Source organism: Hypomesus nipponensis, chromosome 11, assembly GCF_054491055.1.
Source record: "Hypomesus nipponensis isolate SF chromosome 11, ASM5449105v1, whole genome shotgun sequence".
In the NCBI taxonomy this organism is placed as follows: Eukaryota; Metazoa; Chordata; class Actinopteri; order Osmeriformes; family Osmeridae; genus Hypomesus; species Hypomesus nipponensis.
In genome coordinates, this window is record NC_140371.1 from 4,236,506 (window position 1) to 4,297,453 (window position 60,948).

General features: G+C 42.1%; 8 protein-coding genes and 1 pseudogene across 10 annotated transcripts in view; 1 reads left to right on the forward strand and 8 right to left on the reverse strand.

The window, feature by feature from the left end:
* LOC146267788 (uncharacterized) overlaps positions 1–6,995 on the forward strand; it is a 25,705-nt pseudogene extending 18,710 nt beyond the window's left edge. Inside the window, exons 12-15 of the transcript XR_014768840.1 lie at positions 5,108–5,203; positions 5,446–5,788; positions 6,274–6,395; positions 6,666–6,995. The product of XR_014768840.1 is annotated as an uncharacterized LOC146267788 (transcript). The remainder of the gene's footprint in view (positions 1–5,107; positions 5,204–5,445; positions 5,789–6,273; positions 6,396–6,665) is intronic.
* An 849-nt stretch (positions 6,996–7,844) lies between these two features.
* LOC146267789 (uncharacterized) lies at positions 7,845–13,757 on the reverse strand. The gene is made up of 2 exons (XM_084710146.1): positions 8,240–13,757; positions 7,845–7,940 (listed from the first exon to the last, which is right to left on the reverse strand). Exon 1 carries the CDS (start codon positions 10,962–10,964, stop codon positions 9,963–9,965), a length of 1,002 nt encoding a protein of 333 aa, XP_084566272.1. The 5' UTR covers positions 10,965–13,757; the 3' UTR covers positions 7,845–7,940; positions 8,240–9,962.
* Positions 13,758–13,828: 71 nt separating this feature from the next.
* LOC146267790 (histone H3-like) lies at positions 13,829–15,634 on the reverse strand. The gene has a single exon (XM_084710162.1). It carries the CDS (start codon positions 15,632–15,634, stop codon positions 14,951–14,953), a length of 684 nt encoding a protein of 227 aa, XP_084566288.1. The 3' UTR covers positions 13,829–14,950.
* A 349-nt stretch (positions 15,635–15,983) lies between these two features.
* On the reverse strand, positions 15,984–16,380 carry LOC146267791 (histone H2A). The gene has a single exon (XM_084710169.1). It carries the CDS (start codon positions 16,368–16,370, stop codon positions 15,984–15,986), a length of 387 nt encoding a protein of 128 aa, XP_084566295.1. The 5' UTR covers positions 16,371–16,380.
* Positions 16,381–19,721: 3,341 nt separating this feature from the next.
* Positions 19,722–20,206, reverse strand: LOC146267792 (histone H2B). The gene has a single exon (XM_084709463.1). The coding sequence runs from the start codon at positions 20,188–20,190 to the stop codon at positions 19,816–19,818; it is 375 nt and encodes a 124-aa protein (XP_084565589.1). The 5' UTR covers positions 20,191–20,206; the 3' UTR covers positions 19,722–19,815.
* Positions 20,207–20,822: 616 nt separating this feature from the next.
* LOC146267793 (histone H4) lies at positions 20,823–21,430 on the reverse strand. The gene has a single exon (XM_084709974.1). It carries the CDS (start codon positions 21,419–21,421, stop codon positions 21,110–21,112), a length of 312 nt encoding a protein of 103 aa, XP_084566100.1. The 5' UTR covers positions 21,422–21,430; the 3' UTR covers positions 20,823–21,109.
* A 17,306-nt stretch (positions 21,431–38,736) lies between these two features.
* On the reverse strand, positions 38,737–42,529 carry LOC146267794 (uncharacterized). The gene is made up of 10 exons (XM_084710134.1): positions 42,403–42,529; positions 41,709–41,793; positions 41,336–41,412; positions 41,147–41,245; positions 40,928–41,014; positions 40,795–40,845; positions 39,898–40,461; positions 39,433–39,729; positions 39,075–39,262; positions 38,737–38,937 (listed from the first exon to the last, which is right to left on the reverse strand). The coding sequence occupies exons 3-10, from the start codon at positions 41,351–41,353 to the stop codon at positions 38,883–38,885; spliced, it is 1,359 nt and encodes a 452-aa protein (XP_084566260.1). The 5' UTR covers positions 41,354–41,412; positions 41,709–41,793; positions 42,403–42,529; the 3' UTR covers positions 38,737–38,882.
* Positions 42,530–42,963: 434 nt separating this feature from the next.
* LOC146267795 (uncharacterized) lies at positions 42,964–45,454 on the reverse strand. 2 transcript variants are annotated; one of them, XM_084710139.1, is made up of 4 exons: positions 45,347–45,454; positions 45,115–45,230; positions 44,680–44,982; positions 42,964–44,577 (listed from the first exon to the last, which is right to left on the reverse strand). In XM_084710139.1, the coding sequence occupies exons 2-4, from the start codon at positions 45,214–45,216 to the stop codon at positions 44,077–44,079; spliced, it is 906 nt and encodes a 301-aa protein (XP_084566265.1). In that variant the 5' UTR covers positions 45,217–45,230; positions 45,347–45,454; the 3' UTR covers positions 42,964–44,076. The 2 variants fall into 2 exon arrangements, with proteins under 2 accessions (XP_084566265.1, XP_084566266.1); XM_084710140.1 differs by lacking the exon at positions 45,115–45,230 and having other exon boundaries at positions 42,967–44,577; positions 45,347–45,449.
* A 10,400-nt stretch (positions 45,455–55,854) lies between these two features.
* On the reverse strand, positions 55,855–58,893 carry LOC146267796 (uncharacterized). Its single transcript, XM_084710166.1, has 4 exons — positions 58,000–58,893; positions 57,098–57,397; positions 56,352–56,510; positions 55,855–56,178 (listed from the first exon to the last, which is right to left on the reverse strand). Exons 1-3 carry the CDS (start codon positions 58,091–58,093, stop codon positions 56,383–56,385), a joined length of 522 nt encoding a protein of 173 aa, XP_084566292.1. The 5' UTR covers positions 58,094–58,893; the 3' UTR covers positions 55,855–56,178; positions 56,352–56,382.
* Between the last annotated feature and the right edge of the window lie 2,055 nt (positions 58,894–60,948).

A 60,948-nucleotide genomic window follows, 5' to 3' on the forward strand; every position in this document is an offset into this window, starting at 1 on the left:
TTGTGCTTTAGGGCGTGGCCTGTAGCGACACCTATTGGTAATGGTGGGCCATTTGTGGTGTGGTAGTTACTCTTGGCCTATACTATCAATGTTTCAGGATGTTTTTAACTTTTTACCATTGCATACAAAATCGGAAATGCAATACCAACAAGATCCACATGGGCTTTTGTTAAAGTGTTGTTGTTACTGTTGGCCTTTACTATCAATGTTTCAGGATTTGGAGAACTTTTTACCATGGCAAACAAAATCTGAAATGCAATACCATCAAGATCCACAAGGCCTTTGCAAAAGACCAAGGAATGAGTGGGGGCTTGGTAAGCCCACACTCTCCTGAAATGTTGCGTGTGCGTCTTGCCAAGCACACTCTGATTCAATCACAAGTTCATATGAAGACTCTTGAGAATGTTCGCGTGTGTCAAGGGAAGACCTATGGGTAATAGTGGGCCATTTGTGGTGTGGTAGTTACTCTTGGTCTATACTATCAATGTTTCAGGATTTTTATAACTTTTTACCATTGTATACAAAATCGGAAAAGCAATACCAACAAGATCCACATGGGCTTTTTGTTAAAGTGTTTCTTTGCCTATACTATCTATGTTTCAGGATTTTGAGACCTTTTTACCATTGCATACAAAATCGGAAATGCAATACCATCAAGAGCCACATGGGCCTTTTTTTCAAGCCAATAAGTGAAGGGAGGGGGCTTGGTGAGCCTATCCATTCCAGAAAGCCTTGTATATTTGTGCTTTTTGGCGTGGCCTGTAGCGCCACCTATGGGTAATGGTGGGCCATTTGTGGTGTGGTAGTTACTCTTGGTCTATACTATCAATGTTTCAGGATTTTTATAACTTTTTACCATTGCATACAAAATCGGAAATGCAATACCAACAAGATCCACATGGGCTTTTGTTAAAGTGTTTCTCGGCCTACACTATCAATGTTTCAGGATTTGAGACCTTTTTACCATTGCATACAAAATCGGAAATGCAATACCATCAAGAGCCACATGGGCCTTTGCTAAAGACCAAGGAATGAGTGGGGGCTTGGTCAGCCCACACTCTCCTGAAATGTTGCGTGTGCGTCTTGGCCGCGCGTGTGTCAAGGGAAGGCTGAGTGTGTGTGAGATTTTGGAGCACGCGCGGGGAGGAGCAAGGGAGACATTCATTGGAAATTTGCCTAGAAATTAGCCAAGCAAGCATGTTTCAAATATTCACCAAAAATCGACCTTTCATCTTACAGTCAACTTTTTCACAGATTTGTGTTATGAACATTCTCAAGAGTTTTCATATGAACTTGTGATTGAATCAGAGTATCAGTTTTTGAATGGCTGATGTGTAAAGCATAATTTTAGCGTTAGCGATAAGTTCAATTTGCTTTATATCAATAATTTTTTGAGATATGAATTTGCCTTTGCACATGGTAACATGTTGTAGTGTCTTCCTCCGATCTACCAAGTTTAGTGTTGATATCTCAAAGATTTGCTGAGACATGACTTCACATCCTGTTTGGCGGCTTTTCTGATGAATTTGATTGGCTGTACCGGACAGACGGTTATGAGGATCAAAATTCCTTCGATAACTTTTGTGAGGCTTGGTCTGAAGATCATCTCTGGCGATTTTGAAGAAGATATGACAAAAATTGTAGGAGGAGTAGGCTTTCAAAGGTTTTTGATAAAACCGGAAATGGCGGGAAATCTATATAACCGGAAATTAACGCCATGGTGTGCGTTGAACTCGGCTTGATCCAGGGAATCCAATGGTACCTCATTTTTGAAAATGAGTCATACGGTTCAAAAGTTGCGTGTGTAAACACAAGTCCAACTTTGACCCATTGGTGGCGCTAGAGTGGTCTAATGGGAGACATGAAACTTGGTGTAGGTATAGAAGAAACTGTCCTTAATGAGTGTGCCAAATTTCACAAAAAGTTGTCGATGGGGTCTAGGGGCTGCCATTGACTCCCATGGTACAAGAATGACAAATAATAAAACCACCAATAACAATAGGTTTCCTCCTTACGGAGGAATCCTAATAACAATAGGTTTCCTCCTTACGGAGGAATCCTAAAAAGAAATATAACTGCAAGCAGTAATGGCGGATTCCTCCAAACACTGCGAACCATTGAAAAATGTTTATTTTTGACAAATTGTAACTGTATAGAAAAATGTATGCTGCAGAATTACCAATGGCATACCAAATCTGAAATGCAATACCATCAAGATCCACAAGGGCCTTTATTTCAAGCCAGTAAGTGAAGGAAGGGGGCTTGGTGAGCTTATCCATTCCAGAAAGCCTTGTATCTTTATGCATTAAGGCGTGGCCTGTAGCGCCACCTATGGGTAATGGTGGACCATTTGTGGTGTGGTAGTTACTCTTGGCCTATACTATTAATGTTTCAGGATTTTAAAAACTTTTTACCATTGCATATAAAATCGGAAATGCAATACCAACAGGATCCACATGGGCTTTGGGTAAAGTGTGGTAGTTACTCTTGGCCTGTACTGTCAATGTGTCAGGATTTGGAGACCTTTTTACTATTGCATACAAAGTAGGAAATGCAATGACACCAAGGTCCTCAAGGGCCTATGCTGATATTCAAGGAATGAGTGGGGGCTTGGTCAGCCCACACAGTCCTGATATGTTGCGTGTGTGTCTTGCCAAGCCCGCGCGTGTCAAGGGAAGAATGAGTGTCTGAGAATTTGGAGTATGCGCGGGGAGGAGCAGGGGACACATTTCATTGTAAATTTCCCTAGAAATTAGCCAAGCATGCATGTTTCAAAGATTCACCAAAAATCGACCTTTCATCTTAGAGTCAACTTTTTCTCAGATTTGTGTACTAAACATTCTCAAGAGTCTTCATATGAACTTGTTTGACTGGCTTACGTGTAAAGCATTGCGAACCATTGAAAAATGTATATTCTTGACAAATTGTAACTGTATAGAAAAATCAATGCTGCAGAATTTCTAATGGGATACCAAATCTGAAATGCAATAACATCAACATCCACAAGGGCCTTTATTTCAAGCCAAGAAGTGAAGCGCTTTAATCTTCACAAGAAGTGAAGTGCTTTGTGCTTTAGGGCGTGGCCTGTAGCGACACCTATTGGTAATGGTGGGCCATTTGTGGTGTGGTAGTTACTCTTGGCCTATACTATCAATGTTTCAGGATGTTTTTAACTTTTTACCATTGCATACAAAATCGGAAATGCAATACCAACAAGATCCACATGGGCTTTTGTTAAAGTGTTGTTGTTACTCTTGGCCTTTACTATCAATGTTTCAGGATTTGGAGAACTTTTTACCATGGCAAACAAAATCTGAAATGCAATACCATCAAGATCCACATGGCCTTTGCAAAAGACCAAGGAACACTCTCCTGAAATGTTGCGTGTGCGTCTTGCCAAGCCCGCGCGTGTGTCAAGGGAAGACCTATGGGTAATAGTGGGCCATTTGTGGTGTGGTAGTTACTCTTGGTCTATACTATCAATGTTTCAGGATTTTTATAACTTTTTACCATTGTATACAAAATCGGAAAAGCAATACCAACAAGATCCACATGGGCTTTTTGTTAAAGTGTTTCTTTGCCTATACTATCTATGTTTCAGGATTTTGAGACCTTTTTACCATTGCATACAAAATCGGAAATGCAATACCATCAAGAGCCACATGGGCCTTTTTTTCAAGCCAATAAGTGAAGGGAGGGGGCTTGGTGAGCCTATCCATTCCAGAAAGCCTTGTATATTTGTGCTTTTTGGCGTGGCCTGTAGCGCCACCTATGGGTAATGGTGGGCCATTTGTGGTGTGGTAGTTACTCTTGGTCTATACTATCAATGTTTCAGGATTTTTATAACTTTTTACCATTGCATACAAAATCGGAAATGCAATACCAACAAGATCCACATGGGCTTTTGTTAAAGTGTTTCTCGGCCTACACTATCAATGTTTCAGGATTTGAGACCTTTTTACCATTGCATACAAAATCGGAAATGCAATACCATCAAGAGCCACATGGGCCTTTGCTAAAGACCAAGGAATGAGTGGGGGCTTGGTCAGCCCACACTCTCCTGAAATGTTGCGTGTGCGTCTTGGCCGCGCGTGTGTCAAGGGAAGGCTGAGTGTGTGTGAGATTTTGGAGCACGCGCGGGGAGGAGCAGGGGAGACATTCATTGGAAATTTGCCTAGAAATTAGCCAAGCAAGCATGTTTCAAATATTCACCAAAAATCGACCTTTCATCTTACAGTCAACTTTTTCACAGATTTGTGTTATGAACATTCTCAAGAGTCTTCATATGAACTTGTGATTGAATCAGAGTATCAGTTTTTGACTGGCTGATGTGTAAAGCATTATTTTAGCGTTAGCGATAAGTTCAATTTGCTTTATATCAATCATTTTTTGAGATATGAATTTGCTTTTGCACATGGTAACATGTTGTAGTGTCTTCCTCCGATCTACCAAGTTTAGTGTTGATATCTCAAAGATTTGCTGAGACATGACTTCACATCCTGTTTGGCGGCTTTTCTGATGAATTTGATTGGCTGTACCGGACAGACGGTTATGAGGATCAAAATTCCTTCGATAACTTTTGTGAGGCTTGGTCTGAAGATCATCTCTGGTGATTTTGAAGAAGATATGACAAAAATTGTAGGAGGAGTAGGCTTTCAAAGGTTTTTGATAAAACCGGAAATGGCGGGAAATCTATATAACCGGAAATTAACGCCATGGTGTGCGTTGAACTCGGCTTGATCCAGGGAATCCAATGGTACCTCATTTTTGAAAATGAGTCATACGGTTCAAAAGTTGCGTGTGTAAACACAAGTCCAACTTTGACCCATTGGTGGCGCTAGAGTGGTCTAATGGGAGACATGAAACTTGGTGTAGGTATAGAAGAAACTGTCCTTAATGAGTGTGCCAAATTTCACAAAAAGTTGTCGATGGGGTCTAGGGGCTGCCATTGACTCCCATGGTACAAGAATTACAAATAATAAAACCACCAATAACAATAGGTTTCCTCCTTACGGAGGAATCCTAATAATAAAACCACCAATAACAATAGGTTTCCTCCTTACGGAGGAATCCTAATAATCAAAGATCAACTTTCTTCTCTCTATAGCAGGATTCCTTCCTGTTAGCAGAAGGAGACGTATGCCCTGAGAATTATTACTCTCTTTCCTGCACATTGAAGGATCATTTTTCTCCTAAGAGTTATGTAAGTTTTACCACCTTATCAAGAAAACACAACACCAGATTTACAGAAAAGGGCTTTGCCATTTTTTCAAAATAAATGTGTTTACATTATAAAATAACTACAGTTGCTTATAAGTGTGAAAATATTTCAAAATTCAACAATAATATGGATGATAGCGCCCTGATTTGAAATTACTTGGGTTAACTGCATTTTCTGTAAGATCATTTTGTGATTATTTGTGTTTATTCATTTAAATGTAATAGGAGCATTTCTATGATGGGAAAAAGGGCACTGGATATTCAGCGTGGCGCCTCAAAACCATTTCCAGGACTACAGGGAAACGTCCAGTCAAGGAAGCCTCAGTGCATCAAGCACAAGGACCAAAGCGCTGAAGATCAGCCACCACACTGCCTCAGCAGCTGGATGGAGATGCCTGTAGGGAGGCCATTTCATTTCTTATTCACTGTTCTGATGAAGCAAGTGTATTAGAGAAGATGAAGACAACGTTTCAATATCGTCAGGACCTAGTGCATGACCCACAAAGAAGCACAGATGTTTTCAAAACATTTCCACGCTTTTCGGATGTCAAAGTGACACAAATGACTGGTGAGTTTTATATTTATTTTATTTAACCTTAAGTCTTTAATATCCATTGTTTTGCTGAATGTTAGCAATGAAAACACCTAACCATTGATCTTCCTGGTTTATTGACTGTATTCTTTTTTTTCTTCAAGATCTTGATTCTGATTTGCACTGGTTTAATATACGACACACTGAAATCAAAAATCAGTAAGCGCACCATTAACAATGCACTGATCCCTGGCTTCATACATATGCTTGTGTGTATAATCAACTGGTGAATCAAGACTGTTAGGTGCTAAAACAGCCTCCAAGATTCTTGAGAAGTGGGACACCTCATTCAAGCCCAAGGTCATCAAAGAAGCCAAACAACTGACTCAGACAACTGAGCTGTGCCGACTTCTGCTGAGAAACTCACAGAGAACCATGAAATGGTTAAGCTAGACAGAAATTAGTTAGCTAGTTTTATGTTTTCCTAGTAGACATTAATGTCTTGTTTTTCTTCTTGATAGACCGGGACAGTGACATCGCTTCCATGCTGCTGCTTCTCAATCTCTTGCCACCCACAGCTGGACGGAAGAGGACCAAAATAAGTCCAAGTGATGCAGTGGACAAAGTGGTGCACTCTCATAAGGTACATTATATGCCAAAATTACACTAGACCATTTTATGCACTTGCTAGCTTTTCCTGTCCACATGTTGCTTTAAGTGTGTTCCTTTCAAATACATGGGTATTACAGGCCAGTATGTTCCAATTATTTGGGAGGAAAGTTTTTCCAGTGAAGCAAATTATCTCAAATCACAGGGGCAGTATACACAGTCTATTACATTAACATGGACCAGCAAGTACCAGATTCACTTGAAGGTGTACACATTTACAATATTTATTTTCTTCTTCTTGTAGTCATGCTGCAGCATCGATGAATATCTTCAGGAAAGAGAGGGTAAACAACCATACATCCATGCCATTGGCCGAACCCAGAAGACAATTGATACCTTCTACATTACTGTTGACAATCAGCTCATCCTCGGCCAAGCCACCAGCTCATTGGGTGCTTTTGATGAACTGTTTAAATCCCACTATATCTTCAACTTGTCTTATGATGAGTCCCTGGTCCATTTCTACACTTCAGACAACTGTCTACAACATTGACGTTACCACAACAGATGAGTCTCCAAGAGTTTGTGAGTTGCAGGCAGAACTTTTGAATGACATATGAATATGTTTAAATGTTTCTTTTGTCAAGCAGTGCACGCTACCAGCCAGTGCCTAATAACTCATTTGCGAATCCGACACAGTTTCTATCCAAGAACCAGGTTTAAGTTAGTTTGTGCACAAGACCATTGTAGGCGTCAGTTTTCAACTTTTTCAGGTTTAAAAAAAAAACATTTAATTAGTGTAAATGTTAAGGATTATTGTCAGTGGTGATGCAGAAACCTCAGTTATTTCAGGCTGATTTTCACGGTTTACAAAATGGTACAGAAGTTGCAAGAACAAGTGTCGTGCAGAGCCTTGACGCTGGGTACAATGGATCAGGTCAAAGCATCACAGAAAACACAAAAGATATCTGTGCTACAATTATTGCCAAACTCCATGGTAGTGGTATGGCAAATAGTTTAATTTCATCAATTGTTAGTGATGTGGAAGAAGTTGCTGGTGGACTGCACTCCCAATATAAACATGAAGTATCGTCCGCTTTGCCAAAAGATAACTCTGTAAGATCTACATTGGAAAAGGGTCTTGAGAATTGAAAACCCATTTGTAAGTCTTAATACTGAGACTAAAATAATTAAGTATTTCAACAAGAAATGGGGGATTGTGGAGCCAGTGGAAAAATATTTAGGAGTTCGAGTTGATACAATGCGAAATAAAAATACAGGTACTTATGATCAGGTCCCAGTGAAAGACACGTTTGTTTACATTCATATTTTTCAACTATTACATTCATCTGTCGCAATTCTTAGATTTGTGAACTATTTGCAAAACCATCTGTATCAAAAGACAGATATGAAGACTTTTGTGATGGAAGTTATTTTAAGTCACATCCATTGTTCTCAAAAACACAGACTTCTTTACAAATTCAGCTTTACTATGATGACTTTGAGACTGCTAACCAACTGGGTTCAAAACGTGGAGTTCACAAAGTTGGTGCTCTCTATTTTGTCCTCTGAAATCTGCCTCCACAGTTAAACACTGTATTGATGAACGATAGTTAATGGAGGTAACTCCAGTTCTATGAGTGGAGCGGAGCCCCATAGGGGAGCTCTGCTCCTAATGGTTTACCCGCTACCTAGTGCAGCCAATGACTGAAGATCAAAATGTTTACACACCTGTCCCTCACACAGGTGCCCTATATAAGGGGGTGACAGCCGTCATTCATCCTCCCAAAAGTATCAATACAGCCGGGTTGAATAAGTCGAGCTGGGCCTGCAGCCCTATGGGGCTCCACTCCGCTCCACTCATAGAACTGGAGTTACCTCCATTAACTATCGCTCTATTTTGTGGAGCGCCGCGCCATAGGGGAGCTCTGCTCCTATTGGTTTAGGCGGAGCAAGCGAGGCCAGATATACCCCCAGCGAGACTAGATTTAAAAGACACATAATCTCACAAGGCACCGAGGACAGACCTGCTGATGTAAATAATACACCGGGTCTGTCCTCCCGGTCAGGTCGCTACTGTGACACAGAGCCGTCCAGGACTCTTTTTTTTTTTTTTTGACAAAGAGCACAAGTCGCTGGGAGCAGACTCGTTTTGGGAGAAAGCAGACGTAATGACACATTGTTTATGGGCTTGAAAGTTGGCCCACACAGAGCGTCTAACACCAGAGACAAATCCCATGTAGGTGTTGATGCTCTCGGAGGTGGCCAGAGCCCACATACACCAGCCAGAAAACGCTTAACCAGCGTGTGGCTGTATAGTGTAGTTTTGGCGAACCCTTCGTGACCAGCCAAAATGGCAGCCGCCTAAACACAAACTGTGCTCGCGGCTAAGCCCTCGTCAAACGACGAGTCAAGAGAACCGACACTTACGATACCTTTCGATGCTGAAAATAACAAAACACCGACAATGCCAATTTTTTTTTAAGCACCGTGAGCGCCGATGCCAGATGTTAGCATCGGTGCTGCGCTTCTTCTGGAACTGATGGGGACAGTATTCGGGAGTGTTCCAGTCGACATTTACATTCAGAAAACCAAAATGAACTGCAGCTGTAGCGATCGCCCCACCTCCACTTGTTTACAACATGTTGTTTACAAAAAGTCGTGTTTGGAAATAGCCTACTTTGCGCTTGAGGCAGATGACCGTTGCATTATAATTAATCCGCAGAAGCCTCTATGCACAAAATGCTACCTTGTTCTTCAGATCAAGGGAGGTAATACTCCCAATTTAGCTAAGCAACTGAAAGATCGTCATCCAGATTTGTTTAAAGAATTCAAGTTGAGCCGTTCCAGAAGAGGCGCAGCACCGATGCTAACAACTGGCATCATGGAATCAATGTTCGTTGTGGTCGCGGCAAAGTTCTGAATAGATCCAAAGAATGCACTCTTTCTGTTTTAATCTGTCATACACGTTACACGCTGTTTGAGATGGTGGGCACTAGAGTTACAATGGCTTATGTTATGTACGTAGTTTAGGTTAGCCATGCTGTAGTTTTAACGTTAGCCTATAGCCTACCTTGGTTAGACGGTAAACTCATGTTCATCTTGTTAGCTGAATGGCTTAGTTGCACTGTTATGTTGTGCTATGCTCTGTTGCTTTGCATGTCTTATGACATTTTGCCAAATAATTTCATAAATAAGTTCATGTTTCAAGTTCAAGTACATGGAATCTTAGAAAATCCTCTTTTTACCATGGTATCGAAATTGGCATTGATAATCGTGTTATTTTACTGGTATCGGCACCGACTACTGCATTTTTGGTATCGTGACACCCCTAGTCTGGCCACACGCTTGCTTGCTGGGCCAGACTCCGCTACGGACATGCTCGATGGTTCGGCATCGCTAGTTGTGGAAAACCCGCAAACTGAAACCAACTCGTTACTCCGCGACAACAGTACGAGTGCCCAGCTCTGTATCTGTCGAGACCGTAAGAGGCACTGGATGAAACACTTGTCTTTCTAGGAAAGAGTAAAGCGGAGGTCCAAGCTTCTTTATTTCATCCATACAAACGGGTGGGAACCGAAGCCTTGGTCCCCGCCACCACTTATGCTCTCCTCTTCTTCCCACTTCCGCCACCACGCCAGCTGGGGTTAGGTGGACGGCTGTAACCCGCTCTCTCGGCCAACAGCCAAGGGTGGAACAGGTGCCGCGGGAGGAGCAGCCTGCGTCGCAGTGGCCGCTCGTGCCACCGGACGGCAAGCTCTTTTCCTCCTGCTCTGCGAGGCACCTGCAGGGACATATGACCTAGCAGGTGCTTCCCCTCCTCCAGGTGCGAGAAGCATTCGGACGCTGCAGCCACAGCCGGTCCGAACAGGCCCTCGCTCGTCACTGCAGCATTCAGCAGGGCGGACTTGTCCGCCTCTCTCATGGCCGTCAGGGACAGCCACAGGTGGCGATGAATGACAAGGATGTTGCCCATTGCTCTGCCAGCGCAAATAGCCGCCCCCTGATTCAAGTGGAGCGCCGCGGACGCTATCCTGGCCACCCACGACGTCTCCTCCGGCGACAGGCCCTCAGGTTTCTCCGTTGAAAGTTTGGAGACCGCTGCCGTCAAAAGGGCAGGGTTGCCGGAGGCCGCCGCCTGCGCACCCCAGACATACGCCTTGTCTGCCAGAGAGGCAGTAAGCTTGTCACGGGAGGATGGCAGGGTTGCCTTCTTAGCCATCATCCACGCGCTGGCCCCTGGTACCAGGTACGCCGCGAGGGACGGTTCTAAGGGCGGGGGGCTGGCCTTTACCGCCTCTCCCAGCCCGGTCACCCTCGTGAAAGGGAGCAGCACTTTGACTGGCGCATTAGCCATCAAAGGTGCTTCACAAGAGCCCTGCACGTAGTCAGCCAGCTTTGGCATAGTGGGGCACAAGGGTTTCGAGGTCTTCATGCGTTTCGCATGGGGGGCCAACCTCCCACGGGTCCTCTTCCTCCACAGGAGGAGAGGCCAGCAGGGGAACGCCCATGATCTCGGCTGCTTTCTTAATGATGGCAGGGAAATCCGCCCTGCGAGACAGTGCAGAGGTGATGGAAGGGGCGGGAGCCGGCTCCTCGTCATCCTCTGAAACTTAACTCAACGCCCGCCCTTCCACATCAGGAAAGGACAGGGGGGCGCTGTAAGCAACGCGTCCGTCAGGATAACCTCCACAGGAGGGTCCCTACCAGCCGGTTGCGCCTCATTTGCCGCCTCGAGGTGGTCCTCAAACTCCGAACTCTCCTCGTCGGAGAGCAGGGCCGAGACCATGTTTAAGGTGTTCCTCCACCTGGAAGAAATCAAAGCGCAGCCGCCTCTCCGAAACGGAGAGGCAAGCGCATGATTCATAGTCAGGGGAGTCCACCAATCTGTCCCTGGCATGCCGGGGTCCCAAGCAAACAAAACAAATTTGTGGCGGTCCCCCTCAGCCTCCAGGTAACGGCACCTTCACTTGGCTCTTAAAAGAGCCTTACGTGGGAGCGGCGGAATGGAAAAGCTCATTGTTCTTTTCTTCTAGATATTCTTCAATCTTCAAGCCACTGAATTCTAGCAACCCGTGCTGAGTTTTTTTGGGAGGATGAGTGACGGCTGTCACCCCCTTATATAGGGCACCTGTGTGAGGGACAGTTGTATATACATTTTGAGCTTCAGTCATTGGCTGCACTAGGCAGCGGTAAACCATTAGGAGCAGAGCCCCCCTTTGGGGCGGAGCTCCACAAAATAGAACATCCATTTGGTTGCATTGTTTCACGCTGGAGGTGTGAGAAAATATGGCTTTGATCCTATTTTACAGTCATCAAAATATTGGAGAGTCATGGCATTGATTTGCCTTTCTCATCTGAAAAGGTCTATGGCAATTTGTCAGAAAACTGGGGACAACTTGGGGATGCATGGAATAATGGGGTTTGTTCAGTTTTTCAGTGGACATCTCTTCTGACGTTTGTGTTTGTAAACATTCTGAGCAACTGTTTCAATCAAAGAGAATGACCGAAAGATAATCATGCTAATATAGGACTCAACTCTATTCAGACTCTTTGTCTGGTAAGAAACATTCCTTTGATTGTTGGTGACATTGTGCCAGAAGGAAACCACTGGAGTTAGCTGTTGCTCTTACGGTAGATAATTACCATCATCTTCTTACCATCATCTTCTCTCCATCTGTTACACTAGGCATGACTGTGCATTTGAAGCATTTAATAATGGAACATCATGACTTGTTCAAACACTTGTATCCAGGTAGTAACCTAATACCTAAACATCATTTTATGTTACATTACCCGTCTTGTATTCTAAAAATTGGGCCGTTAATACATATGTGGAGTATGAGATTTGAGGCAAAACACAGGATTTTCAAAAGCACACTTAAAAACTTCAAGAACATCACCGTATCACTTGCCAAAAAACATCAAATGTCCAAAGCATCCAATTGGGAAACATCTCCATTGAACCATGTTGAGTATGGACCTTTGAAAACATTTTAATGTGGACAATGAGGAAAATGGTGAAATGTTCACCCAAGCCCTGCCCGCTGTAGCAAAATACATCTTCTCTACTAACTGGGTAACGATCAGTGGGGTTGAGTACAGAGCCGGGTTAGTCATTTGCAGTGGCATGGAACAGGAAATACCTGTGTTTCTCAGAAAGAAAAAAATATGCTTTTAGTCAACAGTTTGATCTTGTGATCTACTTCATAGTGAACAAGCTTATGGTTGACCATTGCAGTGAGCACTTTCATGCCTACAACGTGTTTGAAAGTGATGAAAAAGATGTGGTGAAAGCAGACTATTCAAATGTATAAGCCTTTTGACTTACTAAGTGCTTATGGTGGTGATGATAGCCTTTATATTGTACCATTAGTTTCTCTGTAAATGTGCATAGATTTAAGTTGTATGGTACTTGGATATTGTTGTCTTCATTAAAAAAGATGAATGAATTGTATGTTTATTTTTTCCTGTAGTGAAAAAGCATTTTCAGAACATTGAATGTCAAACAACTGTCATGAATACACTAACACTGAATGATTTAGATTAACACTTTCAGAGTAAAGGAGTAACACAAGTAAGAGTTAAAAATACTATTTAAAGTGTCATAATATAACACTGAATGTTAGGAATTAACACGAGTTTAGTGTAAAAACCACTCTTAAATGTGTTAAACAACACTGAGTGTTACACTTTTAACACTGTTATGGAGTCAAAATATTAACACTATTCAAAGTGTTAATTTAACTCTAAACTGGTGAGGATTATATAAACTCGGAAAGTTAGTTTTTGCAGTGTACCTGGTGCCCTGTCCCCCTCAACAGAAGCCCCCCCAGCTGTCTGCCAGAGAGAGGAGGAGGCTGGCCAACAACACCAAGTTGCAAAAAGTAATTTCAGATATCCATCCATATTGGAAATGCTGAGTTTACGGTAAGAATACACGATTCTTTTAACTGGAACATATTTAGGGGAGGCTGGAACAGAGTTGGATCATTAAGTATGAAAGGCTAAATCTCTTCAGGTTTAGGACAGGGAGGCAGATGACTACATCCTGTCAAGGTGTGGTCAAAGAGGGTGAACCCAAAATCAGAGAGAGGCAATACAGGATCATCACTAAAAGCTTACTGACACTCAAAGACACAACAATGACACGACCGACAAAGAGAGCAAGAAGAATTGAGACAGGACTGTCATATGCTTGGGTTTCCAACAGAGAAGAAGTGAATGATGATACTGATCCTCCCTAACAGCTGGTGTCTCTCCTATGATACCTATGTGATGATGATGATTGTCTTCAAGTCTATCTCCATGGCCCAGACTATTTTTTGCTAATTGATTTCTTCTTTTCTTGCATCTTTTCATGAAAGTGTCAATCTTGTACTTTTATAAACCTCCCATAAATAAATCCATGATTGAAATGTGTGTATGTAGTGTTAATGTCAAAAGATACCCAAAGAATGCAACAACTGAATTGCAAGCCAGCTCTTTTAATTAAATTATTTTGTTTCAGTTTAGCTTATCTTGGGAATATCACCAAACCTATGAACCAATCAAGCATAATTTGTCAAACCTGAAAAAAGGTCCTTTGAACATAACAAAAGGGTTAATACTTCAAACATCTGGTTGTACAGTAATCAAGTCCTATCAGAAACGTATGAAACTTTGTACTGTATTTGTCATTCTGTATTCTGTACCAAAGGCTTTGAAGGCTACCTTCCACTAGAAACTTCAGAGCTGTTGTCTCTCCCACCCCCCCATAATCACAGTGGACTGCAGCGTATGATCTGCGCTGCTGAGAAGGTGATCGGCTGCTATCTGCCTACCCCAGAGGACCCCGAGGCCAGCGAGAAGATTGTGGGTGACTCCTCCCACCCTGGACACTTGTCCAGCTCCTCCCATCTGGCAGAAGTCCATCAACATTACATTTACATTTAGCAGACACTCTTATCCAGAGCAACAGGGAGTACAGGGACATTCCCCCCGAAGCAAGTAGGGTGAAGTGCCTTGCCCAACGACACAATGTAATTTTGCATTGCGGGGAATCCATCCAGCAACCTTCTGATTACTTGCCCGACTCCCTCACCGCTCAGCTATCTGACTCCCTATCCCTCCCATCAAGACCAAAACACCACACCAAAAGAACATTTTTTTCCCGTCTGCTGCTGGCCTCTTCAACAAGGCCAAGGACATAACACTTGTATTTATACAAGTTTATCCACCACCTATTTATATGTCATATTGCATTTTTGGTAACATTTACATATATATTTTATATCTTACATATTAGCTCTTTGGTATTGAACTCCTTTCAAATTAAACTTTTTTTAATTAAGATCTCTATGATCATTGTATGCAACTTCCTGCCAGAAAAATTCCCCATTCAAGTAAATTTACAGCCAAATTACTTGATAAACTAGCATTGACGGGAGGTTGCATTAAGAGTGCCAGTAGTTACTGCTTAGACCCAAGAACATTTCAACACGCATGACCAAGACGTTTGATAAGGGATTTGTCTTTTGTTTTAAACAGTGAGGTGGCTCTTAAAAGAGCCTTTGAGGAGTTTCGAAGTGAAATGATCCCGTGCAACGTCTAGGCGCGCTCTCCGCGGATGCGGCGGGCCAGCTGGATGTCCTTGGGCATGATGGTGACCCTCTTGGCGTGGATGGCGCACAGGTTGGTGTCCTCGAACAGACCGACCAGGTAAGCCTCGCTGGCCTCCTGCAGAGCCATCACAGCGGAGCTCTGGAAACGCAGGTCAGTCTTGAAGTCCTGGGCGATTTCCCTGACCAGGCGCTGGAAGGGCAGTTTGCGAATGAGCAGCTCGGTGGACTTCTGGTAACGACGGATCTCTCTGAGAGCCACGGTCCCGGGCCTGTAACGATGAGGTTTCTTCACGCCACCAGTGGCTGGTGCACTCTTACGAGCGGCTTTGGTGGCGAGCTGCTTCCTCGGGGCTTTGCCACCGGTGGATTTACGAGCAGTCTGCTTAGTTCTGGCCATGATGACTGTCTTCTCGTAACCGGGTGGAAATAAAATCCTGGAGCATAAATACAAGTTTATATGGTCGGTTTGTCGTCCGCTGATTGGACTGCTCTCCCAAGCAGACTGATTGGCAGACCGTCGACGCTTTCTCCTTTGGCAATTGGACGCGGGGACCAAGCGTCCGTTCCCGCCCACACTTGAAACCTTTTGGCTCCACCCTGATCCTTCAAACCGCTGCGCCCAGTGGTGGGCACGTAGTGTGTGTGTACAAAACATGTGGCAGAAATGCATTCTTGCATTACAGATCGACCTGGTTTACACCAGTGACAAGCCAAACAAATACAACATTAAATTATGTCAAATTACTTGGCATATTGACCCAAGGTAATCATTTCCTAACAATTCTTAAGGGATGAGGACAGGCTGCTACAATGATGGCCTACATGACATGCAGAATGACCAGAACAGCAACCCATGCTGGTTCACATGTAACGATAGCCATATTCTATATTTACTGTGGCTTTAATTGAGTAGAGTCCAGTGCAACGCTATCTTGTGAAGTTAGACAATGCGCTTTTGAAAAGTGTAGTGGGTGGCTCTTAAAAGAGCCTTTGGGAAGAGTGAGACTGAGGTTCAGTTTTTACTTGGCTTTTACGGCCTTCTCGGTCTTCTTGGGGAGAAGTACCGCCTGGATGTTGGGCAACACTCCACCCTGAGCGATAGTAACGCCACCGAGAAGTTTGTTGAGTTCCTCGTCGTTGCGGACGGCCAGCTGCAGGTGACGGGGGATGATACGAGTCTTCTTGTTGTCACGAGCCGCGTTGCCGGCCAACTCCAGGATCTCAGCGGTCAGGTACTCGAGCACGGCCGCCAGGTAGACGGGTGCGCCAGCTCCCACACGCTGCGCATAGTTGCCCTTGCGGAGAAGCCTGTGAACACGACCCACGGGGAACTGCAGCCCGGCGCGGGACGACCTGGTCTTGGCCTTAGCCCTTGCTTTGCCTCCGGTTTTGCCTCTTCCGCTCATCTTGGTAATATTTCTGTTCCAACGAAAAGTGGGGGCCTCTGTCAGAGTACAGACTTTATAGGCTAGCTGATGGTGAACGGCTTTCATTGGTCACAATGTCAGTTGGGTCTTGATCCAATCGTAGGTGGCGACAAACTCGGGGGTGGAGCCATGCTCTCTCTCCCGCTGAAGGCGCGTTTGGTCGTCTCGTCGACCCACCCTCCTCACCTCTCTTTGTTCATCCAGTCGCTCCTCGTTTAAGGCGCCAATCACATACAGTAATATGGCATGGAAGGATGAATGAATAGGCGCATTCGACTTCATGCAGCGCCGGCGGCGCCGACAGTCGGCTGCAGTCGGCTGCCTTGAATCTGAGAACGTCATTGGCTGCTTTAAGTCAGCCGGGCTGCAGGCGGCTGCAGATGAAGTCGAACCACCGAATGCAAAGTCCACTATACAATTGTCAAAGTGAGAACAGTTTCATACATCGACATACATATTTACCAGAGATATAGACCTAGAATTATGCAGTTGGTGATGGTGGTTTTAAATGGGATTTGCACCCTTAATATTCCAAGCCAGTATTTGCAAGTTGCTAATAGCAGAAGCACCATTTATATGCAGCTCTACAGTTCCACGAATCACTTTCACCAATGAAACTCATGCAAGTCTTATTTGTCAAAGTAGCTAGATGTATCATTAAAGTTATTCATCTGTCAAATGGTTTTCTAGCTAGATGATCCCAAATGGGAAGTGGGATTGCAACTAGACCAATTCCTTTTATGTATCTTATTTATCATCGTTTTGTGGTGAACACGTAACAAGTATCACTTCTACACCTGGTGCTGGCTACTACTACTGTTTTCACATTGGCCGTCCCGGGGATTTAGCTCATGGACATGCACATTTCAGGAAAGGTGGGTGGCTCTTAAAAGAGCCTTTTTTGTAATACGGACACAGACGCGAACCAAGGTTTACTTCTTCTTAGGCGCTGCTTTCTTTGCCTTGGCCGCCTTGGGCTTGGCGGCTTTGGGCTTGGCTGCCTTTTTGGGGCTCTTGGCCACTGTTTTCTTGGGTGTTGCGGGCTTCTTCACCTTCTTGGGGCTCTTGGTTGCCTTCTTGGCTGCCGCGGGCTTCTTAGCCTTCTTGGGTGACTTCTTGGCAGCCGCGGGCTTCTTCGCAGCGACCTTCTTGGGCTTCTTGGCAGCAATTTTCATTTGTTTCTTAAGGCTGGACTAGTGGTTGTCTTTCGTTCCTATTAGCCTGTTTGTGTGAGGGGTTGTTTAGGAAATTATTCAGACTGTCCTCACACAGACACATATGAAATACATACACGTATGTAATGTTCACACACACATCCATACGACTGAAAACTCACGTGTGAACGCATGGGGAAAAAACATTTACACACATGAAATGGTCAAGTCTTATGGATGAGAAAGAAGCTTAGAGAATGTAAGAGTTCAGTATATCCAGAAGTCATTTCAGTCGTTTTTCAGAATTTTTACAGAAACAGGAGTAAGATAGCTTTGAACTACAACAAACCATTTAAAACACGGGGAGACCAAACACACAGGTCAAGAAAAGTAAAGAAAGGATGATTCTGGAATATGATCTAGGTCAAAGATGTTTTTGCTGTTGCTTCATTTAATGACAAGACATTTAACAGCCCTGCCCTGAAATGCACCCCCAATGTAATTTATGTTCCGTATATCCTGGTATCAAATTATTCTTACTGTACATTGAGAGGACTTGTATGTGTAACCAGCATGTGGAACTTTCATAGTCAGCAGAGATGGGAAATAACAAAGGACAAATACTTTCTCACTGTACTGAAATAGTTCAAGTTCAAGTCTGTTATTGTCAGATGCACAGAACATCAAGGTCACACTGGGCCCTGAAATTCTCAGGACAAGACAACGCAAAGCAACCTGGCACAACATATAAGTACTCAGAACATAGATCACGTCTATGATATGCTAACATATAATAAACCTCAAAAAAATACAAAATAATATAGGTACAATAAACTAAACCTCTAATACACATAATAACCTATACTAACCGTATAAACCTATACTAACCTTAAGACAAGTGGGGTACAATTAGTGCAATATTGCTAATAGTGCAATCAGTAGCTGAAAGTGACAGTGTGTTATAGAATTTTCTAGTATCAGCACTTTAGGTCATTATTTATCCTTAATTTTTTTACACAAATATCTATACTTTCTACTTAAATTTCCAAGCCAGGCTTGTTACTTTAGTTTTAATCTGTATTTGGTGGCATGATCAATATTATTTATGGTTGTTGATTATTTTTTCTGAAAAACTATAGGACTATACTATACTCTACTGTACAATATTGTTCTCTGCTTTCATCTACTGTGTTTTAGGCTTCCATGTTCCCCTCTCCTTTCACTGTGTGTGTGAAAACAAAGCTTCAAAAGAAGAAAAGACATTGCATGAAATAGTTTTTACACAAAAGTTTGCATCATTGACGAGCACTTCACTGTACTCTACTGTAGGCCTACTCGATTGTACTTTGCTTTCATCTACTCAGTTTTAGGATTCTCCTCTCCTTTCACTGTTTCCACACAAAAAAATACAATTTATCTATGTTAAAGAGGTTTCGAAAACAGACTTTCAACTTTCGGGTTTAATTTTGTCAACTTAGTTCCATTCAACTCAAATCCTAAACTTCATTGTAGTCCTACTTGTTTATAGATATTTCCTTCTCTGTCAATTCGCGCCTTTCAACAGGACGCTGAAGTCGCTCGCCCGATAACATTGCAGCAACAGTGGTGCCAACGGCTCATGATTACTAATGAAAAAAACAGCGAATATATGCACTTATTGAATACTGAAAGAATGATCTATGATAAGCAAATGTATTAATAATGTATATCTAATTCACTTAGGCTTGTTGTAACCTGGGCTACATCCATTGTAGGTGCACTCTTGCACTTTTTGAGGTTCATGTTGTTTAATTGTAACTTGTGTAACTACATGCTCTTGTGGTTCTTCCCATTGGCACTTATTTGCGGCAATCTCGTTATGATCAGTGACCTATGCACTGCTGTAAAATCTCTCTTGGAAGTCGCTGTTTAGGGATCGAGATGTTAGTATTGCACTGATATAGTAGTCCATTTGTGTTCATCATACATTGTTATCGAGATGTTGTTGCACTGCAAATGGTGCCTATTTGGGCGTGGTCCACTATCATGCATCATAAAGGGAGAAAAAAACATCTAAGCAATTCAATGGAGTTTAATGAAGTGGTGTCGGGAAAGAATATAAACTTTCGTCTGTATAGAAGAGTAGAATAACCTGTCCTTGGTCACAAGTTAGTACTTAGATAATATACATTACAGGAAGGCATTCAAGCAAATGCGATGGACTTTCCTCAATTTTAGAGACCAGTGGGTGGCTCTTAAAAGAGCCTTTGGGTGAATTTGAAAGAGGCCGTTTACTTGGAGCTGGTGTATTTGGTCACGGCCTTGGTGCCCTCGGACACGGCGTGCTTGGCCAGCTCACCGGGGAGCAGGAGGCGGACGGCGGTCTGGATCTCCCTGGAGGTGATGGTTGATCGCTTGTTGTAGTGGGCCAGGCGAGACGACTCTCCGGCGATACGCTCGAAAATATCGTTGACGAAGGAATTCATGATTCCCATAGCCTTGGATGAGATGCCGGTGTCGGGGTGGACCTGTTTCAGTACCTTGTACACGTAGATGGCGTAGCTCTCCTTCCTAGACTTTCTGCGCTTCTTCCCGCCCTTTGCGGCGGTCTTGGAAACGGCTTTCTTAGAGCCCTTCTTGGGCGCGGACTTTGCTGGCTCAGGCATTGTCAGTTCTCGTTGCTTCTCAGAAACGAATGATGAAGGCTGGTCGACTACCCGGTATATTTACCGGGAGACATGCTAATTTTGAGGCACGCCTCCTGCAGCACTCAGCTTGGAAGTGACTTTTGCAAGATAGTCTGAAATCTGCTGCGCGTGCGTGGGATTTACCGACCCCTCTTACCCTTCAATAATCATAAACTGACGGTCAGGATTACTCAAAGGATATATTTGAAACATTTTTACACTTCGAAGTACCTTTTACACTTCAAGGGATCAAGCTCGGAAATTACGACGAAATCCCTGGGCAGTTTACCGCGTAGTTGAACCCGAAACATGTGGTTAGTGACGTCAGCAGCTTCCTGCAGTTGCAGTACCACGCGAAACCCCCATGCATCCAGGGCTGAGTCAATGTTTCCTTCAACAGTTTTAATAAAGCATTCATTGAGCAGATGCTACTAAAGTGGCGCACAGTACCGGGTGATTTGAACCCGATGCATCTCGGTAAAACGCTCCCTCCCTGTCCGGCTAAGAATCCATTTGTAGATTCTATAACCCAAGTAGTCTCAGTTGAAGCGTGAGTAATAAAACCCCTTTACTCAAATGCTTCGGACACCGAAATACAAATCGAAAGAAAGTTTCGGAATAGTTGGTGCTTTATTAGCCTTAGATGGATTTCTAGACTGGTATTGCATAGAAGTTCAAAAGCGCCAAAAACTAGGGAACTAAACTAGGCTATTCAACCCAGTTGATCGTTTGTATTATTAACCTGGGACACGTTTCTAGATATACATTACACTACACAAGGATCTTAGAGACATCGAACACCTGGTTTATGGAAACATATCTCTGATGCTTAACATGTGGGTGGCTCTTAAAAAAGCCTTTGTGTTGATCCTCGGTCAATGTACTTGTACTGGATGTTTTAGCCGCCGAAGCCGTACAGAGTACGTCCCTGGCGCTTCAAAGCGTAGACCACGTCCATGGCAGTCACGGTCTTTCTTTTAGCGTGTTCGGTGTAAGTCACGGCATCACGAATGACATTCTCAAGGAACACCTTCAGAACACCACGCGTCTCTTCGTAGATCAAGCCTGAAATACGCTTCACACCACCGCGGCGTGCCAGGCGGCGGATGGCGGGCTTCGTAATACCCTGGATGTTATCACGGAGAACCTTGCGATGCCGCTTGGCGCCTCCTTTTCCGAGTCCCTTACCTCCCTTGCCTCTTCCAGACATTGTACTACAAGTGGGTAGATAGCGCAAATGACAATAGTATCACTGACCCAGAGCCAGGATATTTATATTCTGTAAGCGGACGTGAAGGAGGCCCCAGTCCCTTATTTAGAGGGCGTTGCAATGGGAGGGGGCGTTGCAACTTGAGTCAGAGGGGGAAAATGTGTATATTTTACGTTTCATTCATTTATTAGCAGATTTAAGTAGACATATTTGTACATATAATTATATATTTTACATCCGTTAAAGGGGTGATTGACTGGGTTTTTTGGGTACTTCACACTGTTCCTCAGCGATGTAACGTTGGTTGGGCTGAAAATGGCCCGGGTGTTGTTATGTGCACCCTGATACATCCAGTGAAAGTTTCCCCGGAAAAAATGCTAGGTTTTCCACGTTTTTCGTATGCTCATGAGTATATAGATGAGCTGCGCGCTGATTGGTTGGTTTACAACTCAATATATGCGTACATTTCATGATAATTTGCTGTTGAGTGTCACTTGTTTCTATTTGACTACTATTCTGTCGGCTCTGAAGGCTGGTCGTCATTACTTGGTGGAGGGCAGGTCTCTGATGTGCTTTAAAGTTGAAGAAAAATAAGGATTAAAGTAGTAAAAATGAGGACAACTTGGTAAACAATTTTGAGATTTAATTAACGTGTTGTTTTGTGTAAAATGAAGATGCTCACTCAATTAAGGATTCAAGCATTAGAGCCCTGGCCACTATAACCTGTGGCAATTGCATTCGATAATGCTGGTTGTCCAGAAAACTGTTATGGGCCATGTGATGTGCCACAACCACCTTTTTCTGGAACACCGTTTTATTCAAAATTAAATAAATAGGTTCATAAATACGTAAATACATAAATAAATATGGCAATGAAATAAACCGTGAAAAAATATGGCATAAATATGAGCATCCAATATAAAGCTGAATCCCTTTACCTAATACAGAAATAAATGTACTTATTTCAAAATGACGCGAGCGACGGGACGCGAGCGACGGGACTAAAAGCAGTTTGATTGCCTTTTATGTTGTATTGTCCTAACCGGACGCGAGTGGATTTTTTTAAAGGGCAAGTGGAAGCGAAATGTATTAGCCCCACTGGACAATTTATACCTCAAACACAATAAAATGCCATGTTACTTAACGTTATGTGCAGTGCCACTCATTACGTATGAGTGCTAGCTAGCTGTTATCCACTTAGCTAACAACTCGCTACCTAGTCAGAGTAAACTACCACTAAAATCATACATTTGATTAAAAAAAAGAAGATAAATAACTTTTCCATGATGAAATATAAGTCATTGGTGGCCAGGTGCCGCACTTTCACGTCATTTACCTATCCAGCCACAGCATATTGATAAGCATCCGTTCTCTTGAAAGCCTTCAAACTATCCCCACTGTATAGGGAGGGGTTATGCACAAGATAAATGTTTATAGCTCTGTCATGGAAAGGCAATTGGGACAAGCCAGGGGCAGATAATAAGGAACCAAAGAGAACTGGGGGTAACAAATAGGCTCAGGATCGGAGCCTAAAATTAGAGAAAACTAGAATTTTTTTCACTGTCTTTTTTTCTCATTGAAATCGGCAGGGTGGGCGGCTATACTGGGCGAGATCGGTAGTGCATATGGTGGCAGTCTGTTTGGAAGTGACGTAGGTGGCATCTATGAATTATCATCTAGTGAGCCCGGAAGTGAACCGGAAGTTACCATGGGAGGCGATCCTTCGATTAAAGTTTCTTAACATCTGTTGTCAATTTTGACCGGGTTTCCCAGATTCGATAAGAAGCTCTTAACGCTCAGAGCTTCTTAGGAGCATTCTAAGAATGCTCTAGAACACTCTTAGAACGCTCCTAAGAAGCTCTTAGCTTTAAGAGCTTCTTAACGAATCTGGGAAACCCAGCCTTTGTCAATTAAAAGTTGTAACTAACCAAGAGGTTTCACCCATTCGTTTTTACTTTGTAACTAAAGTTTTAAAAACCTTCAGCAAACTGGCTGGCTAGGCAGGCTAGTTGTCATTGTTTTTTGCCATATTTTTTTACGGTTTATTTCATTGCCATATTTATTTATGTATTTACGTATTTATGAACCTATTTATTTAAATTTTGAATCAAACGGTGTTCCAGAAAAAGGTGGTTGTGGCACATCACATGGCCCATAACAGTTTTCTGGACAACCAGCATTATCGAATGTGATTGCCGCAGGTTATAGTGGCCAGGGCTCTAATGCTGGAATCCTCACACTCCCAGCCCAGTCCCAGTGGTCAGTTGGCCTGTGTTATCGATATGTTCAGTACGAATATGATAGTTTGGAGAAAAGTACAAATATGTATCGATATCATTGTCAATTACACAAAATTGTTAGTTTACTTGCCGTGCCAACTAGCACTAGATCCCATATTTGTACGTCAGTTTGTATGAAAGTCCCACTGGGAAGAGGCCCCCGGGGAGGAACCAGGGCACGCTGGAGGGACCATGTCTCTCGGCTGGCCTGGGAATGCCTTGGGGTCCCCAAGGAAGAGCTGGTGGAAGTGGCCGGGGAGAGGGAAGTCTGGGCCTCCCTGCTTAGGTCGCTGCCCCCGCGACCCGACCCCCGGACAAGCGGTAGATAACGTCGACGACGACTTTGTATGAAAGCGTCTGCTAATCTCTATGAATACAATGTCTAAGAGTCTTACGACTCATGAATTTTCCATTAAATGTGACATGAAATGCTGTTTTTGGATGCTTTTATATAGGCCTTAGTGGTCCCCTAATACTGTATCTGAAGTCTCTTTCCCGAAATTCAGCCGGTGCAGAATTATAGCCACTACAAGTAGTCCCACAATCAGCTTTCCTCAGAACGGCGCTGTTTCTGTGTCTGTAGCTTTAAATGCTAATGAGCAGGAGAGGGGCGGCAACATGCGCTAATGTTTACAACGGATGCATCGCAATGGCTCGTAGCCCCCGTTGCTGTAAGATGCCTCGAATTTAGCCATTCTCATCTGATCACCCTGGTTTGCAGAAGTGCACACTCAGTCATTTCAATGTGGAAAAAGGCGGATATCGCGCACGCCATAACACCAACAGCAAAACGGTTATCCAAATAACAAAGATGTGTACAACACTCGCATTACAGCGTTTGAATTCACACACACACACTTAATGCCATCTACCTTTACATTAGCGACAGTAACTCAGCTGGCTCGTAGCCCCGTTGCTGTAAGATGCTTCGAATTTGCCCATTCTCATCTGATCACCCTGGTTTGCAGAGGTGCACACTCATAATAATTTCAATGAGAGGAAAGGTGGATATCGCGCACGCCCATAACACCAACAGCATAACGGTTATCCAAATAACAAAGACGTGTTCAACACTGGCGTTACAGCGTTTGTATTCACACACACACTTGATTCCATTTGCATTTATCTTTACGTTAGCGACAGTAACTCAGCTGTTGGCTGCAGAGCTAATGTTACAGCCACATTCTAAGGGTAGCAAGCTAGGTAACCATATACAGTAAAGCAACAAAATGATATAGCTTTAGTTAACTTACTTGTCCAAGGTTTGTAGCTTGACCAAGGAGATTTTGTAATGATCCAGAATTTAATTTCAGCAAGGCCAGCTTTGTGTTGGCTCAAGTTGAGGAAACAGTAGTGGCTGAAATGTTTGGTGCAGACATGCGCCAGCGAAAACACAATTGAGATATTGGTTGTGCAGAGGCTCGGATGAAGGAATTAAATAAAGAATTGTGCTTGCATTTGTATATCCAAGCACTGAGCAACTGTTGTGCTTCGTTTGTTGTCGCCATAATGTCTCTCCAGGAAAAAACGATATTGCACTTGCCCTTGCACGGTGGTAGCTCAGTTTCTCATGGGCGGGCCAGATGATCTGGGCGGTCAAAGCAGAGAGAGGGGAGGTAACCTTTCTCATATCTACGTCACTTGGAGGAGATTTTCAAACAGAGCGTTTGAGCCTTCATTTTGTCAAAGGCGGAGAAGAACACCAAGGGCTTTGTTTAGACCTATCGAAAATTCTAGCCACTGGGGGACCAAAGGCAAGCTAGGGGAACTCATATTAATGTTAAATAACCTCATAAAATCTAAGTTTTCATGTCATTGTAGCCGAGCTAAATTTTATTTTATTTTCATTTTATTTTTGGTCATTATCCACACCTTTTTTCATTGTGAACTCCCCAAAATAGTTTCCAAGTGTAAATAGGTCCCACATTGTTATTTTCCATAGCATATCCTTTTGTTTCCCTGGGGAGTAATTTTAGCGTTGCACCTGTGTGTCCAGCTTCAGTGAGCACGGATGCTCGGAGCTGGTAAGTTATGTTTTATATCTCTCTCCCGTTGATTTTTTTATAAACTTTTTATTTGTTGCTCTTAAATGATACATTATAATTCAAACTGCTTTATGACGTGCTTTTAGGCACGCGGGAGAAATTCATGCTTCACAGATAACTTTAAGCTGGTTAAACTGTTGAAAAAAACGGACTTTTATGTGTTATAAAAATGTTTTACGAACTAGCTTTAGGCTAGCGGCAGTTACTACGGGGTTTCCCGGCCGCGAGAGTTTTAGCAGGGGAAAAAAGATTGCTGCTTGTCTGTGTTGACTTTTTGAATGCAGCTGCGTGATTTATATGTGTAGTTAAGCATTTGCTTCCTTTATTTTGTAGAGTGGAGAGAGATTCTATGTGGACTGTGTGTGACGCCCGTGTTTTTTTATCTCCCAAATAAGGTATGCCTGTTATGTGTTTTTGACTTTTCTTATTGTGTAAAACAGAAAATGAGTTGATGAGTGTGAGAAGAAAACGTCAATTGATGCATTGTGGAGAAAAAAACGTATTACTGTATTGGTGTATATATTTTATATACTGTGTTTTTATTTAATTAATTTCTTCCACATGTATTTATAATACTTAAAGAATTTATGAAGCTTGCTTGAGTGAGCACGGATGCTCGGAGCTGAGTGGAGAGAGATTCTATGTGGACTGTGTGTGACGCCCGTGTTTTTTTATCTCCCAAATAAGAAATAAACCACCTCAACTCGACTCCAGTGTGTGCCTCACTCACATAGACACAACGCAGAACAAGATCTGTTACAAATGGTGCCGTGACCCGGATTCTTCAGATCAGCCGCTGCAGATCGCCGAGGTTATGCTGTGAGCAAGTAAGCGTATGGTACAGCAAGCAGGAAGGATCCGTTTATCGTTGAGACCTTTGATCAAAAAAAGTGTTTTTTGTTTTTTATTGTGGCTGTGTTTTACCACAGTTCATCATTACGTCTCCACACATACAGTGTTTATGTACACGTGTCTCTGTCTGTACAGTTAAATTTATTTTGTGATATTTCCACTGTTGTATTCCATCATATTGTCTGTGTTTGAAATATAATGGATTTTACACCATTTGGGCGGGGTAGAGGGTGGATGCAAGCAGGGAATGTAGAGCAAGCTAGGAAGCCAGGCATTAGCAGCCCTAAGAGTACAGACAACAATACACCTGTAGAAAGGCAGATTTTTACCACTCCCACTGCTAATAATGACACTCTGGCGCAACTGCGTGACCTTTTAGGGGAGCTAGGAACCCACATTGGTGACACTGTTGTGAGTCGCTTATTAGCCAACCAAACACCTACCCCCACACCCAGTTGCCCACCTCCCTTGACTCCCCCTCCACTCGAGCCCATGCCCTCCCCAGTAGATATGTCTCGACTAAACATCATGGTAAAGGCTACTGTCAAGGAACCAGTGATGTATAGAGGAGATGGCTCGGACAAATACACAGTACAAGAGTGGATAGATGTCATGGACACTTACCTGCATAAAAAGAACTGTCCAACTTCAGAGCAGGCCGATGAAATCCTCAGTCATCTTTTGGGACGGGCTAAGAGCATTGTTAAAGTGGGGCTGAAGAGTAGTGCTGATGTCAACACACATCCTGAAGTGGTATACGACATACTCAGAAGATACTTCAGTGACTCTCCCATGTCCAGCTTACCAATGGCTGATTTCTATTCTGCACAGCCTGATACAAATGAGAACCCAGTCGATTACTGGGTCCGGCTCAATACAGCAGCCGAGCATGCTGACCGGCATCTGCGGAAAAGTGGAGAAAAGATGGAGAACATGTCAGCACAAATTGCTATGATGTTTATCAGGAACTGTCACAACCCTGAACTATCCAGTGTGTTCAGGTGTAAACCTATCAGCAAATGGTCAGCCGTGGAAGTGCAAGAGGCTATAGACGAGCATCAGAGGGAGCATCAGGCCAGGAAGAGGCCCTTTAAAGCGGAGAGGTACAAGATGGTTACAGCAGCTGCCACTACCTGTCAACCTGTAGTTGAGGAGCTGACCGCAATGAGAGCTGGAGTTCAAGAACCTCCTAATCAGCCAAAGGTGAGTGCAGTCACCTCTTCAGAAGCAGGGGCCTTAGAACGAGTGCTTAGCATGCTGGAAGGCGTTCTGGCCAGAGCAGCTTCACCGGTCCAACAGCCAACCCAGTGGACACGCCCCACTTCGTGCCGTGTATGTGGTGACAAAACTCACACCACACGTGAACACTGCATGAAAGAGAAGAGGTGTTTCGGGTGCCTGGAACCTGGCCACGCAAGAAGAGATTGCACACGAGCCGTACCACGCCAAACCCAAGTAGAGAACCACACACCCAACCAGGGAAACTAAGTCGCTCACACTGCGGAGGGCAAAGTGTGAGTGCGTCATGTCAGACCCTCAAAACTGAAGAAGACCTACGCTCAATATATGAAGAGAGCTGCAAGACTGCACCAAATGGCAGCACCATGATTTTCCAGAATATACACAAGCTCGAGAAGGCAGATGATCTATTCTACACTGATGTGCTGGTGAATGACCAAATTGCACTGCGCGCCATGCTAGACACTGGTTCGATGGCTTGTACAATGAGTGAAGAAGCAGAAGAGGAGTTCCACAAGGCAGGGTTACTGGCAGAGGGTGCTCAGTCCAGTGAAGACATCTTTCTGGTGGGTTGTGGTGGTGTACAAGTGCGGCCCAAGTGCATTCACCAGTTAAAGTTGAAAATCTATGGACAAGAAGCAATTGTGCCCACATTAGTCGTGCCAGGCCAGCGTGACCAAATTATAGTAGGCACCAATTTGCTGAAACACCTGCTACGCCAATTCAAGCAAGATCCCAGCTATTGGCGCGTGATGAGTAAAGCTGACTCCACTGGTGAACCAGGCATCGAACAGTTCTTGAGCATGCTCTCAGGCATAACAAGATGGAAAGGCGACATTATCCCAGATGTCATTGGAACGGTGAAGCTTACTAATGCTGTGACACTGATGCCCAAACAGGAACACATAGTGTGGGGAAAACTTCCTGGAAAGGCCCCTATCTCGGAGGGAAGTACCATACTGGTGGAACCGTCAAAATCCCACTCAAACCGGAAGAACATCATGGTAGGAAGAACTGTGGCATCAATGAGTGGAGACAGGTGGGTTCCTGTGAAGGTCGTGAACCCAAGTGACAAGCCTGTAACACTAAGGAGGAACATGAAGCTAGCTGACGTTTCACCATGTGTGGCACTTGAAGACTTTGAGCTTGGAGTGGACCATGTCCCAAACACAGAGCTAAAAGCACAAGGCCAAAGCGTAAGGGTAAACACTGACCATGTCCCTGACACCTCTGCAACTCCCACTCTTCAGGATAAGCTCGCTGGTCTTGGACTGGACAATATAGACATCAACTCTTGTGAAGTGTCCCCTTATTGGAAGAGTCAGCTTGTGGAACTCATACAGAGGCATGAAGATGTGTTCTCTAAGGACAAACTGGACTGTGGCCTGGCCAAAGACTTCGTCCACAGGATCCATCTGACTGATGAGCGCCCCTTCCGTCTAGCATACCGCCGTGTCCCACCAAGCCAATACCAGAAACTAAGAGAAGTCCTCTCTGAGATGGAGGAGAAGAACATCATACGCAAGTCGTCAAGTGAGTGGGCTTCGCCATTGGTACTGGTTTGGAAAAAGAATGGAGAACTACGTATCTGTGTGGACTACCGGTGGCTTAATGCACGCACAGTGAAGGATGCCCACCCAGTACCCCACCAAGCTGACTGTTTGGCTGCGTTAGGGGGAAATGCCATATTCAGCGCCATGGACTTGACATCGGGGTTCTACAATGTCCCCATGCATGAACAGGACAAGAAGTTTACTGCCTTCACCACACCAGTTGGCCTCCATGAGTTCAACCGACTACCCCAAGGCCTGTGCAACAGCCCGGCAAGTTTCATGCGCCTCATGATGAGTGTCTTTGGAGACCAAAACTTCTTGACCCTGCTGTGCTACCTCGATGATGTTTTGGTCTTTGCCCCAAATGAAGAGGAAGCCCTCAAAAGACTGGAAATGGTCTTTAAGCGGTTGAGAGGACATGGGCTTAAGTTGGCTCCGAAGAAGTGCCATTTCCTTCGGCGAAGCGTCAAGTTCCTCGGTCATATTATCAACGAGAATGGAGTTGCCACTGATTCTGAAAAGATACAAGTCATCACAGACATGAGTGAAGCGGATTTGATGATGGAGGATGGAGTCACACCTTCAGCAAAAAAGATCAAGTCTTTCCTCGGTATGATAATGTATTACCAGAGATTCATACAAAACTGTTCCAGTATGGCCAAGCCCCTGTTCTCCCTGACCACCGCAGCGACTGGAAAGGCCAACGCAAAACGGGCTTCTCACTTCAAAAGGCTCAGCCCAGGTGATTGGACTCAAGAGCAGAGCAACTCATTCAACCAACTAAGGGCTGCTCTGCTGAACTCAGTTGTGTTGGCTCATCCAGACTTCGGCCGCCCTTTCATTCTCTCAACCGACGCTTCACTGGATGGATTGGGCGCTGTACTCTCTCAAGTCCCCGAAGGAGGGAGCAAGGCACGTCCCATCGCCTTCGCAAGCAAAGCCCTGACTCGCCCACAAACCAAATATCCAGCCCATCGTTTGGAGTTCCTCGCTCTCAAATGGTCTGTGTGTGACAAATTCAGCCATTGGCTGAAGGGACACTCCTTTACCGTCTGGACTGACAATAACCCGCTAACCTACATCCTCACAAAGCCAAAGTTGGATGCTTGCGAACAGAGGTGGGTGTCGAAGCTGGCTCCATACGACTTCAGCATCCAATATATCCCAGGCAGTAAGAACATTGTCGCAGATGCCTTGAGCAGACAACCCTTCATCAAGCCACGGGTCAGTGAGAGACTTATAGCAGAGCCGTATCAAGCTCTGCTAGAAGAAGCGCAGCAGATCCGAGATGACAGGATACAGGATGTCTTTCGGCTGAGCACCAACTGCCAAGAGGTAAAACTGGGGGGATCTGAAGTGGCATGCAGTTCGATGAACAGTGAAGAAGTGACAGCAGTCCTGGATGGTCAGATTGAGTGGGGTGAGGGACCCAAAGGAAGAGTGATCTCCTGGCTGGCAAACGGGGTACATAAGCTCGTTCCACCAGGTGAAAGTGCCTTACCTGTCTTCTCCCTTAAGGAGCTTCAAGATAAGCAACAGGAAGACACTATACTGGCAAGAGTCATCCACTATGTGGCACGTGGCAGGAGACCATCGAGGAGAGAAAGAGCCAAAGAGCCTCTCAAAGTCCAGAAAACTCTAAAGCAGTGGGAAAAGCTCAAGATGTTGGATGGCATCCTGTACAGAGTGATTAAAGACTCACTAACTGGGAGAAGGCGGTACCAGTATGTTGTGGCTGCATCACTGGTCAAGCAGGCTCTGCAGGGTGTCCATGATGAGGCTGGGCACCAGGGACAGCACAGGACTCTATACCTGGCGAGGCAGAGGTTCTTCTGGATTGACATGGAACGAGATGTCCGTGAATATGTCAAGTCATGCAAGCGCTGTGTAGTGAGCAAGACACCAGAGCCTGAAGGGAGAGCGCCTCTCGAGAGCATCAAAACAACAAGCCCTCTCGAGATGGTCTGCATTGACTTCTGGTCAGCCGAAATCCCAAATGGGAATACTGTGGATGTCCTGGTCGTGACTGACCATTTCACAAAAATGGCTCACGCCTTTCCATGTCACGATCAGTCGGCAAAGCAGGTTGCTCGTCAACTCTGGGATCGATACTTCTGTGTCTACGGCTTCCCAGAGAAAATTCACTCCGACCAAGGAGCCAACTTTGAGAGCCAGTTGATCCGAGAGTTGCTGCTGATCTCTGGTGTAAAGAAGTCGAGGACAACGGCTTATCATCCCATGGGAAACGGTGTGGCTGAACGCTTCAACCGGACATTGGGAAGCATGATCAGAGCTCTCCCTCCAAGAGCCAAGCAAAAATGGCCCCAGATGTTGCAGACATTGACTTTCGCCTACAACTGCACTGCCCACGAGTCGACAGGCTATGCCCCGTTCTATCTAATGTATGGGAGAATCCCCAGACTCCCAGTCGACGTTATGTTCCACAATGTGGAGAGGGACTGTGACATCGCTGACTATGATAAATATGTCCTTAAGCTGAGGGAGGAGCTAAAAGAGGCATTATCAGCTGCCCAGGCCAATGCTGTCACTAGTCAGCAGCACCAAACCGAACTGTACAACAAACGTACCAAAGGTCATGACATCGCTGAGGGAGACCAAGTGCTCTTGTCAAACAGATGTGAAAGGGGACGCAAGAAGTTGTCTGACAAATGGGAGTCCGTCCCGTACGTGGTGGTCTCAAAAGATCCACGGTGTCATACTTACCGGATAAGGAACACAAGCAGTGGCCGTGAAAAGATTGTGCACCGCAACCGCCTCCTGTGCGCCAACTTTCTTCCACTCGAGTTGGAAGATGAAGAGGATGTTGAACCATCGTTCACTGAGTCATCTGAGTCGAGCCATGATGATGAGACACAAAGCCATGATGATGAGACACAAAGTCGCTCTTCAGATGTGGTGACTGGTGATGTCACAGAAGACAGAACAACCAGTTGGGTTCTAGACAGTGCTATTGCCAACCCACCGTCAGAATGTCTTGACGCTGATGAAGAGCTTGAAGAAGTTGATCTGGGCGAAAGTGTTAGCCAGAGGCCAATGAGTGTGTCAAGTGTGGTTGATGAGACATGCCATGGCAACAACCCCCCAAGCACTGCGATTAGTGTTGTCTCCCGTATAAGAACGAGGGTGGGCAGGCTAGTGAAACCTGTAGATAGATTTATTCAGAACATGACCCAGAAGAAAATACTAGTTTGAGTAATAAACCTCTGTAGACCATCAAGTATCACAAGACAGTTCTTTTTATCCAGTGTTTGGGTAGAACATGTATTACTATAGCAGTGATAAATATTAGGTACTCCTTGTTTGGGGAAAGGTATATATTTTTCTATTACCTTTGAAGTAATGTGTAAGGTGGTGTATAAGGCACCCTTTTTTTTGCAAATGTACCCAGGAGGGTTGCGCAGCCCTCCTCGGCCATTTTCTCAGTGACATGAGTAACTTATAAGTTGCATAACGTGAATGTATTGGAGTACTCTGCTAAGTCTTGAAGTATTTTGGTGAAGTTCAGAGGGGAGTATGTAGCCGAGCTAAATTTTATTTTATTTTCATTTTATTTTTGGTCATTATCCACACCTTTTTTCATTGTGAACTCCCCAAAATAGTTTCCAAGTGTAAATAGGTCCCACATTGTTATTTTCCATAGCATATCCTTTTGTTTCCCTGGGGAGTAATTTTAGCGTTGCACCTGTGTGTCCAGCTTCAGTGAGCACGGATGCTCGGAGCTGGTAAGTTATGTTTTATATCTCTCTCCCGTTGATTTTTTTATAAACTTTTTATTTGTTGCTCTTAAATGATACATTATAATTCAAACTGCTTTATGACGTGCTTTTAGGCACGCGGGAGAAATTCATGCTTCACAGATAACTTTAAGCTGGTTAAACTGTTGAAAAAAACGGACTTTTATGTGTTATAAAAATGTTTTACGAACTAGCTTTAGGCTAGCGGCAGTTACTACGGGGTTTCCCGGCCGCGAGAGTTTTAGCAGGGGAAAAAAGATTGCTGCTTGTCTGTGTTGACTTTTTGAATGCAGCTGCGTGATTTATATGTGTAGTTAAGCATTTGCTTCCTTTATTTTGTAGAGTGGAGAGAGATTCTATGTGGACTGTGTGTGACGCCCGTGTTTTTTTATCTCCCAAATAAGGTATGCCTGTTATGTGTTTTTGACTTTTCTTATTGTGTAAAACAGAAAATGAGTTGATGAGTGTGAGAAGAAAACGTCAATTGATGCATTGTGGAGAAAAAAACGTATTACTGTATTGGTGTATATATTTTATATACTGTGTTTTTATTTAATTAATTTCTTCCACATGTATTTATAATACTTAAAGAATTTATGAAGCTTGCTTGAGTGAGCACGGATGCTCGGAGCTGAGTGGAGAGAGATTCTATGTGGACTGTGTGTGACGCCCGTGTTTTTTTATCTCCCAAATAAGAAATAAACCACCTCAACTCGACTCCAGTGTGTGCCTCACTCACATAGACACAACGCAGAACAAGATCTGTTACATCATGTCACTTTTAAAATATGACTTTTCTATGAATGTACATGTATACCTCCTGGTGACCCAGACCAGATCAAGACCCATCTAACAAGGCACACAACACCCAAACCCAAATATTCGAATTCATGTAATTCTTCAATATTTAATCAAACCACTATAACCACTCTTGACTTGTTTCAGTTTTTTTATTCAAATAATGATGCCTACACATAAACTGTTGTAATTGTAGGCCTATAAATGCTATTACAGTTTTTCACAATTGCTAAAACACATTCTTGAAACAGTCACCCATTTTCTCAAAACTGTAAACACAAAACCTCATTTTCAAGCACTATTTACAAAACCTCGAATTCTCTTGCAAAATGAAACTTTCGCCTCAAAACAGTTTTACCTGTCCTCAAAATCAAACTTTCACCTCAAAACAGATTTACCTGTGCTCAAAATCAAACACTGCTCTCAAATCATAAACAAAGTGATCCAAATTATATACACTATCAAGCAGTCAGTAAACAATACACCAAAAAATTGAAAACACATTGTTCAAAACATATAGTTCTCAAGGAGAAGTAAATTTTGACGTAATCTCAAAACTAATTTCATATTTATCCGTCATTGTATTTTGATGAACGAAAACATGTTCTGTCATAGTAGCTCAACATTTATCAGAAATTACTACTCTGCTTTGCTCTTTGCAATTGTTCTTGTTCTTTTTCCTCCTTGTACCCCTATACAGTACTATACTGGCCTTGCATAGTTTGTCACCAAAGGGCATTCTACAACGTCCCTGTTGGCAACACGAGTGGGGCAAAATGTTAGGGCAATCTGTTTGTTTTGTTACGCGTTTCTGGATTTTTTATTTCATTACAGTAATTTTCTATATCGGCCGATATATCAGAGTACTTTACCCTCCATCTCACTACCCACAACTCACTCTTGTTCTTTGTTGATATAAACCTGCAACCAGTCTAAATCTATTTAGCATTCAGTACTGTTTCTGTAACAAATGGAAAGTGCAATGTCCAGGGCCATACCATTTGTTACGTAATTGTACAGTATAGAGCCTACAATGCACTGTACTACAGTATACAATACTATACAGTAAAAGGGACAAAAATCAAAGGAGTAAACATGTGATCAACGTGCTTCTTCTTGTCTTTGGGCTGGGTCAGGGTCATTGACATCACAAGGAATATTTTCCCACCTTCAACAACCTGTTTGCTCTCTGAACTGGCTTATATTGGTTGTGTCACATCATTTAAAAACAAGTTAAATACATTTTGAGTGGTTGTGTTTAGTCAATGACATGTTTTTTCTATTTGTATTTGATTGTTGCCATTTGTGTTTACCAGTATGGATGACATGTGCATTAGAGTGCAGAATGTGTTTTGAGAATGAGAATGTGTTTAGAGTTTTGCTGAAAAGTCTATGTGAGATTTGCAAATTGTGTTTTACCATGTGAAATGGTTTAAGGTATTGACAACAGACTGCACAATTAGCTACATGAGTTTAGGCAACTGATAACTTTGTTCAGCCAATGGGTTTTAGTGTTTTAGCAATTCAGAAAAACTGTAATAGCCCGATTCCCTAACCACTCAGCCATCTGACCCACAGATCTTGATCTGGTCATTCACGCCAATTTATACTTCTGGGTTTTTGCGGACATGCACACAGGGAACAGCCTCTACGTCAAGAAACTCCCTCTCCGTGCCCTCTCCAAACCCTCTCCGAACCCCTTGGAGAGCTCTATGTGCACCTCCTGATTTTCCTGACTATCCGTTTGTCAGTCCGTCATTTTACGGATACCCCTTGGCTGACATTCTCTGCACAGATGCACGGTATCAGAGAATGTCTAATTTAGAGAGAACTGCCACTCTCGGGGAACATCCGGGCTCTGAACTGGTTGAAGTTCCATGTGAGGGCGCTAACGAGCGAGTGCAGAATGAATGGAGGTCTATGGAGGTCATGTGTTAGCTGGGGTAATTATAGCCTAATATAATTAGTTATAATATCGTGGCATGTAACGGTGTCAATATAGATTGTTGACATGTTATTCTGGAGCAAAGACAAAGATTAATAAATCATTTCTGATAACCCTATTGTTATGGTCGTTATATTATTAGAACTTTATGTCAGGTAACACCATAACTATGGCATTAACAATAAACTAGTAATAGTAAGCAACACTCATCATCATTATAACATAGGCTTAATTTAGCTTGTTTTGCCGTCCGAGGTAGAACAATGACGGAGCCAGATATTCAAGTTTACAGTTTCTTTAATCTAACACAATACTTAAGCAGTCAAACAAAAAACACGAAGCAAATAGAACAACGTATAGGCAGTGCACGTATAGCTAATACTACAGTAGCCAACGAATAGTATTAATTTTCGTAAAGTTCACATGTATCTGCTTCTTGATTGGACCCCAGATAGCAAGACAACATTGAATTAATATTGATTTTCCATCTGAATCATCAGAATGGTTGCGATTGAAATCTCAATGCTTAATAAACATTGAATCACTATTGCAATATCGAAATTTATTCACAATTGCCACCTGAGTTCACCCATAGAAGGAAGAGAAAACGCAGGTTACTGAAGAATGGTCAGATGCACAGGAGACTCCTGATGTAGCATTTCTGAATTCTTATTATGTTGTAGTGGACAGTACTTTGTACACTTCACATCCAGATTTAAGTTGATCAGGGACATTTGCAATGACTTCAAGGGGATACTCAAGTTCCAACAGTTGGGTGAAGAGGATATGAAGTAATCTTGTAGAAATGTAATAACAAAATATCCCAAGGATCTATCTGTAAATTTGGTAAAACAAATGCTACATCTGAAAAGAATATACAGTGCCACATTCTCAGGAAGACATTTGTATTGATCTGAGGATATTCTGCACTTTACCTGTAACTGTGGCAGGAGGAAGACAAGCAGTGGTGGAACCATACTTTTATATATGGGGTGGCCAAGTGGTGGCCAGGGTTACTTCAGGGGGTCCACAGACCAAGACTGAAAATGTGTGTGTAACCTTAGCCTGGCATCCAAGTAGTGTCAATTATTCATATGATTGCTGATGAGAAATAGAAATGAAAATTCACCAAAGCCTGAGTTCTGCAGTGTGGCCTGGTATGGTCCACTCGGGTTACTTTAATCAAATACATTTACCAGGAATAGACTGTGTCTCTACATCTGAATTGTAACTATTTTTTTTCACACACTGTAGTGTAGGCTACTCACAAACTGGAGGGACTTTGGTCACTGTTTTCATGAATACACTGTATAATCTGGGTCTAACCAGGTTAGATCCTTCTTTTACATTAAAACATAACTTTTAGTGTATATGTGAAAGAGTGCGCCCGAGCGGTCATTTTGGTCAGAGATGAAGAATGCACGCAAGCACCGCAGGACTTCCATAAACAAAATAGGCTTTTATTTTGCATAACAATTCCTCTCATAGAACGTGCGCCTGCCAACCAGCCTCCTGACTGAGCTGTGCGGAGCACCCTTATTCACCTGGGTGATACCCTCTGACGTGCCTCACCATCAATTAACACTCAATCAATCAATTAACAATCAATTAATTAACATGCTCACCCGTTTGCCCATTTTAACACCATATTAACATGACACATTTCACACATACGTTATGTCTTATCCTGGACTGCCATAAAATCACTGCATACATGACTTTCTTTACAGTTCGCACAGCGCACCCCTGCCGAAACTGGTCAGTTTCATGGATTCGCCCGAGAGCCACCGCTTTACGTGGCAGACGCCTTGCGTTCTGTCACAGTAAACTCACACAAAAAATGCCACAGCCATCAAAACAAGAACATAAATCAACAAACCGATACTTTTAGTTTCACAATAGCAATAAAACATGGTAGTTAACGTTATCATATGGCAAACATAACAAAATAAAGTAGCAGATAGCTAACGAATTAGCTTAGTAGCTAGCAATGATTGCCAGTGCCAATTTGCGCATTGACAACTTACTGGCACCCTGTCAGGATACTTCTTCCTTATTTTTTCTCTCTCTGACATCCTTTTCTCAAACGGGTGCTCCTCTTTGTAAAGAAATGTCATTGTTTTACAGGTGTATAGCACTTCTACAACCAGTCCTTTGAATAATATTGGAGATGTGTCACGGTCACGTTGGTTGGCTAGATGCAGCAGCATACGTTGTGAGAGCCAAACTGTGATGTCAGGAAGTGTTTTGATGCCGAGGGATCCAACTTTCGCTGCTAAGGTTCTGTTGTGTCTAGGTGACGGCTATAAGATTGTCCATCAAGTCCACTATGGCCCAAAGTCCAGTTTAGACTACACATTTTGTCAAGTTTACATTGAAACAATATTTGTAGGAGTTTTTCTGTGTGACTATTCATTTATATTCTTTCCTTTATCAGACTCCCAGAAGAAAACACTAGTCGATCTCCACTTCAGCAAGCCCACTTGAAGCAGTGCAGTAATAATCATCAAGTAGTAACCATCAAAAATACCAAATGAAACACAAAATGTTAACTTTATTGAGAACAACATTTTGTCAAGCATCTGTGATATGGAAACAAAGTCTGGTGTGTAACTGATGATGTCATAAGTGTGTATGTCTACATGATCTCTCTGTGTGTGTGTGTGTGTGTGATATTATATATATATATATATATATATAGATATAGATATAGATATATAGATATAGATATATATATATATAGAGAGAGAGAGAGAGAGAGAGAGAGAGAGAGAGAGGGAGAGGGAGAGGGAGAGGGAGAGGGAGAGGGAGAGAGAGAGAGAGAGAGAGAGAGAGAGGGAGAGAGAGAGAGAGACAGAAAGAAAGAAAGACAGAGTCAGAGACAGAGAGTGAATGTGTGTGTAAGGGTGGAGTGTGATGTCATATGTGTGTATGTTTACATGATCTATGTGTAGTGACAGACAGAGAGAAAGAGCATGAGCATGTATGATGTTTGTTAAACATCTGAACAACAGCCGCATATGAGTTTGTGTGACAGCCACAGCAGAAACCTGTCAATCGTAAGAAAAACATAAAATGTAATCTGTCATACCTATATGCATTCTCTCATCCTAACACTGAGGGTCTTACTGTCTTCACCCACATTCTACTACCCCCTCCATTTAGCCTTTCTGCTATCTGCCCTCACCTCTTTCCCACATTCTTCTTTTTCTTTTTCTCCTCCTTCACATTGGTTTCAGAGTATTCCTCTGGCTGTTTGTCACTGGCTTCCAACACAAGCAGTGGTTTGACATGCTGCTTGGTTTTGGCCGTTTTCTCCCTTTTGCCAGGCTTCTTCTTTTCCCCTTTGCCAGTCTTCTTCTCCTCCATCACACCCTGAAAGCAGAACACAAGCTTATATGGATGAATCACTGAGCTAAGAAAAAATTGAACCAATGAAATCACGGTTCTTTTCCAGCCTCATTAGTCCGCAATGTATTTAATTAACTTAAATGTATTTAACAGTGAATATCATCATATATTTGCCTATGATGATGATGACTCACCTGTTGGAGCCCTTCCAGTCCTCCTTGGAGCAGCTTCTTTACATCACCGCTCAAGTGGGTGATTGGTGCCAGACGATGGGGGGGTAAATACCCCACAGCAGGCAGAGTCTTAGGCCACGTAGGAGTCACAACTCCAACGGTGACATGGTTGAGGGGAGTCAATGCCCGGGGAAGCTGCCGTTTGGGGAGGAGGGCCTCAGGAGTAGGAGGAGTCAGAGGGGGGGATTCCTTGGCATCCTCAATGCAGGGGACCACAGGAGTGATCTCTGTCTCAGTGATCTCTGTCTCAGATAAATCCTGGGGAGACAGAGTCACAAGAGAAAACATAACCTTTTGGCCTGTGGGACCTTGGATATTTCCATGGCTCTGTAGGATGACAATCAACAAACAGTGCCATGCCATACCTTGAATCAAACAAAAGCTGAATAAATGAATACGTACAGTAGGTCTGTACTAATTACTTACAACGCGCTGGATGGAGGACTTCTCTTCCAGACACGGTTGGACCTGTGGTGGGGAACGACACACCTCAGGTGGTGGGATACTCTCAGTACAGGCCCTGCAGGCCAGGCGCAGCTTCTTAACCTCTCTCTGCCAGTTTTCTAGGCCCGTCAGATTGAGTTCATCTTTGCAGTCCTCCATCACCACTTGGATCAGCGCATCAAAATCTTTGCTGACCCGCATATACTTCTGCGCCTGAATCCTCTGGAGCCTTCTCCCTCTGACTTTATAAACAAGTCTTTTCAGAGACGCACCCATCAGGCCTTGTCCCTGGCTCTTCACACGAGACATCTCTTTAAAGTACTCGTTGGTGTCCAGGATCTGCTCCTTTGTTTTCATGAGGTCCTGTTCCAGGGCAACCAAGGATTTTTGGAACCTTTTCATGATTCTTGTGTCACGGGACTGCCTGTCGCGCCTCTTCTGATCGTGTAGCATGGGGGGGTGCACATCATTAGAGACGCAAGGTTCGGTCTCGGCTCTCACAGAAGAAGGAAGAAGGCCCTCGGCTTCGTAATCCATAACGTGAATCTAGGGAGACCAAAAGTAAAGTACAATGTGCAGGAACAGGGGAGAGGAAAAATGTTAAAATATGAAGATCCATATGGGGAGGAAGGTCACGTGGGTCAGATGGCTGAGCAGTTAGGGAATTGGGCTATTACTCAGGAGGTTTGATTACCAGCCGTGCCCAATGAAATTGTGTCCTTTGGCAACGCATTTCACCCTACTTGGCTCGGGGGAATGTCCCTGTACTTACTGTAAGTTGCTCTGGATAAGAGTGTCTGCTAAATGACTAAATGTGGGAAAAGCTGATTCAGCCCAAGCAGAAAAAGCCAGTTCATTGACCTTTTGTCACACACATACCAGACGTTTATCCGGAAGTGGATTCTGCTGGCGGTCACGGTCCTCATCAGACTGTGAGTCAGATGGAAACATTGTTCACACAATCTATCTTCAAAATGGAATGTACCTTGATGCTTTTGATGCACAAACTGACCAGAAAATCTCTCTCGCTGACTGAATGTAGAGAGAGGTCATCGTAATCTACGGTCTGACGGATAGGGTTCCCACCACGTTCCACTTCCTACATTAGAGACACAGTCACTCAGAGGTATTTGACCATGTTTGATGATTAACCATTCAGGTTTATGTAAAATAAGGATCTTACCAATTCTGTGTCATCCCTTTCACCTATCGCTATGCATAAACTACTGACCAGAAAATCTGCCTCATCAAAGGAATGGAGTGAAAGATCATCCTGATTTTTCCAATCAGTTTCCACCTCTTGGATAGTTGTCCCATCATGGTCAACTTCCTACATTAGAGACACAGTCACTCAGAGATATATTTGACCATGTTTGCTGTTTAAACATTGACATTTAAGTTGATATTATTAGGCTCTTACCATTTCTGCGTTGTCCATTTCTCTAACCAGTCCTGTGACCTGACTGGAAGAGTTTGGTTTCGGCACACAATGATTGGCTGTGAAGCAATTGAGAGAGAAAACTTGTAACTTTAGTAGCTGCAATGCTGTTGAGGTTTGATTTACAGGCCATTTGTGGAATGAGTCTTGAGTCTCTTTTTATTGATGTGTGGTCAGTTATAACAAAACACACACAAAAACATGCATCAAAACATGCTTTAAATGTATTTAATGTGATGATATTGACAGTAACTGCATAACAAAAGTGTGGATTAAATTTAGAATTAAATTATGTTGTACGTGTAAAATTACAATAAGTAGGGGAAACATCAATGTGTAAATAAGAATTACTCACCAAAAAGCACAAAATTGTCTGAAGAGCCTGTGAAAGTCTTCTGAGAAAGCTTGTAATACAAGTCTTCAAGTTACTATTCACCTGCCTGTTCAGAAGAAATGTAATGTAGCTGTGTGATGTTTCATTCAATTATGAATATACATCATTATGACGTTTTTGTACGTCATAATGTGTAGCATTCAAACATACTTTTTATACAGAACGTATGTCCGTAAAATAAACGTGTCAATATTCTTCATTAGAAATGTGTAATTACACACAAGCATGTAGCTCAGATGACTCTAATAAATAATACGCAAACAATGCCCATTATGCAAACTACAACACGTACGCTATGCGATGTTACTTCGCCCATCTGCACTATACGTTCAGTCATGTAGGACATATTTGATTTTGAAATCCATACAAGCCCAGCAGTCCTTTACATTGGCAACATCTTTCTTGTCTGTATAGGTACCGACCAGAGCCATTACATTATTTTTATTATTATTAAGCTTCAATGATTGATTTATTATCAAAACTTGCTTTAAACGTATTCGAATTTTGAATCTGACGGACATTTTCTTAGTTGTACAGCCATGATATTTACGGTAACGCATAACAAAAGTGTGGATTAAATTAAGCATAAAATTATGTTTTGTGTAAGATTACAATAAATAGGGGAAACATTAATGTGTAAATAAGAATTACTCACCAAAAAAGCACAAAATTGTCTGAAAAGCCTGAGGAAATCTCCTGAGAAAGCTTACAATAGTCTTCAAGTTAATATTCACCTGCCTGTTCAGAAAAAATGTGAAATAGCTCTGTAATGTTTCACTAAGTATGACTATGCACCATTGTGACGTTGTTGTACGCCACATCATGTGTAGCATTCGGACATACTTTTATAGGCTACAGATAAAACGCATGAAATATATATGTCAATATTCCTCATTAGAAATATGTATTACACACAACCATGTAGCTCAAACGACTCCCATAAATAATAGGCAAACAAATGCCCACTACATACAACAGTATGCTATAACTGTTACTTGGCCCATCTGCACTACACGTTCCATCATGTAGGACAGATTTTATTTTGAAATCCATACACAGCCAGCAGTCCTTAAGTTGGCAAAATCTTAATTGTTTGTATAGGTGCGCCCAGAGCCATTTAAGTATTATTACTAAGCTTTTCTTTTCTTTATTTTTCAAGAAAAGTAGCACGACTGCTCACGTTTCCCTCGAAAACATTTCAGATAGCTACTTTGCATGACACCATCTCTCGCTAGCTGCCCCGGCCAGCTGCTCCAATCCAAGTGAACTGTTCCTGCTGGAGAAAGAGGTTCAGCGCAGGAGTGTCACCGTGTAGTTCAGTCGAACGAAAAAAACAGGAGGTGTATGATGCAGGAGGTTGTAGTTTAATGGAATGTCCATCGGCAAAAACAAAACAGCACTTAACTCAAGTAGCCAATTCGTCATGCAGAACAACAAAATTTACGCTCACATCCAGCAGAGCTCAGAAGAGAAGACTAACATGCTCTCTGAACATAAAACGTGACAATAACCGACAAATGACAAACACAAAGTCACTCCTTAAATACATAAACATAATTGGCAACAGCCGAGGACAAACGGGTACACAGGTGCGCGTCTTTACGCATCCCTAATATTCAGGAGAGAGGGAGCGTCGAGGCCCGAATCTCCGAGTAGGCGTAACAAGGAGAGGAACTGTATTCAGTCGTTATTTTAAAGGGAGTTATTGTAGCTTCCAAGAGCCAACAATATTGAGTAAGAAACAGAAGAGTACTGCACATTTTAACCCTTTTGTTCCTTACTCAAAAATTTAGTTTTAATGGTCATTGTGGTCAGGTAGGGTCGACGACATATAGCTATCGGCTGGCTATCAGCTAACCATCAGCTGGCTATCAGCTTTGTACCTAGCCAATACACGAAAGAGGGCGAATAAAACTACTGAAGATTAGTGAGAATAAGTGTGGAAAAAGAAAAGACCGCATACAGTTGGATGATATTACGAATGTATTACATGAGTTTGAATTACAAAAGTGCAAAATATTGTAAAATAAAGTGATTATGGATTAATATGATTTCAAAGGAACCTCTTACCCTTTTACTTTCATATTCTATAAGCTATGCTATTTTATATGTAAAAACCAGGCCAGAGCAGGCCTAAAAATGGGGAGCGTGAATCCCTTAAGACAAGTCACCAGCTGGGTATAAATGCATAATGCATACTGTGACAAACAAGTATTGTACCCATGGCAGAACATCATAAAATATCCCTTGGTCTGGCTCACGTTCTATTTGGTATCTTTGTCACTTTTAATTCCAATGAAACACTTATCAAATGTTACTCCACAGACCATCAAACTGTAAATGTAGACAGTTTCCTGTCAGCTGTTGATTTATTTTCTCCATAGCTCAAAACCATGTTCCTCACCCTTATTTCTGCCCCAAGCCTGCACATGACAAACCTTTTGATTGAGATTGACTCCATGAGGCTGGCATGTTTTGGATGGGTGCTGAGGAGGCTATTAAAAGCCCCCAACCTCCCTAGAGTCATCTCAAACTTGTTGGTGTGAGGCCAGAAGTTGTCAATGTTCTTTTTGAATTCTTCCTCCAATAGCTGGATGCACGCATAGAACTCCTCTGACGGCCTCATCAGGTTGGCGCCGGGAGTGTACTTTTTGGCCGCCAGGAAAGGGTGCTTTTTGCCTCCAGCGTAGCTGTGGTCCTCATGGGTTGGACCCAACAGCAGGACTACACAGTGAAGACATGCCCTCACTGTTTCCTCCTGCTGAAGGATCTGGACGACCCAGCCAGCAACATAGAAGAGGCTCTCCTCCTGGATGCAATCACCAACAGTCTACAGAGTAAGGGAAATACTATGTTACATTGCTAAGATAATGTGTTATGTTACTTATGACTGTAGATGTGTCTTTATGCTGTTTTGTGTTGTGCAGATAACCTTGTCTTCCACAATATCTGACACCAGTTCCACATCCATTGGTTCTGCAGTTGTAGGTGGAGGCAGGGCCAGTGAGGGGGTCAGAAGCATCAGCGGACCTGTTGTTGCTGAGGTCGCGGGAGTTGCCCCATCTGATGAGGTAGTCAGAAGTGTGACTCCATCATCCACCTCACAATTGGATGTGACCGAAGAGAGGGCAGGGAGGATGTTGGACACACTCAGTCCCCTGAGAGCAGCAGTGAACTCCCGCGCACTGGGGTTGTACTTGTGCCCACCTCTGCCCCGGACCATGGAGAAGAGATTCTACACCAAAAAAAGGGGGATAAAGTAAGCTGTCTAGGATTTTGATTAGGTTAGGGATTTCCAACGCAACAGGTCACAAAAACTACCAATACATGTTTTTTATGGCTTGTCAGTTGTAGTCTGTTGCATTACCTCAATACAGTCTTGATTCAGTTTTGAGGTGCACATATACTTCATACCAGCATCTGTGCACCTCTTGTGGACCAGCAATATGCTCTTAATAGAGAGACACATACCATTCTGGCATGCTATAACAAAAATGTCATGTTGGTGTCATGTTAGTCTGTGCTTCACCTGTTTGTTTCTTTGTTTATTTAATTTGCTGAAGCTTGGTTGTTCACTTAGGCTTTTAGTAATGACTGACCTGAACTGCCAGCCTGCCACCCAACTTAGGCAGTCGACAAGGAAGTTCTCCTTTTCCTGGCTTCCTGTACCAAGGGGTCGTCTCCAGGGGTTTGAATCCTTGGCAGACCTAATAAAAGAGTAAGGAATATGTTCATTCATGGTAAGCCCAGAGACTGGGAAACTGCAAGTAGGGTAATTGTAGGTATGTAGGTAGGTTGTAGTTAGTAGGTGGAACTTAGTAGGTAGGTTAAATGTTTGTGAAGTTACTACTTAAAGAAGTAGTTCTTGATGGACTTCACCAGGTGAGGGACATCGAACACCACAGGAACCCTCTGAACCCCCACCAAAATGCAGTGGGAATCCTCACCACCACCAATGTTAGTTGTTGCATGGTCACATATTACTGCCTGCACCTTGGAAATGGGTAAATACATTGTTTCAATACATGGTTTGAGTGTAATTGTACTTTGTTAATGTTGCTGTTCAAAAGTCAGCAGTACATACTGTCAGCCCTATGTGTTCTAAGTTCCCAATGGCATCCCTAATGCTGCTGGCAATTTCCACGGCTGGCATGGAACTGGGGGAGAAGAAACAGCCTATGGCCTGTTGAAGGAGAACGTTTTTGGTAAGTGTGTTTAATATACAGAACAAAAATAAATACATCTTGTTGGTCAGAACAACAAAACAATGTGTTGTTGGTGGCTTGCCTGTTTCCACTTCCCCCAAATTCCCCTAACCATGATGACCATTGCCTGCTTTGCAGCATGGCCTGATGGAGACACACCATAAATGGCATCATGTCTCCTGTCATAGTCAAATTGCCTCTTGATGGCCATCTCATCTAAAACAAGAGTGCACATTCTTTCTGCAGGGGTCATGGTGGAGGTGATCACTCCCATTTGGGAAAAGATTCCTTGCAGGAAGCCTGGCTGTTGGAACAAGCAAGTTAAAGGAACAGTTTCATGTATGTTTTGAAATTGTGAAGCTGGGTAATGTAAAGAAGTCTATGTTACATTAGTATTTACCGAGAAGTATCCCACAGGTCCTGTAATGTATTTGCGGATTGTGGTTCTGGAAGGTAGAGCAAACATGCTTCTCAGGTATCTATAAGCCTTGGGGCTGCTGTGTAGTATCTGCAGCCCCAGGTATTTCAGAGGTTGGCTAAACCTCCTTCCTCTCCCCTTATCCCAGCCTCTGACAGTTGTGCCTTAATGAAGTTCTGGCAGCCTTCAGGACAGCTCTGCAGCATCTGTTCCAGAATTTTATGAGGACTACGGAAGAACAAGATGTAGGTGTTAAGATTGAAAGATTTTGTAAAAACAAAGATATTTTATTCCAAATGCAGTGTTACAGAATGGGAGGTAACAGCTTGAATTTGTCTAGGGGTTAAACTAAACTTTTCTTTGTATTCATGTTACGTCACGCTAGCCCTACGTGTGGTGCACAGACTTACAATTCCATTACTTGGGTTGTTTAGACTTAGTAGCCGGCTTCCTTCTTTTTTTCAGCCGTGCAACCGTTGCCTCTAGTTCTGCAATTCTCTGTAATAACAAAGTGCATCTTTTATTTGATTCTGTGAAAATGCTAGTCACAATCTAGAAATTGAATAAACCTTGACCTTTTGTTGAAGGCTGCTTAGGGGAATGGTCACCTGAGCCTGATCTTTTGTCCCTTCAATTGTGTTGTTTTCTATTCTTTCTGGTCCCCCTTTCTTTATTTCCTCTTTCCCTTCTGCTACTGCTCCTTCTCTTTCCCTCACAGGTGTCTCCACAGTTTGTTTTGTCTGTCTCTAGAATGTCCCTCTCTTCTACCTGCTCCTCAGACTGCCTTCTCTCAGCTTTTGGAGGATTAAAACAGTCAATGAATCTCAATGGATCATTTAATGTTAATTCATTTAATTTAATGTTCCTGTAAATTAAATGTAATGGATATGTTCCTGTAAATGTCATGTCTTGTCCTCAATTGTCATTCTTACCTTGACTTGTTTTCAGCTTTTTTAGAGGAGGAGAGTCAGAAGGTGGCAGGGGGTTGATGCAATCAACCAATGTAGGGATGGCATCGCTGGTAAGTACATGTTTTACATTATGCTGTTTAAAAACATGACACAAAGAAAATTGTGAATATTAGTAATTGGATTTATTTGTATCAGTAATTGGATATTATTTTATTATATTTAATTGGATTGTCATTTCCTTTAAACTACACAACTCACTTTTACAAGGAAGTATTCCTCGAAGTGTAGTTCACACACCACATATCCTCCCTGTACTAGCTCCTCATGTGACATGGTTAGTTCGAGGTCCTCCCGTCTCATATTTAAGAGCCATCTACTTCTCCTTAAATGGAAACTTGAATTAGATTTGGTATTTTTTCTTCTCTCACAAATTAATATTATCCTATTCTCACACATTGGTTATTCACTAGCTCTTCTTCGCTAGCTTCTTCTGTTTTCACATTTGTTCTTCACTAGCTGTTTGTTCCTTTTTGTTTTTGAACCGCCATGGTTATATTTTCCATAAACTGTATGCACACCAGTCATCAAGCTCCTAGAGAGCACAGAGTTCTGTATTTCCCCTAAGACCTCTTCCTTTCTTTTCTCTACAGTTGTACCTTGATGCTACTCCTCCAAACCCCTACAAACACACCACCCTAATTCTGTAGCTGTAGTTGGTAGTATAGTGCAATGATGATGTGTTGTAGTGTAGTGGTATAGTATATTGTAGAAAAGGTTCATATTGTAGTATTGTAATGTTGATGTAATTGTTATATTTTAGGTTCATATTGTTGTCATTCTGTTGAGACACCCCCTCCCACTATCCCTAACACACACATACACACCCACCCCTTCATTCTTTGTTAGTTGTAGTTATGGGTAGCACCTGTGAATGTGGTTTCGTGTGTCTTCCTCAGTCCTGTCTCCTCTACAATTTCCCTCCCTTGTCCCTGCACCCCTTTATCTCTCATGCTTTTCATATGCTGTTCTATTTGGTGCAGAACTGTAAATAAATCCCCTTTAATAAATCATTGCAATGTTCAACATCTGATAAAGAGAAATCAATTTGGTTCGGGATTAAGTGATATGGTGTAGACTTCCATATGCAATGTCATTAGGCCACATTATATGGTAACTCTGAAGAAACCCATTCAGTCTGTAGAGGCTGATTCAGTGAATTAGTTACCGCAGTTAAAATACTAACAAAACCATTTATGCAGTAATGGAAGAGTCCCCCCTCCCAGCACGTATCATTGGAATCTGTGGTAGCCCACGCAACTTGGCTGAGTTGGACATTAGCCAACTTGGCATTTAGCAAACTTTCCCTCCAACAAGAACCCCATAAATTCAGTTAGATCGGCAATTACACAGGAACACATACGCTACCTTTTTTCGTCCTTGGGAAATGAGAAATAGGACAACTCTTTTCCACTATTTGAACAATTAAACATTGCACATCTGCGAGGCATTTTATAATTGTTGTCATTTGTATTGATATTTATCACTATTGAGCGGGACATTGGATGTTTGTTTTTTTAAGGTGGCAATATTGTATTGTATGTATCCTGTATTTATGAACACAAGAATAACACAACAATTCAATTTATTTCCAATGAATAACAGTATGTACATGTTTCACAGTACATACAAAATTATAGGCAAATAAAAGTGCCATCAACCCCAAAAAAGTTGCTGCGGTTAAAAAACACTTGGGGAAAAAAAAGTCCATCTTAACATTCCCCGTGGACGGGCTTTGACATTCTGATTCCGCTTCGGATGCCATAAAGCGGGAGCTTTGGTCGTAATCAGTCCTCCACTAACCAATCAGCATTCATTAGCAGAATGCTAGCGCGTTATGGGCAAAAACGACTCACCCTGTAAGAAATAGAAAGGACATAAGTACTCGTTCATTCAACTTTCGACCTATAATCCATGTTGAACATGCAAAAACTACAATCCAATCTGAGATTTATCAACGACAATCAGGCAAAAGAGCCAAATTTAGCCGTTTAGCTCCATAGACTCCCATTCAACATGCAATCGCTCGCGATCACCCCCAGCGGAACTCTGGTGGAACTGCAGCCAAATTCGGTACAATGGGGTTTAATAGGGAGTGGCAAGGCTCTCCTTAAACAGGCTCTGGCCATACGTTAGTCACCATAGACATAATAAAGAGGGTTAACCTCTTTATTATCTCTATGTTAGTCCCAGCCAGCCGTCAACCGTGATTCTTTCGAAAGTAATTTCAACTGTAATTTAACTAAAAATTGTTTGTTTTTAAACATTTGCTGTAATTTGATTTTTATTATCATTGTTATAAAATGTCATTGCGGAGCTCTGGTAGGCTACCTGTTGCGCTGTTCGCGGCTTTACTAGCTAACAACCAGATTTACCTAACGCTAAATCTGTAGCTTCAACGACAGTGTGTTGAACACACACCCACAACGAAAAGGGATTGTTCTTGTGACAAACGGAACAGTTTCCTTCGCCTGCCAACAGATGATGACCACAAAACAATGTAGCTGAAAAACCTAGCCTTGAAGAGACCACCCAAAACACTTGTATGTGTACTCATTTTATTTTGTGGACAAAAAGCCGACGGAGGAAATCCGCATCCTACTTTGTGTTTAGGCTACGAAAGACCTCCACAGATTTAGTTGCAGTACTGTCAGTAAAGGTGGGATGCAAGTGTTCATATATAGGAATTTTTGTGGGTTAGTAGTGTGCTGGTCCAGCTACACATGAGCACCCAACCGTTTCTATTTAACCGATGACGATGAAACTAAAACCCAGGACCAGTGATCTTTGAGACTCTGACTAGGCTCTATGTCTACTTTAAGGTAAATAAGGTTGTGTCCCACCTCCTTTATTAAAACGCGACCAAATTGATTGCTGTGGAGGTACTGTACCTAGCTACTGATAAGACTCAGAGCTTTTCAGGTTATTTATCGCTTCACGGTCAGTAGCAACAGCGTTAATAAAGTAGCTAAATATGCTATTGTACGTTATTTGAGCCCACTTTTTCAGGTCGGCCTCCCATCCCTCGATAGTAAAAGGCAGAGGTATGATCAAACTGTCCAGATTCTGGTGTAACAGGCTGTGTTCCCACATTTAATTTCGCATCAGAATTAGCTTACCGCAATGAGATGTTTATGAGCGTTACCATGACAATCGCCGGCTGCGGAAGTCGCGGCCATAATTCAGGAAATGGATCATGGGAGCTAGGAATAAGGTGGATAGGTCAAGCCCCCACCCCTCGCCTTGAAGCAACGAGGCAGTGTGAATTTTGTGGCATTTCGTTTGAATATAAAGTTGACAGTAAGCTATGGTAAGTCTGCATTATGGAAGATTTCAGTTACCAAAATAACTAAGCTTTCTTTGCATGGCGAGAACAACGACGGAGCTCTTAATGTTAACAGTTTATTTCATCCGATACAATGCGTTGTAAATATCATGAAGAAAAAAAGCAACATATGTGATGAGTTTCATCTAGAATAGTCCTATATTTAGCCATATAGCCTAAAAAACAAGTGAAAGGAATACTATACAGTGACAGAATACATTTCCGTTAAGTTTGCATCATGTGTCTGATTCTTATCGGACTGGTACCCCATTCTGCCCATAGCTTCTGCAACTGCAATGCCCACACGCTCGTAACCATATAAATCTATGCTCCCGACTGGTTGTCGCAAAGTATGACGTGTACAGCTAGTTGCAAGCATGCACGAGGTCTAGGAGCTAGGGAAAAAAAGAGCCACTGTTTAAAGTGGAACTGAACTGCGACTAGACACAGTGATATTATAATAGTATATACATTTAATGACTTTAAAAAATATAACATACAACTGCATGCCATATTCTATAAATAATCGACATTTCTAGTGTGTAAATTATGTACTTAAAAACAACTGGGCGCCGCCATGTTTAAATGACGTATACTTCTGACGTCACGAGAATGGTTGCTTTCAATTTCAACCCGTTAAACTGCATTAAAAATGGAAGAAAATAGACCCATCATAGCTATCCCTGTTCATCCTATGGCATATGCTTTCGAACCAATACTTAATTATGTACCTGCAGGACCGCAGTTGTCCCATATGATGCAGAATATGTGTTTTTGTCTGAAGATGTAAATATAGTTAACACTGACAAGTTGAACAACAATGAGTGGTGATGTACTCGTAGCTAGCTACTTGTCGTAACTGCAGACAATGCCAACAGACAGAATCGATCTGATCAAAGAGGCAGACCTGGATAACCTGGGTGTTTGGTGGGCCACCAAAATGATTGTTCATCATTGAGCACAGGCTCTTTCCCATGCTGTGTGAGGAAAAAAAACCTTTTATGTAAGCTTATCATATGTGTAACCTATGCTCGGTCTGACCCTGTGTTGTTCTGTGCATCTGACAATAAGTTTGGAGCGCCCTACACATAGCTGGTAGCCTGTTTCAGTTACTAGTAGCCCCTTCAAGTTGTGTGAAACATGCTCACTGGTTGAGTTGATAACTTGTTCGCTGCTAAATTAAACAAACTACAGTCAGAGCCTGTTTAAGGAGAGCCTTGCCACTCCCTATTAAGCCCCATTGTACCGAATTTGGTTGCAGTTCCACCTGAGTTCCACTGGGAGTGATCACGAGCGAGTGCATGTTGTTGTCTCTTTTGCCTGATTGTCGTTAAGAAATCTCCGATTTGATTGTAGTGTTTGCATGTTCGACATGGATTATAGGTCGAAAGTTGAATGAACGAGTACTTATGTCCTTTTGATTTCTTACAGGATGAGTCGTTGTTGCCCATAACACGCTAGCATTCTGCTAATGAATGCTGATTGGTTAGTGAAGGACTGATACAACCAGAGCTCTTGCTTGATGGCATCCGAAGCGGAATCAGAATGTCAGAGCATTAGCAACATTAGCAACAACATTAGCAAGCCAAAACTCTTTCTAGCATGTGTATTGACAGGAAGAGCCTAACCTGTCAGCTGTGTTGTCGATGCCCTGTGAGAAAAAAGTAAGTGACCAGAGCTTGCCGTAAAGCAGTAGCTCTGGTCGTACGATGTGTATGACGTCAATTACATTTTCAAAAGCTTTTTAGAACAGAAAGGCGACTTTCAAAAAATCTAACAGCCAGCAGTGTGTATTTTTTTTGCCTCCCCTTTCCAATTCAGAATTCAAATTACTAGACAAAAAATTATATCCTGAGAAAAGTGGATTTGAGGGGTATAGCTCCATAGATCTCCATTCATTCTGCACTCGCTCGTTAGCGCCCTCAAATGGAACTTCAACCAGTTCAGAACCCGGAAGTTTCCAGAGAGTGGCAGTTCTCTCTATATTAGACATTCTCTGCTACAGTGTAGGAAACGTAACGTAACAGAGCTAGCTTTGGCTACAATCAGATGTGAATGTAGGAGCTAGAGCTAGCTAGCGTAGCTATGTCAAAAACGCCAGTTTGTGTATTAACGTTAGCGTATTTAACAGGTCTATAAATATATACCACTTGTGTAAAGTGATCCCTGCAAACTCAGAATCAGGGGGCAGCTAGCGGGATTTGGCGCTGTATAGATACAAGCCATTTTCATAAAACCGGTTGCCGCTTGGGTAAGACATGATAGTGAATGCCTTATGTCTTGTAAAATCTGTTTGTACAACCAGCCAGTAAGGTCCTACTTTCCACCTTGTTTTAGTTGGTTTGTTTTAAGCCATTTATACCTCTGTTCTCCCTGAAAATCTATCAATGTCTATCTTGATAACTGCTAGCAGGCAGCAGTCACAGTACCTAACCATTCTCGTGACGTCACAGACATGACGATTCAAAGATGGCCGCGCCCATTAGTTAAATAGTAAAGTTTAACACGTTTTTATTAACAAATGGAACATTTTGCTCTTTTAGTTGTCAGATAAAGTTTTGTGATTTTATTTTAAAAATTATATGAGCCGTACTTCATAAATCAGTTAAGTTCCACTTTAAAGCTAGACCGGAAGACACGGAAGTGGAAAGATGGCTGAGTCCAGTCTCGCACTCTCGCTTGCTTCACTGCGCCACTGAGCACGTTTCATAGAAATGAATGGGGACGCCATAGATCAGTTCCACTGTAGGGCATTATTTTTTGTACGGCATTCATTGTTTTCTTGGTAAGCTATATGTGTTTCCAGGGCATGCCATTTGCACCCGCCCACCCGCCAAATGCGGGTAGAATTTGGCTGTGGCATGTAAAGCAGTCACTCTTACTAGCCACTTTGGCAGGTGGAATTGTACATACACATTCATACATCAAAACAAAAGAATAAACACATTGCTGGGTTCTCAAGCCTCACGCATTGACCGTGAGACACGCATTTCAACCAACACTATCGTTTCCCCAGTGTTAAACAGTCTCGGCCACTGTACGTTCGTTGCTAAGCAACAGACGCGCGAAAGTTTGTCTTGTGGGGCTTCTGATAAAACTTGAGGACCCTGCTCAGTGCAAGGCAAGGATGTGGCGGTAGGCTACATAACAGGTATAGGAAAACCTGGAGGGCAGACAAAAAAGAGAAAAACTGGTGATGAAAGTGAAACCTAAAATAAAGAGACTAAAATAATTGTGTTGTTTATAAATATCTAACTGGACCAAAAGAAATTCTGGTTAGTGTGAAGGAATGATAACTATACTGCTAATCAATGCTGCTATACCAATCACTACCTTATATACATACACATGTATTATGTAATGCTCTATACTAAAACATGTATCCAATTGTGATCAATTGATTAAATAAAGAACGTATGTGATCATGCAACAGGATGCTTTCTGTGCAAGTAAGGTCGTGCTGAAATGTAACTTAGGTGTGTGGGCAAGAACTCCGATGTCAGGCAAACTGTTTTGGGAGGCGAGTTTGTGATGCTCAGGGACCGCAGTGAGCACAATAGGGCCTCTCAGCTCTTGGGAGTAAAAGTGTCAACTTGGGAGAGAAGGTAATGTTGGGACAGTAACTCTTCTCTGCTTAAGGACGGGCCAGATCAGCCGGTCTGACCACCTTTGGATATACTCTGTTCTGAGGTCACATTCCCTTGGAGACCCTACCCCTGTCCCCCCTTTCACACTACCCCTCCCCTTGGAGACCCCACCCCACCCGCATCCCCTTGGAGACCCTGCCCCACCTGCATCCCCTTGGAGACCCTGTCCCTGTCCCCCCTTTCACACTACCCTTTCCACTTGGAGACCCTGCCCAACCTACCCCCATAAACATCATCGACCCTGGCCTGCTTCACCCCTTCTCCTGGAGACACGACCCCCCCCCCCTTTTCCTTGGAGGCGCAGCTCCCATCTCCCTGTACGCCATCAGGACCTTGGGGCGATCTACTCCCTTCCCTGGAGGCCCCCCCCCCTCCCTCCCTCCCTCCCTTGGATTACCTCAAGACCTGTGGGTTTTGGCATTTGTTTGTTCTATTCTGAGACTCTGTTTCTGTGAGACTGCTGTTGCATCATCTGATTCATTGTATAAGACTACGAACATCCTGGTGTGTTGTTTTCATTGTGTATGTTGTGATTGCATCATTACTTACATTAAACTACAAGTAGCCTGGTCCGATATTTTACCTTGTATTATTCTCCACTACCCAGCTGAATATTCCTTAACATTAGTTCATATATTTTCAATACATCTTTACAACCCGTTATATGCAATGAGCTAACGCTACTCTTTTTGTCTTTGTCTTAATCGGTTGCATATTTTCATACAAAAGGAGCTTTACACACTTAAAAGAGCTGAAGATTTGGCGACACATATAGCCTACATTTTATGTTGTGTTGATTTAGGGTGTTTACAATGGTAATTTACATTTGAAAGGATTGTAAATCTAGTTCTTCAAGTAAATTGTAGCAAACCGTAGTCAACTTTAATCAAATAAAACTTAATTTCCCAACAACAAAATTGTGGCTCGTGAAAATGCTGAGTGGCTAGTAATTTTGGAAAACCACTAGCCACATTGGCTGGTGAACAAAAATGTTAATGTAAGCGCTGTGTGTTTCTTGTATTATGTTAGTGTATTTTAACCAGACTTATGTAAATAGATACATTGTATATAGTTTAATACACTGAATTTATTGCTGAAACATATAGGCACAGCATCCATTAAAGAGCATTAAAGAGCATTTGAAAAAAACAAAAGAAATCAAGGGACATTTAGAATAGATAAAAATGTGCAATTAATTGTGATTAATCGCGAGTTAACTATGACATTGATGCGATTAATCGCGATTAAATATTTTCATAGTTTGACAGCACTAATATATATATATATATATATATATATATATATATATATATATATATATATAAATATATATGTTATAGATAGATTTGCTTTAATGTCATGTATTTGAGATAACATAGTGTGACACCAGCACACCTAAAAATCCATTACATCTACGTCAGAGTACGGATCAACATCTGTGTTGGAAGGTTGTCTAAGAACACAGCAGAGCCGCTAAATGAACACAGAGCTTTATTTAAAATGTTAATACTTTCTTTGACATATACAAACAATGTATACCATTTAAATATTGTACATTAAATCATTTACAGCATTTGAGATGTGCAGTAATGTAAATTAATAGGGTGATGGGATACCCAATGTAAATGCATTTTAAATTGTATTGGTTTGAGTAAAAAATATAAATTTCAAATACAAATGATATGATCAATAGGTCTACATATAATAGCCCATAAAATGTATTTTTAAATATTTCTTAAAAAATACAGAAGTATAACATTTTAAGACAAGAACCAAATGCGTCCACTTAGATGATCAAGACTGTTTCGTAATACCTCCAGCACTTTGTTCCCACTATTTATTTTTCTCCAGACTCCGCCAGATGCCACCTGACAAAGTGGACATAATTTTTCTCCAACGGAAAATAATGCCAGAAGACTACTCAACGTGCATAATTATTCGTGTATACCCATTTCTCTATGTCCCACTTCCACCCTATCCCAAATGTCAACAGGCAAGATATGGACAAATCTGCTGTAGTAGGAATGCAATTTTTCTCTACCTGTTTAGAGAACATTTCTCTGGGTGTGTGGTCAACTTCCCTTGTTGTGCCTGAGAAGTAGCAGGAGGGAGAGCCCACAGCAGTACACCAAGCTCTTCACTATCATCACTATGTAAACCAGAGAGGCCAGGTTCACACTGCACATGGACTGCAAGAATTCTGGAAAAGAAATAAATTAAATTACACCATACATATTGACATATACTGACCAATCAATCTATTTATCCCAAAGCAACATATAAAGATTAATGTGATGGTAATGATGAATTGCGTACTCTTAAAGAAACGAAAGCATATTAAATCTACTGGTAAATATGATTCAATAAACAGCATTCTAACATGTTTATTTTATTTATTAACCATGCAATTAAAGCCAATAGCGCTTTACATCAACCCATCTAAGCATAATTATTAAATGAAAAATATTCTATAAAATACAGACATGAAGTATGTATTGTCTATAAACAATTTACAATTGAACTTTACATGTGTTCAACCATCAAAAATATAGATAGACTTGTGTATGATTTTTGGTGTAGAGGCAGGCTTGGTAAAAGAAGATTCATCTGAGATAGATCGGCCAGTGCAATATTATAATTCTGTGACAAAGTAATTTCAGAATAAAAATATATAATTGGAAATAAACTGGAATAGATAAATATACTTTGGTGAGCCTACTTTTTGTCCTATCAAGAGATAGGAAAATAAGTGTATGAACTGAATGAAAATAAATGTTCTTTGTTTACTTTTTGTGATGTCAGCAACAGCCACTTCATGCTTTACAGTACAGCAGTACTTTTTAGATTCAACCTCTTCGTTCTTGATGATAATCATACTAGTCACTCTCCCGTCCTCCCTCTGCTCCAGCTCTTCTCTCTCAGCTTCAGGCACCTCCACCAGCCGGCCGTCTTCTCTCTCCATTTTCCATGAAAATGTCACCAAGTCGGGGAACATGTCACTGGCTTGACACAGCAGGGTTGTCTTCTTATTAGTTTGGTTCTTGGGAGCTTGATAGGCTGTCACTTGTGGTTCTTTTACATTGTTGTCTGATGGTAAGATAAATGAAAAAAAGAAAATACGACCACTCTAAATCATCATTGAGTGTGTGAAATGAAAATGTGCAGAACATATTAAGTTTACTGCAGATTGTTTGAGTCTTTTACACAATGTAGATTTTGAACTGTGCCTGAAAATAAAAAATGTCCTTTGCTGCATTTTAAATTGTATTACCAAATATCATTACAGCGTCTGTATGTACATAAGAACAAACTGCATGCAATATCATTTAATTATAAGTAAGTTCATCCTAATACATTCTTGTTAGCGTTCTGGGCTATGGGAAACACTTGATGATCATAATAATTAAAGATATGATGGCTTCACTCATGAAAAACATTTTACTTAAAATCACTGTCCTTAAAATTACTTAATAAACACAAGTGTGAAGATGTCAAAATACTGTATCTAGACATTATTTCATTGATTGCGGGAATTTAAGGTCTCAAGTACAACAACTGAAAAAGAGTATCAATTAAATGTTTTAAATGTTCCTTTGTCTGGTAACATGCAATGTTTTACAAACATTACCACATAGAAAGATACATTAAATGATAATGTAAACTTGATAATACAAATAATAATATCTTACCAGTAACGTAAAGTCTAGTGCCAGGACCAAAGACGTAGTTCACAGTGAAATGCTCCATACCTTTAAGTTGGCTGTTGGATGCAGTAAGGGGCATAGGCGTGGTTATTCAATATTCCAACGTTGTAAATATCTTGTGTATAAACTAGCACCATTTAATGCAAAGGTAAACTGCGTACATACATATTTCTACATACATAAACATAGGTAAACATTGTTACACCACATAAGAAATAATTGGGCCTGATACGGCCTTGCTAAATGTATGATTATTCCACTTACAAGATGTTTTCCATTATTCCATTTAATTTGAGACAATTTTATATGTATCCTCTACAAAGTCATTGCTGTCACTTCACTTGTAAGTGTACCACTCTATAAAAGGGAGTCTGCATAGCTCTAGTAATCCCACACCATCACATTTGAACTTCTCAGCCAGACTGAGGCAGCTTCTGGCTTTGTTCTGCTATGTAGAGTTATACATGACAGTTTAAGTTTGTCTACACGTTTGTGAAATTCACCCGTCACATCTTTCAAAATGTACACTGTGTGTACAATGTACTCGACATAACTGAAATTCCAGTTGATCACCCTTAACATTCTCCTTCCAAGTCATATATATATATAATTTTTTAATTTTTTTAATGCATTAAAAGGTTGAGAAAGAGTGGGTCAGGTTGGTACCAACCCATGATGTTGGAATTGGCTGTACTTGGAGGATTGCATTATTATCCACCAGCCTTCTATATGTGTGAGGGTTGTGGAACTTTGTTGGGTAGCTGGCTGTTGTATACTCATAACTGGGGAGAGTTTTGGAAACAACCCCGCATGACTGAGACCGCTCAGAAATCAAATCTATCTAGATGAAGGCCAGACAGTTTTTGAACAAGGTATCAGAGACAGTTGTCACTGTGGAGCCTACCACTCTTCCAGCAGGCACAGTAGTAGGTGGCAGAGTGGGACCGTTTAACTGACTTTATCTTCAACTCATAGTTGTTCTCCCTTTTCAAGACTGAGAAGTCATCTATTTGAGGATGACCGAAATGTGAATAAATGCCATTACTTTTATAAATAACTAGAATCAGAACAAAAGGCTCCCCTGCTCTTTCCTGGTACCAGTAGACATAAGAACCACCACACTGCTCAGTGCCTCTGCAGCTGAAGGAGACACTAACACCCTCTTTGCTTATCCATGACTTTGGGTCCTGGAACAACTGGTCTCCATCTACAGCTGTTGACCAGAGAAAAAAATCTAACTTTAGCTTGTGATCACAGCTGTCAATGTCACATTTACATTATGTGTGGAATACTTACCTAAGCAAAGGACAGACATAAAAGCACTGAAAACAAGGAACATTTCTACACCATTAAACTGTCAACTGTTGTAACTGAAGTTGTTTAGGTCTTTGTTCAGCATGGGCAGAGAGATGAAGATGTAATGGGGTGTGCGGTTTCAGAAAGTAAGAAATCTAACCCCATGTCACGTGTCCACCTTGCTTTAATCCTCTGTTTGTTGAGATAATTGCCCAGCATGTTCTCTATCCTGTGTAAAAAGGTAAGCTACAAATTGACTTGGACCAACTGTTTGGGAGCATGTTCGACAATTTAAATAAAACTTTGTCTAGAGTGAAATAAATACTGTCTAATGCATAAGATTAATTATCTGTCAATCCAACTGTGGTTAAACAGTCTCACCATGTTTCCAAGTAACATCACTACCTTCATTAGAAAACCATGAACACTTTCACCACAACTTCCATCAACACAGTTTCAAAACCGTGTGAGCAGCACCTGTGTTTCATTTAACTAGTATGTGCCAGAGAGAAAAACATTCAATTCTATCATGCAATAATAATGAGATTAAAGATTTTAATAAAGAAAGAAAATGTTTCCCATTTTATTTTAGGTGATAGAAGGATAAAACAAATACATATGACAGCAAGTAGTTATTAGTAGAATTAATAGTATATAATCGAGGGGTTTATTGAAAATTATACATACACACTGGCTAGTTTATTAGATACACACAGCTAGCATGTGCTCAGACCTCTATTTTCCTCAGAACCGACAGAATCTGTTCCTGTCGGTTCAATCTTCATCCCAAAGAATAGAAAAGCCTTTATTGTCTTTGTATTTATACAACAACATTTTGATTGTTGTATAAATACAATGACAATAAAGGCTTTTCTAAGATGCTTTATTGGGTTGAGGACAGTCAGGTATGCTGAAATTATGATAACAAGTAAATCACTAGCTTTAAGCCGAGCCATACTCAGATAATGGCTTTTGTGTTTATTTGTCCACAAGACAGTTTTGCACACACTGACACTCCCCTATTTATGTATTGGAACCATGCTGTTTCTGCTGCACAATAACAACACATGAAAACATGATTAAAAGTGAACATGGAGCAGAAGTCCAAAATAAGACCTTTTATTTGTGTCTGTTTCAATATGTGTTTTAACAACTAACAATAAAAGCACTTTTAGGCTTCCATCTTCCTATTTTAAGCAATTATAAGTGTTGGGACAATTTAATTGAAATAGGTTTAAAACTATGATGATGTTTTTCTTTCAAGGTGGTTTTAAAAATGACCAAATGTCATCTTACTACATTATTTGATAGCTATTCTGTTGCCGTCATGTTATATGAGAAGCTTGCCAAACACTGCCTTTCAATGTAAAGTTTGTACTATTTGATTTTAAGAAAGAGTAATAGGTTTCTATATAAAAGCAATTAACTATATTTTGATTGGAAACTTCTGGGACAGATATACAAGGTTTCTCACACACCATACAAAAAAAGGTGTGTGAGAAAAACACTGATATGAATATTCTTTGTCTCACCGTTTTTCCAGTAAACATCACCTCAGCCTTTGCTTGCACTAAAAATATTTTCAATATGTGGCAGAATTGTTTGTAACAATAATCTTCCTGTAATATATATGTATAT

Bases quoted from the DNA above. Each gene is read 5' to 3' on its own strand.
- LOC146267789 (XM_084710146.1), bottom strand. From the start codon at position 10,964: ATGACGAGGAGCCGGCTCCCGCCCCTTCCATCACCTCTGCACTGTCTC.
- LOC146267790 (XM_084710162.1), bottom strand. From the start codon at position 15,634: ATGCATTTCTGCCACATGTTTTGTACACACACACTACGTGCCCACCAC.
- LOC146267791 (XM_084710169.1), bottom strand. From the start codon at position 16,370: ATGAGCGGAAGAGGCAAAACCGGAGGCAAAGCAAGGGCTAAGGCCAAG.
- LOC146267792 (XM_084709463.1), bottom strand. From the start codon at position 20,190: ATGCCTGAGCCAGCAAAGTCCGCGCCCAAGAAGGGCTCTAAGAAAGCC.
- LOC146267793 (XM_084709974.1), bottom strand. From the start codon at position 21,421: ATGTCTGGAAGAGGCAAGGGAGGTAAGGGACTCGGAAAAGGAGGCGCC.
- LOC146267794 (XM_084710134.1), bottom strand. The intron at 41,015-41,146 runs GTCAGTAGTTTA...TCTCTAATGTAG, and splicing joins TTGATGAGGCAGATTTTCTG to GAAGTGGAACGTGGTGGGAA. The intron at 39,263-39,432 runs GTGAGTCATCAT...TTCTGCTTTCAG, and splicing joins GACTGGAAGGGCTCCAACAG to GGTGTGATGGAGGAGAAGAA.
- LOC146267795 (XM_084710139.1), bottom strand. From the start codon at position 45,216: ATGTGTCTCTCTATTAAGAGCATATTGCTGGTCCACAAGAGGTGCACA. The intron at 44,983-45,114 runs GTAATGCAACAG...TTTTTGGTGTAG, and splicing joins TGAATCAAGACTGTATTGAG to AATCTCTTCTCCATGGTCCG. The intron at 44,578-44,679 runs GTTATCTGCACA...CTTACTCTGTAG, and splicing joins CAGATATTGTGGAAGACAAG to ACTGTTGGTGATTGCATCCA.
- LOC146267796 (XM_084710166.1), bottom strand. From the start codon at position 58,093: ATGCCCCTTACTGCATCCAACAGCCAACTTAAAGGTATGGAGCATTTC. The intron at 57,398-57,999 runs GTAAGATATTAT...TCTTACCATCAG, and splicing joins CACTAGACTTTACGTTACTG to ACAACAATGTAAAAGAACCA. The intron at 56,511-57,097 runs GTAAACAAAGAA...TTTCTTTTCCAG, and splicing joins TGTTGCTGACATCACAAAAA to AATTCTTGCAGTCCATGTGC.